Raw genomic sequence first — 72,089 nt, 5'->3', positions numbered from 1 at the left:
TCATCAAAGACAAATGGTATATCCTTTTGTAATAAATTAGTCAGAGGCCGAGAAATTTTTGGGAAGTCCTTAATGAACCTCCTGTAAAAACCGGCATGACCAAGGAAACTTCTTATACCTTTAATGTCCTTGGGACATGGCATCTTTTCAATAGCATCAACCTTGGCTTTATCAACTTCAATACCTCTTTCAGAAATTTTATGCCCCAAGACAATACCTTCATTAACCATAAATGGCACTTTTCCCAATTCAAGACAAGATTAGTTTCTTCACATCTCTGCAAAACGCAATCAAGGTTGCTCAAGCAATCATCAAAAGAGGATCCATAGACGGAGAAATCGTCCATAAAAACCTCACAAATCTTTTCACAAAAGTCAGAGAATATAGCCATCATGCATCTTTGAAAGGTAGCAGGTGCATTGCATAAACCAAAAGGCATACGTCTATAAGCAGAAGTACCGAAAGGGCAAGTAAAAGTGGTCTTTGATTGATCATCGGCTGACACAGGTATTTGAGAGAAACCAGAATAACCATCTAGAAAGAAAAATGTGTATGTTTGGATAATCTTTCTAGAATTTGATCAATAAAAGGTAAGGGGTAATGATCTTTTTTAGTAGCCTTATTTAATATGCGGAAATCAATTACCATCCTATAACCTGTAATAATTCTTTGCAGAATCAATTCATCTTTTTCATTAGGAACGACAGTAATACCTCCCTTCTTAGGGACACAATGGACAGGACTTACCCACTGACTATCAGCAACGGGATAAATTATACCTGCCTCAAGGAGCTTTAGTGTTTCCTTTCTTACCACTTCTTTCATCTTAGGATTCAGTCGTCGTTGATGATCACGAACTGGTTTGGCATCTTTCTCCAAATTTATTTTATGTTGACATAGAGTGGGACTAATGCCCTTAAGATCATCAAGAGTATATCCAATAGCAGCGCGGTGCTTCTTCAGAGTTTTCAATAATCTCTCTTCTTCATGCTCTGAAAGGTTAACACTAATAATAATAGGATATATCTTTTTCTCATCAAGATAAGCATATTTAAGAGTATCAGGTAACAGTTTAAGCTCAAACACGGGATCACCCTTGGGTGGAAGAGGATCCCCTAGGATTTCAACAGGCAAATTGTGTTTCATGATGGGTTTCTGTTTAAAGAATACTTCATCTATTTCCCTTCTTTCATTCATAAACATATCATTTTCATGGTCTAGCAAATATTGTTCCAAAGGATCATTAGGAGGTACGACAATAGAAGCAAGACCAATAATTTCATCCTTACTAGGCAATTCCTCTTCACGGTGTTGTCTACAAAATTTAGAGAAATTAAACTCATGAGACATATCACCCAAACCAATAGTAACAACATCCTTTTCGCAGTCTATCTTAGCATTAACAGTGTTCAAGAAGGGTCTACCAAATATAATTGGGCAAAAGCTATCTTGTGGGGAACCGAGAACAAGAAAATCAGCAGGATATTTAGTTTTCCCACACAAGACTTCAACATCTCTAACAATTCCAATGGGTGATATGGTATCTCTATTGGCAAGCTTAATGGTAACATCAATATCTTCTAACTCAGCAGGTGCAATATCATGCATAATTTCTTTGTATAAGTCATGAGGTATTGCACTAGCACTAGCACCCATATCACATAAGCCGTGATAACAATTATCTCCTATTTTAACATAAATAACAAGCATGCCTACCACATGTCTATATTTATCTTTAGCACAAGGTTTAGCAATTCTAGCAGTTTCATCACAGAAATAAATAACATGCCCATCAATATTATCAGCCAAGAGATCTTTAACAATAGCAATATTAGGTTCAGCTTTAACTTGCTCAGGAGGTGTATAGGTTCTAATATTGCTTTTACGAACCACAGTTGAAGCTTTAGCATGATCCTTTATTCTAACAGGGAAAGGTGGTTTTTCAACATAAGCAGTAGGAACAATAGGATCATTATAAGTGATAGTCTTTTCTTCAACTTTAATAGGTGCATCTACTTTTACTTCTATGGGAGGATGATATTTAAACCACTTCTCCTTAGGGAGATCAACATGAGCAGCAAAAGATTCGCAGAAAGAAGCTACTATCTCAGAGTCAAGTCCATATTTAGTGCTAAATTTACGGAAAACATTGGTATCCATAAAAGATTTAACACAATCAAACTTAGGTGTCATACCTGACTCCTTACCTTCGTCGAGATCCCAATCTTCAGAGTTGCGTTTAATTCTTTCCAATAAATCCCATTTGAATTCAATAGTCTTCATCATAAAAGAGCCAGCACAAGAAGTATCGAGAATGGTGCGATTGTTATCAGAAAGCCGAGCATATAAATTTTGAATAATTATTTCTCTTGGAAGCTCATGATTGGGGCATGAATATAACATTGATTTAAGCCTCCCCCAAGCTTGAGCGATGCTTTCTCCTTCGCGAGGCCAAAAATTATATATATAACTGCGATCACGATGAACAAGATGCATAGGATAAAACTTCTGATGAAATTCCAATTTCAATCGTTTGTAGTTCCATGATCCCATATCATCACATAGCCTATACCATGTCAATGCATCTCCCTTCAAAGATAAAGGGAAGACCTTCTTAATAACATCATCGGGCACACCTGCAAGCCTAAATAATCCACAAACTTCATCCACATATATTAGGTGCTCATGAGGATGCATTGTTCCGTCTCCTGCAAAAGGATTAGCTAGCAGTTTTTCTAACATACCCGAAGGAATTTCAAAGTAGACATTTTCATTTTCAGTAGGTTCAGTAGGTTGAGGAGCAACTCTTTGCTCTACTGGTCGGGGTGAAGATACCCCGAACAAGCCCCTCAGAGGATTACTTTCCATAGTAACAAGTGACAGTAAATTTCAGCACACTATATAAATTTTTCCTTACCAAATTCCACCTACCAAAGGCGCTTCACTCCCCGGCAACGGCGCCAGAAAAGAGTCTTGATAACCCACAAGTATAGGGGATCTATCATAGTCCTTTCGATAAGTAAGAGTGTCGAACCCAACGAGGAGCAGAAGGAAATGATAAGCGGTTTTCAGCAAGGTATTCTCTGCAAGCACTGAAATTATAGGTAACAGATAGTTTTGTGATAAGATAATTGGTAACGAGCAACAAGTAACAAAAGTAAATAAAGTGCAGCAAGGTGGCCCAATCCTTTTTGTAGCAAAGGACAAGCCTGGACAAACTCTTATATAGAGAAAAGCGCTCCCGAGGACACATGGGAATTATCGTCAAGCTAGTTTTCATCACGTTCATATGATTCGCGTTCGGTACTTTGATAATTTGATATGTGGGTGGACCGGTGCTTGGGTGATGTCCTTACTTGACAAGCATCCCACTTATGATTAACCCCTATTGCAAGCATCCGCAACTACAAAAGAAGTATTAAGGTAAACCTAACCATAGCATGAAACATGTGGATCCAAATCAGCCCCTTACGAAGCAACGCATAAACTAGGGTTTAAGCTTCTGTCACTCTAGCAACCCATCATCTACTTATTACTTCCCAATGCCTTCCTCTAGGCCCAAATAATGGTGAAGTGTCATGTAGTCGACGTTCACATAACACCACTAGAGGAGAGACAACATACATCTCATCAAAATATCGAACGAATACCAAATTCACATGACTACTAATAGCAAGACTTCTCCCATGTCCTCAGGAACAAACGTAACTACTCACAAAGCATATTCATGTTCATAATCATAGGAGTATTAATATGCATATAGGATCTGAACATATGATCTTCCACCAAATAAACCAACTAGCATCAACTACAAGGAGTAATCAACACTACTAGCAACCTACAGGTACCAATCCCAGACTTGGAGACAAGAATTGGATACAAGAGATGAACTAGGGTTTGAGAGGAGATGGTGTTGGTGAAGATGTTGATGGAGATTGCCCTCTCCCGATGAGAGGAGCGTTGGTGATGACGATGGCGATGATTTCCCCCTCCCGGAGGGAAGTGTCCCCAGCAGAACAGCTCTGCCGGAGCCCTAGATTGGTTCCGCCAAGGTTCCGCCTCGTGGCGGTGGAGTCTCGTCCCGAAAGCTTGCTTATGATTTTTCTTCGGACAAAAGACTTCATATAGCAGAAGATGGGCACCGGAGGGCCAACAGGGGGCCCACGAGGCAAGGGGGCGCGCCCAGGGGGTAGGGCGCGCCCCCACCCTCGTGGCCAGGGTGTGGCCCCCCTCTGGTATTTCTTCCGCTCAGTATTTTTTATTATTTCCAAAAATAACTTTCGTGGAGTTTCAGGACTTTTGGAGTTGTGCAGAATAGGTCTCTTATATTTGCTCCTTTTCCAGCCCAGAATTCCAGCTGCCGGCATTCTCCCTCCTTATGTAAACCTTGTAAAATAAGAGAGAATAGGCATAAGTATTATGACATAATGTGTAATAACAGCCCATAATGCAATAAATATTGATATAAAAGCATGATGCAAAATGGACGTATCACCTGCTACCCAAGAGAAGGCAAAAAATAAAAGCACGTGATTTAGAAGAAAACAAGCATATAAACTCATATTGAAAGAAATGAGAGCCCCTCGCAACTTGCTCGACCGAAGCACGGATGACTTATTGCATAGAAGTTGTTAAACTTATGCTAATGAATTGATCACTAAAGGCATGGAAGCCTTCATAACTATAATGGTGGTAAAGATGCACCAACGTTCATCATGATTATGTATCTAGTGTGGATATTCATTTAATGCAGTAGAATCTTTTGTTTACATTTACCCGCACCTCATGAACTTGACGACCTTGTTCTTCAAGCTGCGGGATTTGCTCAGGGACGAGCAAAACTCTAAGCTTGGGGGACTTGATGAGTCTAAAATATATCCTCTTTTATCTTTAGATTTTGTTCCGTAGTCGTAGGATTTTCAAAATTTTACCATGTTCATGCACCCTTTTGTTTGATTTCATTATGAATTTAACAAAGGAGGAGATCTAGAGCATTAAAGAAGATAGCACAAGTATATGGGTGAAATCCACGTTTATTGACATGATGGGAACCTACTATAAGAAGCAGCCATTGCTTCCTCTCAACTACGAAGGTGTTGGGCCCCCAAGTGCAAAAGTTTATAGCAAGCAATAATTTTTCCTAAAAGTGGATGACCTAAAGGTTTATAGAACCAGTAGAAATTTGCTAAGCAGCCCATGATAGGTACATGCACACACAAATACAAAACTGCCCTTAGCCCCCAATGAGACTAGCAAGATTGTCAGTCTTACTGGCCTTACTAGTTACAGGGATTAAGAGAAAGTGTGTATGGAAGGTTTATTGCAAAGAAAAAGTAAAAGCAAAGAATCGTAAAGAGCATTGATCAAGGTTGCAAGAAATAGGAAGAATAATGGACCGGGATTAGGCCCACTAGTGTTTTATCTCCAAACGATAGCATGGTGTGGTGAACAAATTACAGTTGCGCATCGATTAAATTGCAGTTTTTACGACTATGATTATACATTACATAACTACATATGAGCATCACGTCGAAATATTTTTAGACCATTATCCAATTGCATCTATAGCTAATACTCCACCGAAGACCGATGTCGGCATGCATATTAGAGAGATTAAGTTCAACAAAGAGTATTATTAAGTATGATGCCATGAAGTAGATGATATATTGTCTTCACTCTGTGTTCAAAGGACAGCTACACAATCATCTTTTAACTCCTAGTGGCAACAACAATACAAGCCTTTTCCACTTTTTTTATCACCGTGGCAGATTACTTGCAAGATTGAACACAACTATCATACACAACTCCCTCTTGGAGGTCATTCATCAAACTTGGCCAAAGAAAGACAAATAGGTCGATGAGCATATATGAATAGGAATTGTGCAATAAAGAAACCAAATTGATCTCAAAAGAATTCATGGATAAATGTGATCATAAAATTACAATTCATCACATCACAACAAACACACCAACTGATTACATCAGATGGATCACAATCATGTAGGGCTACTCATGTGATCTTTTTGTTGAGAAGCAAGGGGACAGAAAACCATCAACTATAGCTATGGACCCATAGTCCAAAGGAAAGTACTCACGAGCGATCATGGTAGCCTTCAAGTTGATGGAGATGACCACTGAGATGATTTCCTCCTCCAGTAAAGTACCGGAAAGGGCCTCTTGATTGGACCGCTTCGGAATATAGAGGCATGATAGTGAAAACATAAGAACTTCTCGATAGATAGGGTTTTCTTCATGAACGATAAATATAGGCGTCGAGAAATGGTGGAAAGGAGCACCAGGGGGCCCACACAACCTTACCATGTGGCCACCCCTCTGGCTGCGTGGGGCCCAGGTCCGCTGGAAGCTTCCTGACTCACAACCTTTTCTAGATTGTTTTGGGATTCTTGGAGCTCGTATAATTGATTTTCTGAAATCCGAAATCATGCAGAAAACAACAACTGGCACAGGTGAAAGAGGGAGGATGTCTCTAGAGGGGGGGGTGAATAGGCGCTTTAAAATGATTATTGTTTAGGCTTGAACAAATGCGGAATAAAACTAGCGGTTAATTTGTCAAGCACAAAACCTACAACAACTAGGCTCACCTATGTGCACCATCAACTTATGCTAAGCAAGATAAACAACTAAGTGAAAGCAAGATATATAACATGAAACACTATGGCTATCACAAAGTAAAGTGCACAAGTAAAGGGCTTGGGTAAGAGATAACCGAGGCACGTGGAGACGATGATGTATCCCGAAGTTCACACCCTTACGGATGCTAATATCCGCTTGGAGCAGTGTGGAGGCACAATGCTCCCCAAGAAGCCACTAGGGCCAATGTCGTGGGATTGTCACGGCAGATGTCCTAGTGCAAGGACTTAGTCGTGGAGCCATCACAACGAGATTAGCTTAAAGGGGTTAAACGAGACAAAGGACATGAGGAGTTTATACTAGTTCTGCCCCTTGCGGTGAAGGTAAAGGCCTAATCCAGTTTGAGGTGGTATTGCTAGGGTTTCGATGACTAGGGAGCGAATACGCTTAACCTGGCTCTCGATCTGTTGTTTCTTGTCCCAAAACCGCCGCCGGGTCGTCCATTTATATACACAGATCGACGCCCCGCGGTACATAGAATCCCGGCCGGCTCATAAACGTGTCCGGCTCGGTATCTACTCTTTCCTATCTTACAATACAAGTCATACACCCATGGCGGTTTACATCTATGGGCCCTAACCCGCCTTTGGGCTATGGGCCTTCTTATTAAGTCTCCTTCATAAGTCGCCATCTTCTATGTCTTTCTGGGCTTCAATACTGGTAAATCATCATGAGCATAACCCGGCCCCTCCTGGGTAGTTTATACTCAATAGTTATATCCCCAACATTAGGCCCCAGGTTGATTTGAACCTGTTCATGTCAATCTTCAACACTTAAGAAAAATCCCTCCTTCATTACCTTTGCGAAACTTATAACTCGCCATGACGTCATCTTCTGGAATCATGATAACCCGCCGTGACGTCACCTGCCATTAAATTTACAGAACCAAAATCTTTAATGTATCTCCTTATTTTTAATGAATCTCCAAAAATCGAGGCGTCTGCACTGTTACAGATCCGTTTTTTGACCTCCTCGATTCTCGCGCTTGCCACTTATCCATTCGCCTTATAAATAGGACTGGGGGTCCATTTCACTTTCCCCCCTCGGCCTCTTCGTCTCGTGTAGCGACCAGACCTCAAATGGCCTGTGCTGCTGTGCACCAGTGTCATCCCTGGATCAGTAATGCTGACACGCACAGTACAAATGGAGGATTTATAACAGAGTAGCAATCACACACTTATTACATCGAATATCTCCAAAGAGATTAAGTATAATAAACATGGCTTAAGGCCATCTAATAACGATAACAGCGGAAGACTTGGAAGATAAGTGAGTCCATCAACTCCAGCGGCATCACTGAGTATAAGACCACGACCTAAGGCACCTTACTCGTCGTCTGAAAAGTCTGCAACATGAAATGTTGCAGCCCGAAATGGGTCAGCACATAGAATATGCTGGCAAAGCAACACATAGAGAGCGATGAACAATGATAAGGCTATACTATATGCATATATGGCTGGTAGAAAGCTCTATGGTTACAGTTTTGCGAAAAGCCAATTTTATCCTACTGCAAAGGAATAAATTTTATTTAACTATCATGGTAGTTGAAACATTGAGAAGGTACCTCCAACTCAATCCCAATTAAGTATCATCATTAACCCAACAAAATTAATTATAAGTATCACGGTGATGAGATTCAAATGATAATCCAGGTACTAGATACTCAAGTTGTCCATAACCGGGGACACGGCTAATCATGATCAGTTTGTACACTCTGCAGAGGTTTGTGCACTTTTCCCCAGAAGACTCGATCGCCTCCGCTTGATTCTCGCACTACATGTTGTTTGAGAAACGGATGACCGAGACACAGTCTTTCAGAAACAATCACTCTCTACTCTGGATGGACCGGTACACCTACTTTCCCCTACATCTGCTAGTCCACCTCTTCAAGAGATCCTGTAACCTACTCAGCTATGCTAGAGCCCATAATAGCTTGTGGCTGCACACGGAAGTTTCTAGCATGAATAATCTTATGATCCCTTTGAGCCTGGGTGGCGGACCTTATACATACAGACAACACTGGGTTCTCCAGGTGCCTCAGTCCACCCAGATGTGAGTTTTAGTTGCCACCTTAAGTTGAACCATTATTAAACACTCACATCTGTCATGAATATCTCTCAAACCCAATCCACGTCTACGAGCATAGCATGGCAATAATAAAAGCAACGTAGAAGTAACTCCCAAGGGTTTGACAGGAAACAGGTAATAGGTACTACCTCAACTACTTCCCAATACCCACAGTTTAATTAGATCCTAATCATGCAAGTGTGTGAGGAAAATAGATCTAATGCAATAAAACTGGGTATGAACGGGGTATGATCAAAGTGTTACTTGCCTTGCTGATGATCCGCAAAACCTAGCGATCTGAAGTAACAAGCGGCACACTCCGGGTACTCTATCGCAAACAAACAAGCATACAATCAGTACTCATCTAATGCACAGGTAAAACTCAAAAGAAAGATCCAACCAGAAAGTTCCAACTTAAGAACTCCGGTTTGCAAAAAGAATCAACTCGAAAGAAGCAACGAAAGTCAAACGGCGAAAGAAAGAAACTTCGTTTGCTAATCTGGATCTAGGTCAAATTTTACTGTAGCAAAAACTTGTTTGAGTAGATTAATCGGAAAGAGAATTTCAAGACGAAACTCTAGGCGCTTGAATCACCTGATTCCGATAAACGAGCGAAAAGTTAAACAGATTCGAAGTTTCGAGCAGAAATCGAATCTGAGAAAATAATGAGAAAATCCGTCGAAAAAGAAAAATTGACGAACGGTTAAATAACGGACGTTCGTTAACAGAGAAAAACCGACGAACGCGTTCGTTAAAACGAACGGTTCGGTGAATGCTCGCAAAATAATAAAACCGAAAAAACCAATCTAGGGTTTTTTTAAAACAAAAGGTTTTTTTTTCAGAAAAACCGGTCAACACGAACGGGCAGTACCTCGTCGGGGATAGAGCTCCGGCGGGGCTCCCGTGCTCCGGTGAGGGGCGACGAGGGCGGCGGGGCTTGGGGCTCGGGGGGGGGGGGCGAGGGGCGGCGGGGCGGCGAGGTTCGGCGAGCGGCGGCGCGGGCTCGAGCTCCGGCTCCGGCGGCGGCGAGTGCGGGGGCGGGCGGCGGCGGGATGAGACGAGGAGGCGAGGGGGGTATAAATAGGAGGGGGGAGACCGGCGGCTTGGGGAAGGGGCAAGCCGGGCGGGGCGGCTCCCGTGTCCGCCATGGACACGGCGCGGCGGCGGCGCTCATACGCGGGGAAGAGAAGGAGCGAGCGGGCCGGCCTGGCTTCGGCTGGGCCTCGGCCCAGTCGGGCAAGCGCGTTTTTTTTATAAATAAGTTCCGCGAAAAATATGGCGTAGAAAAATTAAATAGAAATCAGAAAAAATATGAAATAAATTTTCCCCGTCTAGTTAGAAAATCTAGAATAGGGTGAACATTTTTAAAATCAAAAATAAATATTTTGAAAACATGCATATTTTTAAATGCAATAAAAATTGCAAATAAAATCCGATAAATTTCAAATAATGATTTTAACATTTTTCTTCCAGTATTTCAATTGTTTTGGAGAAGTCATATTTTCTCCTCTCGTTTGTTTAAAAATGAAATATTTTTCCGGAGAGAAAAATAATTAAAACCAAAATCCTCGTTGGAAAAATCAACAAGAAAATTCAAGAAAATCCCCAACTCTCTCCGAGGGTCCTTGAGTTGCTTAGGATTTATCGAGGATTTCTGTCAAAATGCACAAAACATGATATGCAAATGATGATCTATGTATAACATTCCAAATTGAAAATTTGGGATGTTACATCTCGTCTTCTTCCTTGCGACGTCCTAGCACCCGTGCTCCGCAGCCGCCGTCGACCCTCGCCTCTGCTTCATCAACGGCCGCTGCATCAACCTGTTCGGACCAGATTTCACTCGCGCGCCTCCGCCACTCAACAGCCTCGGTAAGTTCTTCCTCCTCCCATCCGTAGATCTCATTAGGGTTCACACGAGCTCATGGAGGTTCGGTGCTGTTCTTCACCTGTTCTTCACCGTAGCATGAATGGCGGATTCAAATTTGATATTTTCCTATGCGGTAGTAGCCATAGTCCTTCTTTTCCCATCAGATCATCTCTTTTTATGTAGAAAATCCAATCTGGAACTTCATAAACTATTCAAGTACCAATATTTAGGTCTGAATATATTTTATTTTTCTGACACGCGGTAGATCCGAAATTGTGATATCAGTCTGTGAAAACTGTTTTTCATCCCTTAGTCATTTTCCAACTTCAGACCTATACTTTCAATATCTGTGTAGACAGTTTAACTCAGAAATAATAACTCGCCAGGTACCATTAGTCCCCTCTTAAACCGCCAATTGCTCATCTCTGCAACTTGATAATGTCAATCTCCGGTTTAACTCTTTTGCATGCTTCAATACTTTCTGCCCTTTAACCTTTAACGGATTAAACATGAATCTTAAACCGGCACAAACCTTCTTCCAGGTTATCGAATAAATGGCCAAGTCCTTTTATTCCTGCAACTGGGTTCAATCCCGGGTTACAGAAGAAAAGCTGAACGGGTGTGTTGCTACTGGCGCTTTAGCCAAAAAGGAAGTCATCCACTGGAGAGTCCTGGATTGTGAAAATCCTCCTGAACCCAAAGGAAGGGAAAGTGATCATTTTTGCTGACCATCTGAGTCGAGGATTCAGCCCTCCCGGATCAAAAAATTTCCGTGATGTGCTCCATTTCCTCCAACTTTACCCTTAAGATATTGGACCTAACTCCGTATCCAATATTTGCAATTTTCAAGTGTTCTGTGAAGCTTACCTGCAAGAGGAGCCCACGGTCGAGCTGTTCAGAGATTTCTACTATTTAAACCGCCGTATAGAATTTGTGGACGGGCCCAATACTGAACTTGGCGGGGTGTCAATCCAAAAGAGAAAAGATGTCAGCTTCCCTCACGCTAACCATCACAGCCATCCCAAAGACTGGAATCAAACTTGGTTCTATTGCCGGGATACATCTCGAGCTGATGAGAATCCTCTGCCGGGTTACCATGCTCACCGGCTTACTGATGTCTACTACGCAACCTTCTTCTTGTAGACGTTGTTGGGCCTCCAAGTGCAGAGGTTTGTAGGACAGTAGCAAATTTCCCTCAAGTGGATGACCTAAGGTTTATCAATCCGTGGGAGGCGTAGGTTGAAGATGGTCTCTCTCAAACAACCCTGCAACCAAATAACAAAGAGTCTCTTGTGTCCCCAACAGACCCAATACAATGTTAAGTTGTATAGGTGCACTAGTTCGGCGAAGAGATGGTGATACAAGTGCAATATGGATGGTAGATATAGGTTTTTGTAATCTGAAAATATAAAAACAGCAAGGTAGCAAGCGATAAAAGGGAGCGGTAAACGGTATTGCAATGCTAGGAAACAAGGCCTAGGGTTCATACTTTCACTAGTGCAAGTTATCTCAACAATAATAACATAATTGGACCATATAAATATCCCTCAACATGCAACAAAGAGTCACTCCAAAGTCACTAATAGCGGAGAACAAACGAAGAGATAATGGTAGGGTACGAAACCACCTCAAAGTTATTCTTTCCGATCAATCCATTGGGCTATTCCTATAAGTGTCACAAACAGCCCTAGAGTTCGTAGTAAAATAACACCTTAAGACACACATGAACCAAAACCCTAATGTCACCTAGATACTCCAATGTCACCTCAAGTATCCGTGGTATGATTATACGATATGCATCACACAATCTCAGATTCATCTATTCAACCAACACATAGAACCTCAAAGAGTGCCCCAAAGTTTCTACCAGAGAGTCAAGACGAAAACGTGTGCCAACCCCTATGCATAGGTTCATGGGCGGAACCCGCAAGTTGATCACCAAAACATACATCAAGTGAATCAATAGAATAACCCATTGTCACCACGGTTATCCCACGCAAGACATACATCAAGTGTTCTCAAATCATTAAAGACTCAATCCGATAAGATAACTTCAAAGGGAAAACTCAATCCATTACAAGAGAGTAGAGGGGGAGAAACATCATAAGATCCAACTATAGTAGCAAAGCTCGCGATACATCAAGATCATACCACCTCAAGAACACGAGAGAGAGAGAGAGATCAAACACATAGCTACTGGTACATACCCTTAGCCCCGAGGGTGAACTACTCCCTCCTCGTCATGGAGATCGTCGGATGATGAAGATGGCCACCGGTGAGGGATCCCCCCTCCGGCAGGGTGCCGGAACAGGGTCCCGATTGGTTTTTGGTGGCTACAGAGGCTTGCGGCGGCGGAACTCCCGATCTATTCTCCTTCCTGAAGGTTTTAGGGTATATGGGAATATATAGGTGAAAGAAGTCGGTAAGGGGAGCCACGAGGGGCCCACGAGGGTGGAGGGCGCGCCCAGGGGAGGTGGGCGCGCCCCCTGCCTCGTGCTCTCCTCGTTGATCCCCTGACGTGCACTCCAAGTCTCCCGTATTGCTTTCTTTCCAAAAATAACTTTTCCGAAGGTTTCATTCCGTTTGGACTCCGTTTGATATTCCTTTTCTGCGAAACACTGAAACAAGGGAAAAACAAAAACTTGCACTGGGCTCTGGGTCAATAGGTTAGTCCCAAAAGTAATATAAAAGTGCATAATAAAGGCCATAAAACATCCAAGATGGATAATATAATAGCATGAGTACTTCATAAATTATAGATACGTTGGAGACGTATCAGCATCCCCAAGCTTAATTCCTGCTCGTCCTCGAGTAGGTAAATGATAAAAGAAATAATTTATGAAGTGTGAATGTTAGCAGGTGCATAAGTTTGATCAATGATAATTTCAATCACCTTTTCTAGCATCATTATATGTCATAACAGTAATTCAACTCATAGAACTATTCATGATCAAGTAACAAGCTATTCACATGTTAAAGTATAGATCAAAAACTTTCTTGAAAACTAACAAACCGTGTTATTAGTCATCAAACAATTACAATTCATCTTATTTTCAGGAAGAGTCTATATCAGAGCTTTGATTTAGCAAACTTCACATACTCAACTATCATTTAGTCTTCAATGATTGCTACCACTCAAAGCATATTTTTAGAACAAATAGTATTCATCGAACACAGAGAAAGATAGGGGCTTAATGTTTCGCCTCCCAACCTTTTACCTCAAGGGTAATGTCAACAGTAATAATTCATGCTCAAATATATTTGAATGGCCATATATGCTTAGATCTTTCCATCACATGATGCTTGCCAACTAAAGAGTAGGTTGGAATGAGAAGGAATACTATTGACTCTTGCATAAAAGTAAAAGATAGGCCTTTCGCAGAGGGAAGCAGGAATTTGCAGAGGTGACAGAGCTCGAAGCAAAAATAGAGATGAAAATAATTTTGAGAGGTATGCTTTCATTGTCAACATAACGACCAAGAGTTCCCAATATCTTCCATACTACATACATTATAGGCGGTTCCCACGCAGAAAGGTAAAGTTTTTACTCCCCCTCCACCAACATTCACACTCCACGGCTTGTCCGAAACAACGGGTGTCGTCCAACTATCAACATTCCTGGGGGAGTTTTGTTTAAATTATTTGCGAATTTGTTTTTGATCTTTTGATCATAGGACTGGGCATCCCAGTTACCAGCCATTTTCTGATGAATGATGAGCGGAGTCCGCTCATCGTGAGAATAACCCACCTAGCATGGAAGATACTGACAGCCCCTAGTCGCTACATGAGCGATTCGGGCATACAAAACAGATTATTATTTGAAGGTTTAGAGTTTGGCACATGCAAATTTACTTGGAACGGCAGGTAAATACCGCATATAGGTAGATATAGTGGACACTCATGGAAGAAACTTGGTTCAAGGAGTTTGGATGCACAAGCAGTATTCCCGCTTAGTACAGATATTTAGGCTAGCAAAAGATTCTAAATAGCAAGCACCACATGTTAGAGGATCCATAACAATATAACTTCTATACAAATATACCCAAGCATAACTCATTATGTTGTCTTCCTTGTCCAACTTCAACTAATTTGCTCAGGTTTGAAAATAATTAATGGGGCCCACAATCATAGAAGATGTCCAAGATAGTATATTTATATGTGAAATCTCTCTGCCTTCAACATTCTTTCATGAATTGTTCAAGTGACCAATACAATGTTTGCTAACCTTAAAAAAAATTACCACCTCCACTTATTATATGTGAAGGCATTACTCCCCATGGGAAAGGCATATGAAACATATATAATTTCAGATATATGACATTCAAATCATTCAACCATTTTCTCATGGGATATAAGTGAAGCACATGAGTAAATGACAAACTACTCCAAAAAGATATAAGTGAAGATCAATGAGTAGTTAAATAATTATGTAGCTATGTGAAGACTCTCTCTCATTTAAGAATTTCAGATCTTGGTATTCTATTCATACAGCAAGCAAAACAAAAGAAAATAAAATGACACTTCAACGATAGCACTCATCATGTGAAGAAGCAAAAACTTAGGCTCAACCGATACTAACCGATAATTGTTGAAGAAGAAAGGTGGGATGCCTACCGGGGCATCCCCAAGCTTAGATGCTTGAGACTTCTTGAAATATTATCTTGGGGTGCCTTGGGCATCCCCAAGCTTGAGCTTTTGTGTCTCCTTAATTCCTCTCATATCACGGTCTCCCTAAATCTCAAGAGCTTCATCCACACAAAACTCAACAAGGACTCGTGAGATAAGTTAGTATAAACCAATGCAAAAACCTTATCATACTCTACTGTAGCAAATCACTAAAATTATTATTCAACATTGCATACTAAATGCCTCTGCATATTTAATAGTCCTATCCTCAAATAGAATCATTAAACAAGCAAACATATGCAAACAATGCAAACATGACAGCAATCTGCCTAAACAGGACAGTCTGTAAAGAATGCAGCAAGATCCATACTTCCCTAGCTCCAAAAATTATGAAAAAAATTCCCACTGTAGTAAATTTATCAGAGATAATTATGCAGAAGGTTTCAACATTTTATCACATTCTGACTTTTCTAGGGAATTTTTGCAACAGCGGTAAACTTTCTGTTTTGAAACAGCAACATGCATACTTGCAAAATAGGCATGGTAAAGGCTATCCTTGAATTTTTTATTGAAATAAAAGATGCAAAACATTAATCTAAATAATAGCAAGCAAAGCTAAAGAAAATAAAATGACGCTCCAAGCAAAACCCATATCATGTGGTGAATAAAATTATAGCTCCAAGTAAAGTTACCGATGAACGAAGACGAAAGAGGCGATGCCTTCCGGGGCATCCCCAAGCTTAGGCCCTTGGTTGTCCTTGAATATTACCTTGGGGTGCCTTGGGCATCCCCAAGCTTAGGATCTTTGCCACTCCTTATTCCATAGTCCATCGAATCTTTACCCAAAACTTGAAAACTTCACAACACAAAACTTAACAGAAAATCTCGTGAGCTCCGTTAGCGAAAGAAAACAAAACACCACTTCAAGGTACTGTAATGAACTCATTATTTATTTTTATTGGTGTTAAATCTACTTTATTCCAACTTCTCTATGGTTTATAAACTATTTTACTAGCCATAGAGTCATCAAAATAAGCAAACAACACACGAAAAACAGAATCTGTCAAAAACAGAACAGTCTGTAGTAATCTGTAACTAACGCAAACTTATGGAACTCAGAGAAATCTACCAAAATAGGAAGACCTAGATAATATTTTTATTGATCTGCTGCAATTGGAATCAGTATTTTATCACGTTCTGGTGATTTTTAACAGTTGTTTTCGTGAACAGAAAGTTTCTGGAATTTTCAGCAAGATCAAATAACTATCATCCAAGAACATCCTATAGGTTTAACTCGGCACAAACACTAATTAAAACATAAAAACACATCTAAACAGAAGCTAGAAGAATTATTTATTCCTAAACAGAACCAAAAAGCAAAAAACTAAAATAAAATTGGGTTGCCTCCCAACAAGCGCTATCGTTTAACGCCCCTAGCTAGGGATGATGATTTCAATGATGCTCACATAAGAGATAAGAATTGAAACATAAAGAGAGCATCATGAAGAATATGACTAGCACATTTAAGTCTAACCCACATCCTATGCATATGGATTTTGTGAGCAAACAACTTATGGGAACAATAATCAACTAGCATAGGAAGGCAAAACAAGCATAACTTTAAAACTTTAAGCACATAGAGAGGAAACTTGTTATTATTGCAATTCCTACAAGCATATATTCCTCCCTCATAATAATTTTCAGTAGCATCATGAATGAATTTCAACCATATAACCAGCACATAAAGCATTCTTTTCATGATCTACTTGCATAGAAATTTTACTACTCTCCACATAAGCAAATTTCTTCTCATGAATAATAGTGGGAGCAAACTCAACAAAATAACTATCATGTGATTGAAAATAAAGATCAAGATGACAAGTTTCATGGTTATCGTTATTCTTTAAAGCATACGTGTCATCACAATAATCATCATAGATAGGAGGCATTCTTTCATCATAATAAATTTGCTCATCGAAACTTGGGGGACAAAAATATCATCTTCATCAAACATAGCTTCCCCAAGCTTGTGGATTTGCATATCATTAGCATCATGGGTATTCAAAGAATTCATACTAACAACATTGCAATCATGCTCATCATTCACATATTTTATGCCAAACATTTTATAGACTTCTTCTTCTAGCACTTGAGCACAATTTTCCTTTCCATCATTCTCACGAAAGATATTAAAAAGATGAAGCGTATGAGACAAACTCAATTCCATTTTTTTGTAGTTTTCTTTTATAAACTAAACTAGTGCTAAAACAAGAAACAAAAAGATTCGATTGCAAGATCTAAAGATATACCTTCAAGCACTCACCTCCCCGGCAACGGCCCAAGAAAAGAGCTTAGTTGACGGGGTGTGAGTGCCGCTTACCTAGCCTCCCCGGCAACGGCGCCAAAAAAGAGCTTGATGTCTACTACACAACCTTCTTCTTGTAGACGTTATTGGGCCTCCAAGTGCAGAGGTTTGTAGGACAGTAGCAAATTTCCCTCAAGTGGATGACCTAAGGTTTATCAATCCGTGGGAGGCGTAGGTTGAAGATGGTCTCTCTCAAACAACCCTGCAACCAAATAACAAAGAGTCTCTTGTGTCCCCAACACACCCAATACAATGTTAAGTTGTATAGGTGCACTAGTTCGGTGAAGAGATGGTGATACAAGTGCAATATGGATGGTAGATAGAGGTTTTTCTAATCTGAAAATATAAAAACAGCAAGGTAGCAAGCGATAAAAGTGAGCGTAAACAGTATTGCAATGCTAGGAAACAAGGCCTAGGGTTCATACTTTCACTAGTGCAAGTTCTCTCAACAATAATAATATAATTGGATCATATAAATATCCCTCAACATGCAACAAAGAGTCACTCCAAAGTATACCTGGCCATACCTCGGGCCGGGCCGGGCTTCGGGCCGGCCTAGCCAAGCCCGACGCAAAAAACCCAGGCCCGAGCCCGGCCCGGTCGTCGGGCCTGTTTTCTGGGCCCGAGCCCGGCCCGAACACGTAAAAGCCCATCGGGCTTCGGGCCGGCCCGGCCTGTCCTTCAGGAAAACGCGAAAACAATGGGCCCAGGCCCGGCCCGGCCCGGTCTTCAGGCTCAAAAGCTACGCCCGAGCCTAGCCCGGGAGCGGCGTCGGGCCGGGCCGGGTCGGGCTTTTTCGGGCCGGGCCGTTCGGGCCGGGCTGCCCATGGCCAGGACTACTCCAAAGTCACTAATAGCGGAGAACAAACGAAGAGATTATGGTAGGGTACGAAACCACCTCAAAGTTATTCTTTCCGATCAATCCATTGGGCTATTCCTATAAGTGTCACAAACAGCCCTAGAGTTCGTAGTAAAATAACACCTTAAGACACACATGAACCAAAACCCTAATGTCACCTAGATACTCCAATGTCACCTCAAGTATCCGTGGTATGATTATACGATATGCATCACACAATCTCAGATTCATCTATTCAACCAACACATAGAACCTCAACGAGTGCCCCAAAGTTTCTACCGGAGAGTCAAGACGAAAACGTGTGCCAACCCCTATGCATAGGTTCATGGGCGGAACCCGCAAGTTGATCACCAAAACATACATCAAGTGAATAAATAGAATAACCCATTGTCACCACGGTTATCCCACGCAAGACATACATCAAGTGTTCTCAAATCCTTAAAGACTCAATCCGATAAGATAACTTCAAAGGGAAAACTCAATCCATTACAAGAGAGTAGAGGGGGAGAAACATCATAAGATCCAACTATAGTAGCAAAGCTCGCGATACATCAAGATCGTACCACCTCAAGAAAACGAGAGAGAGAGATCAAACACATAGCTACTGGTACATACCCTCAGCCCCGAGGGTGAACTACTCCCTCCTCGTCATGGAGATCATCGGGATGATGAAGATAGCCACCGGTGAGGGATCCCCCCTCCGGCAGGGTGCCGGAATAGGGTCCCGATTGGTTTTTGGTGGCTACAGAGGCTTGCGGTGGCGGAACTCCCAATCTATTCTCCTTCCCGAAGGTTTTAGGGCATATGGGAATATATTGGCGAAAGAAGTCGGTAAGGGGAGCCACGAGGGTGGAGGGCGCGCCCAGGGGGGTGGGTGCGCCCCCCTGCCTCGTGCTCTCCTCGTTGATCCCCTGACGTGCACTCCAAGTCTCCCGTATTGCTTTCTTTCCAAATATAACTTTTCCGAAGGATTCATTCCATTTGGACTCCGTTTGATATTCCTTTTCTGCGAAACACTGAAACAAGGAAAAAAACAGAAACTGGCACTGGGCTCTGGGTCAATAGGTTTGTCCCAAAAGTAATATAAAAGTGCATAGTAAAGCCCATAAAACATCCAAGATGGATAATATAATAGCATGAATACTTCATAAATTATAGATACGTTGGAGACGTATCACTTACCAGTACACATCCACTCCCCCAAAGACCCAGTGCAAAGGAATGGGCCAAGTATGCACCATAGCTTTCAAAGCTCAGAGCCTTTGTGGCGAACGGTTTAACACGCGTTGACTTTGTCCGTTGCTGGGTGTCTTGCAGTATTTTGCCTTTAAGCCGTCGCCCCGGTTTAATGTGTGAATACACAGGGGACGTGAAAGGCCCTCAATGCCACATTAATATTCAGCTGACTGACGCTGAAGTTACTGAAGCCGTCAAGAAAATGTTGGATATACCGGTGGCTGAGTGTAGCAAAACAGGACTTAGTCCTTTCTGCGCTTCAAATAAACCGCCAGCTGTAAGAATTGCCCAACTCCTGCTTAATCCATATTTTTAATACTCCCTTATGAACTTTTCAACTTTTAACAGGGTGATGATCTATTCTGGAAGAGGAAACCGCAGGATAAACCGACCAAAACAACTCGCCCCAAGACCAAGGTCACCTAGAAGCCCGCCAAGAAGAAAACCGCCGAGTCCACCGAATTAAATATTGACGATGACGATGATAATCATGAGTCCGAGGTAGAACTTGATTCACTTGGCTCCTTTTTCATACATCTCATTGACAATGACTATTATCAGGATGATGCACAGGCTAGCCATGCTGGTGACGCAGAGGTAATTATTTTTTCCTCATGCTCAGAACCTCTGCCAACTCCGAAAACCCATCAAGCAAACCAGAAAGTAAGATTTTCTCACCCTCTAGCTCACTTGGATCCAAACTTTCTTTTGAAGAAACAACAACACGAAGCTCGCCGCACAACCCGGCATAGCGGCCAGGTGGTAACTTCCTCCGGTTTACCGAACACACCGGTTCGTAAACGCCGCCCAGAGGTCTCTTATACTTCTGACACACATTATCCCAAGGCGGGTTATTTCCGACAACCTCTTAATCTGTATGATTCAAATTATCAGGGAACTTCCCATTCTTCCTCTAGCGAGTCAATAGGAACGCAAATTCCAACCCTCGAAACGGTTCCTGGGTGAGCATATTTAACTGACCCTTCATATCTTATACTTGATCTTTATACTGACCTGATCTACACTTATTATTTTCAGGGCCCAAGCTAGAGCTAGTAAAAGGGCCAAAGTGAATAAACCGGCTGAAGACAACATTCCAACTAATCCAGAACAGACCCCAGAATAGTCTAATCCAAATACTGAAGCTATTCTTGATGATCCGCCACCGCAAGATCATGAAATCTTAGCTGAACATATGGAAGTTGATCCGATGATTCATGCTGATAAACTACCAAGCCCAACTAAAGCTGCCGATGACAAAGCTGACGACGTTGTGGTTACTGGCTTTGGTTACACAACCCTTGGCAACCCCATTGCTCTGTCAAAACACAGTGCCAAAGAAGAAATCTCTGCTGTTGACAAGGGCAAGTGGAAGGCAGACTTGGAAAGCTATGGCCACCTCAGCGCCCAAGGTATTCATTCTGGGTTTTTAAACCGTTTGTACACAAGCCGTGATTATGAAGCCGGTTTACTGAATATAATGAATGATCGATATGAGGTAAATGCTGCTAACTCTGTATGAATATTCTTCCCTTAGCCGCCAAGTTTATTGGACATAAAAGAATAGAATGTTCTGTAAACTTCCAAGAACCCTATAGATCAACTCCAGTAGCCCCCAAGGGCCGTTTTATACTTTCAAGATGAACCGGGACTTTAGAATAACAACTTTTCAATTTTGCATGTGTAGCTGCTACCTCTTGAGCATGCGTTGCTTTTCCCTTAAAGAGGAAAGGGTGATGCAGCAAAGTAGCGTAAGTATTTCCCCCAGTTTTTGAGAACCAAGGTATCAATCCAGTAGGGGGCCCTTAGGTTTCACTAGTGGCTTCTCTCAAGATAGCATAAGTATTACGGTGGGTGAACAAATTACTGTCGAGCAATTGATAGAAAAGTGCATAATTATGAGAATATCTAGGCATGATCATGTATATAGGCATCACGCCCGTGACAAGTAGACCGACTCCTGCCTGCATCTACTACTATTACTCCACACATCGACCGCTATCCAGCATGCATCTAGAGTATTAAGTTCATAAGAACAGAGTAACGCATTAGGCAAGATGACATGATGTAGAGGAATAAACTCAAACAATATGATATAAACCCCATCTTTTTATCCTCGATGGCAACAATACAATGCGTGTCGTTTCCCCTACTGTTACTGGGATCGAGCAACGCAAGATTGAACCCAAAGCTAAGCACTTCTCCCATTGCAAGAAAGATCAATCTACTAGGCCAAACCAAACTAACAATTCGAAGAGACTTGCAAAGATAACCAATCATACATAAACTAATTCAGAGAAGATTCAAATATTGTTCATAGATAATCTTGATCATAAACCCACAATTCATCGGATCTCGACAAACACAACGCAAAAAGAGTTACATCGAATAGATCTCCAAGAAGATCGAGGAGAACTTTGTATTGAGATCCAAAGAGAGAGAAGAAGCCATCTAGCTAAAAACTATGGACCCAAAGGTCTGTGGTAAACTACTCACACATCATTGGAGAGGCTATGGTGTTGATGTAGAAGCCCTCCGTGATCGATTCCCCCTCCGGCGAAGCGCCGGAAAAGGCCCCAAGATGAGATCTCATGGGTACAGAAGGTTGCGGCGGTGGAAATAGGGTTTCGTGGTGCTCCTGGATGGTTTCGGGGTACGTAGGTATATATAGCAGGAAGAAGTAGGTCAGTGGAGCCACGAGGGGCCCATGAGGGTGGGGGCGCGCCCAGGGGGGTAGGCGCACCTCCCTGCCTTGTGGCCTCCTTGTTGATTTCTTGATGTCCACTCCAAGTCCTCTGGATCACGTTTGTTCCGAAAATCACGCTCCCGAAGGTTTCATTCCGTTTGGACTCTGTTTGATATTCCTTTTCTGCGAAACACTGAAATAGGCAAAAAATAGCAATTTGCACTAGGCCTTAGGTTAATAGGTTAGTCCCAAGAATAATATAAAAGTGTATAAATAAGCCCATTAACATCCAATAACAGAATATATATAATAGTATGGAACAATCAAAAATTATAGATACGTTGGAGACGTATCAAGCATCCCCAAGCTTAATTCCTACTCGTCCTCGAGTATGTAAATGATAAAAACAGAATTTTTGATGTGGAATGCTACCTAGCATATTTCTCAATGTAATTTTCTTTATTGTGGCATGAATGTTCAGATCCAAAAGATTCAAGATAAATGTTTAATATTGACATAAGAATAATAATACTTCAAGCATACTAACCAAGCAATTATGTCTTCTCAAAATAACATAGCCAAAGAAAGCTCATCCCTACAAAATCATATAGTTTGGCCATGCTTCATTTTCATCACACAAGATGCTCTCATTGTGCACAATCCCGATGACAAGCCCAACAATTGTTTCATACTTTAGTAATCTCAAACTTTTTTCAACTTTCACGCAATACATGAGCGTGAGCCATGGATATAGCACTATGGGTGGAATAGAATATAATGATGGGGTTTGTGTGGAGAAGACAAAAAATGAGAAAGTCTCACATTGACGCGGCTAATCAACGGGCTAGGGAGATGCCCATCAATTGATGTCAATGCAAGGAGTAGGGATTGCCATGCAATAGATCACTGGAGCTATAAATGTATGAAAGCTCAACAAAATAAACTAAGTGGGTGTGCATCCAACTTGCTTGCTCACGAAGACCTAGGGCATTTGAGGAAGCCCATCGTTGGAATATACAAGCCAAGTTCTATAATCAAAAATTCCCACTAGTATATGAAAGTGACAAAACAAGAGACTCTCTATCATAAAGATCATGGTGCTACTTTGAAGCACAAGTGTGGAAAAAGGATAGTAGCATTGTCCCTTTTTATTTATCTTTTTCCCCTTTTTTGGGACTTTTTTTGGCCTTTCTCTCTTTTTTGGGACAATGCTCTATTAATGATGATCATCACACTTCTATTTATTTACAACTCAATGATTACAACTCGATAGTTAGAACAAAATATGACTCTATATGAATGCCTCTGACAGTGTACCGGGATGGGCAATGAATCAAGAGTGACATGTATGAAATAATATGCATGGTGGCTTTGCCACAAATACGATGTCAACTACATGATCATGCAAGGCAATATGACAATGATGAAGCGTGTCATAATAAATGGAACGGTGGAAAGTTGCATGGCAATATATCTCGGAATGGCTATGGAAATGCCATAATAGGTAGGTATGGTGGCTGTTTTGAGGAAGATATAAGGAGGTTTATGTGTGATAGAGCGTATCGTATCACGGGGTTTGGATGCACCGGAGAAGTTTGCACCAACTCTCAAGGTGAGAAAGGGCAATGCACGGTACCGAAGAGGCTAGCAATGATGGAAGGTTGAGAGTGCGTATAATCCATGGACTCAACATTAGTCATAAAGAACTACATACTTATTGCAAAAATCTACAAGTCATCAAAAACCAAGCAGTACGCGCATGCTCCTATGGGGATAGATTGGTAGGAAAAGACCACCGCTCGTCCCCGACCGCCACTCATAAGGATGACAATCAAAGAACACCTCATGTTTCAAATTTGTTACACAACGTTTACCATACGTGCATGCTACGGGACTTGCAAACTTCAACACAAGTATTTCTCAAATTCACAACTACTCAACAAGCACAACCTTAATATCACTATCTCCATATCTCAAAACAATCATCAAGTATCAAACTTATCCTAGTATTCAATGCAGTTATATGGAAGTTTTTATTATATCCATCTTGGATGCCTATCATATCAGGACTAATTTTATAACCAAAGCAAATTACCATGCTGTTCTAAAGGACTCTCAAAATAATATAAGTGAAGTCTGAGAGATCAATAATTTCTATAAAATAAAACCACCACCGTGCTCTAAAAGATATAAGTGAAGCACTAGAGCAAAATTGTTTAGCTCAAAAGATATAAGTGAAGCACATAGAGTATTCTAATAAATTCCGATTAATGTGTGTCTCTACCAAAAGGTGTGTACAGCAAGGATGATTGTGGTGAACTAAAAAGTAAAGACTCAAATCATACAAGACGCTCCAAGCAAAACACATATCATGTGGTGAATAAAAATATAGCTCCAAGTAAAGTTATAGATGGACGAAGACAAAAGAGGGGATGCCTTCCGGGGAATCCCCAAGCTTAGGATTTTTGGTTGTCCTTGGATTTTACCTTGGGGTTCCTTGGGAACCCCCAAGCTTAGGCTCTTGCCACTCCTTGTTCCATAATCCATCAAATCTTTACCCAAAACTTGAAAACTTCACAACAAAAAACTTAACAGAAAATCTCGTGAGCTCCCTTAGCGAAAGAAAACAAAACACCACTTTAAGGTACTGTAATGAACTCATTATTTATTTATATTGGTGTTAAGCCTACTGTATTCCAACTTCTCTATGGTTCATAAACTCCATTACTAGCCATAGATTCATCAAAATAAGCAAACAACACACGAAAAACAGAATCTGTCAAAAATAGAACAGTCTGTAGTAATGTGTATCAACCGCATACTTCTGGAACTCCAAAAATTCTAAAATAAATTTATTGACGTGAGGAATTTATCTATTAATCATCTTCAAAAAGAATCAACTAAATATCACTCTCCAGTAAAAAGTTGTAGCTAATCTCCTGAGCGCTAAAGTTTCTGTTTTTTACAGCAAGATAAAAAAGACTTCACCCAAGTCTTCCCAAAGGTTTTACTTGGCACAAACACTAATTAAAACATAAAACCACATCTAAACAGAAGCTATATGGATTATTTATTCAAAAACAGAAATAAAATATATTGGGTTGTCTCCCAACAAGCACTTTTCTTTAAAGCCTTTTAGCTAGGCATTGATAATTTTAATGATGCTCACATGAAAGACAAGAATTGAAGCACAAAAGGAGCATCATATAGCATGTGACAAACACATATAAGTCTAACATACTTCCTATGAATATGCATTTTATAAGAAAACAAATTATCATAGCAAGAAAAAATTAGCATATGCAAGGAAGAAGAAAGAGACGATAGCAATCTCAACATGACGAGAGGTAATTTAGTAACATGAAAATTTCTACAACCATATTTTCCTCTCTCATAATAATTACATGTAGGATCATAGGCAAATTAAACAAAATAGCTATCACATAACATATACTCAACACGATCCACATGCATGCGAAGTTGACACTCTTCCAAAATAGTGGGATTATCATTAACTAAAGTCATGACCTCTCCAAACCCACTTTTATCAAAAATACCATAAGATTGAACATTATCCAAATATGTGGGATCTAAAGTTGACATTCCTCCAAACCCACTTTCAATATTATTGCAAACACTATTATCAATCTCATATTCATCATGGGGCTTAAATAAATTTTCAAGATCATAAGAAGAATCACCCCAATCATGATCATTGCAACAAGTAGTAGACATAGCAAAACTAGCATCCCCAAGCTTAGGGTTTTTCATATTATTAGCACAATTGACTTCAAGATAATTTATAGTAAAATCATTGCAATCATACTTTTTATTCAAGGAGCTATCGTGAATCTCTTCATAAATTTCTTCATCACAATTTTCAGATTCACGAATTTCAAGCAAAACCTCATAAAGATAATCTAGTGCACTCAAATCACTAGAAATTGGTTCATCATAATTGGATCTCTTAAAAAGATTAGCAAGCGGATGAGGATCCATAGATCTTAGGTTCTCTGTTTAGCAATAAATACACAATTATTCCAACCAAACGAGCAAACGAGCCAAGTAAGACATCAAGGCAAACGAAAAGACGAATAGAAGATGGGCGAATAAAACGGCAAGGGTGAAGTGGGGGAGAGGAAAACAAGAGGCAAATGGCAAATAATGTAATGCGAGGGATAAGAGTTTGTGATGGGTACTTGCTATGTCTTGACTTGTGCGTAGACTCCCCGGCAACGGCGCCAGAAATCCTTCTTGCTACCTCTTGAGAATGAGTTGGTTTTCCCTTGAAGAGGAAAGGGTGATGCAGCAAAGTAGCATAAGTATTTCCCTCAGTTTTTGAGAACCAAGGTATCAATCCAGTAGGAGGCCACACGCAAGTCCCTCGTACCTACACAAACAAATAAGAACCTTGCAACCAACGCGATAAAGGGGTTGTCAATCCCTTCACGACCACTTGCAAAAGTGAGATCCGATAGAGATGATAAGATAATATTTTTGGTATTTTTATGATAAAGATTAAAAGTAAAGATTGCAAAGTAAAAATAGATTGGAAACTTATATGATGCAGAATAGACCCGGGGGCCATTGGTTTCACTAGTGGCTTCTCTCAAGATAGCATAAGTATTACGGTGGGTGAACAAATTACTGTCGAGCAATTGATAGAAAAGTGCATAATTATGAGAATATCTAGGCATGATCATGTATATAGGCATCACGTCCGTGACAAGTAGACCGACTCCTGCCTGCATCTACTACTATTACTCCACACATCGACCGCTATCCAGAATGCATCTAGAGTATTAAGTTCATAAGAACAGATTAACACATTAGGCAAGATGACATGATGTAGAGGGATAAACTCAAACAATATGATATAACCCCATCTTTTTATCCTCGATGGCAACAATACAATACGTGTCGTTTCCCCCACTGTCAGTGGGATTGAGCAACGCAAGATTGAACCCAAAGGTAAGCACTTCTCCCATTGCAAGAAAGATCAATCTAGTAGGCTAAACCAAATCGATAATTCGAAGAGACTTGCAAAGATAACCAATCATACATAAAAGAATTCAGAGAAGATTCAAATATTGTTCATAGATAATCTTGATCATAAACCCACAATTCATCGGATCTCGACAAACACACCGCAGAAAGAGTTGCATCGAATAGATCTCCAAGAAGATCGAGGAGAACTTTGTATTGAGATCCAAAGAGAGAGAAGAAGCCATCTAGCTAATAACTATGGACCCGAAGGTCTGTGGTAAACTACTTACACATCATCGGAGAGGCTATGGTGTTGATGTAGAAGCCCTCCGTCATCGATTCCCCCTCCGGCGGAGCGCCGGAAAAGGCCCCAATATGGGATCTCACGGGTACAGAAGGTTGCGGCGGTGGAAATAGGGTTTCGTGGTGCTCCTGGATGGTTTCGGGGTACGTAGGTATATATAGGAGGAAGAAGTAGGCCGGTGGAGCCACGAGGGGCCCATGAGGGTGGGGGCGCGCCCAGGGGGGCAGGCGCGCTTCCCTGCCTCGTGGCCTCCTTGTTTATTTTTTGACGTCCACTCCAAGTCCTCTGGATCACGTTTGTTCTTAAAAACAACAATTTGCACTGGGCCTTGGGTTAATAGGTTAGTCCCAAAAATAATATAAAAGTGTATAAATAAGCCCGTTAACATCTAATAACATAATATACAATAGCATGGAACAATAAAAAATTATAGATACGTTGGAGACGTATCAGTAGCCCCTAAGAGCCGACTTAACAAATATGTTCAGTTGGGACTATTGATGCTGTAAACCGGCTTCAAAATTTCTGTTTAGAACTTTTTGTAAACCGGTTGACCACCGAGCTGATAGTTGAAGAAAAATCCATAGCTTTTAACTGGAACAAACATGCATTAGCCCCCAAGTGCCAAGAATAATACTTGTATTGAGCTTGGGACTTGTAAATTTTTTGATAAGAAGCAATAGACATTAGCCCCCAAGTGCCAAGAATAATACTTGTATTGAGCTTGGGACTTTGAATATGCACTATCATCTCATAAGTTGTTTGTCTTCTTGCAGGCTAAGCTTAGCAAGAAGGAATCCCAAATCGCCGACCTTCAAGAAAATATTAAGTCGCAACAAGCAGAGACTTCCAAGGCCAAGGATGAACTGACCGGTGCCTTAGCAGCAATGGAAAAACTGAAGGAAAGCTTCAAAAACGAGCGGGCAGGCTGGGATACAGAAAAGAGAACTCTGCTAAAGAGGGCTGAGGATGCTGAAGCGGCCCTTAATCCGGTAACGAAGGAGCTGACTGGCTTGAAACAGCAAATAAATGCCATGACTGCTGCTATTTTTGGTAAATATCTTCTTCATAAGCTTTAAACATATATTATCTAATAAACTGCCGGTTTACAAACGTTTTTGATGATGCAGGAACCCACATTGCTCATCTTGGCTCAGATATGCGTCAAAAACTAAAAGCTGCCTATACACTTATAGAGCAGTTATATACTGGCGTACAACGGGTTATCTGCACAGCTTCGCATAACAAACCACCCCCAACCTTGATCAAGGAGACGTTGGAAAGGCTGGTGATGATGTCTGCCCAGTTTGAAGAACTAAAGAAATCAGCTGCCAGGGCGGGTGCTCTTACTACACTAACTCGGGACAAAGCATGGATATCTTATCTTGATCTGGCTGATTTGGGAAACGGCTACCCGAGCATAAAGGAGGACGGGTCAGACTTTAATACTGATGACCTCGGAGCCCTGACAATGGAAATGCGCCCATTGGCTAGCAAATTGGCTGAAGAGACCGATCTTTCACATTATCAGTTGATTTATGATGCCAACAACAAGAGAGTTAAGGCGCCAACTTATGATACTCCAAGTCTTATTCCTCCAATCCGTAAGCATACTTATGCCCCTGATGTTGATCCCTCCACACTTATAAGTGATGAAGCTGTATTCAAAGCCTTAACTGGGATCAACTGGACAACCATTGACTTCCAGCCACTGGGTAGAGAAGAGGAAGCTGAACCGGAGCTGGATGATCCACAACCTTCAAGTCCACCAGCCCAAGATTCATAAACCAGAGGTTGGCTGAACATCTGCTTTCTGCAAGACTTGTTAAAACAAGTATTCTTTTGGGCACAGAACGCCTTGTAATAGGCTAGCTTAAACTCTTGATCTGCTATGCCATCGCGCATATATTGCTTTGCATGACACTAATGATTCGCCATGTTAAGATATGCCATGTGTGCTTATGATATTAGTAATTTGAATCTGTTCCTGCATACAATAGATTAAAAATTGTCCTGATAGTTTACCGCTGGACGGGTTATAATACCCGATATAAAGCCATGGGAAATTAACATAGTTTATAACCAAGGCTGGACTTTTAAGGATAACCATATATAATAAAAAATATATCATACCTGTGATATTCGATCACGTTGTTGGTTTACCAAGCCAGTGTAATAAGGGTGACAACCCAAAGTTTGAGCACTGGTAATTGTCATATATTGCCGGCTTATGAACAAAGCCAGGCCGGGTTAATAAACACCGGATATTATCGTATCTCATACTGGCGACTTATAGTCGAAAGCCAGGCCGGGTTAATAAACACCGGGTAGTTTCATGTATGAACCATAAGGCATCACAACCCTCATTGGCGTTTTAACCATGTATGACTATGTCACATGAGAAAAACCTCAAAAAATGTTCAAATTAAACCACAAAAAATCAAGGCTTTCATAGGCGGCCAGGCCTAAAACTCAAGTGCTTTCATGGGCCGCACAACCACTGAGTTAAACCTTTATACAAACCTTATAAGCCGGACCTCACACAACCAATTGTCGTTTTAACTTTGACAAGTTCAGGGTCTGTATAAGATTGACTTGCCAAAAGTACGGTGGGTCGTTCCAAGATTACCTGGGGGGAGTGGCAGACTTAAAAAAGGCAGGATAGCCCGGGGTTTTAGGTGAATACACCTGGCTTCCAAGCCTACTACAAGGGTTATAAAAACTCTTTGTTCTTTTGAACAAAGAGCCCCCAAGCAATATTTTGAGCTGTGCTTATGGGGTACCTATGTGTGAGTTGTACTTTTGCAATAGACTCTCTTTGGTCCCTTTAACCTGGGTAGCAAGCCCCCAAATTTTTTTATGTGTGTGGCCTATAAGCCGTATCTAAGGGTAATCAAAACTTTGCTATATAAAGCAGAAGCCCCCAAGTGACCAAAAACTCGCTATTTAAAGAGAACGATAGAGGCCCTGCTTTAACAGGGATGCCAGTTTTATTATATTGATCATAATATATACATTGTCAAAATATGTACATCAGAAGAGCCAGTGGCTCAGGTATAGTAGGGCCGAAGATGAGCAATATTCCACGGCCGGTGGGTCTCCTCCTCCGACTTACGTGAATCTTTGTGCTCTCAAACATCGATAAGGTAGTAGGACCCATTCTTGAGATTCTTACTGACCACAAAAGGTCCTTCACAAGGTGGGGATAACTTGTGCATATTAGTCTGATCCTGGATAAGCCGGAGCACCAGATCGCCTTCATGGAAAGTTCTGGTTTTAACCCGGCGGCTGTGGTAACGGCGCAGATCTTGCTAGTAAATCGCCGAACGAGCCGCTGCGATGTCACGCTCCGCATCCAACAAGTCAAGTGCTTCCTGACGTGCTTTTTCGTTGTCCGCTTCAACATAAGCCGCCACACGAGGTGAGTCATGACGGATGTCACTAGGGAGAACTGCATCTGCTCCGTAAACCATGAAAAAGGCGTGTAACCCGTAGATCTGTTGGGGGTGGTACTAATGCTCCATAACACGGAAGGTAACTCCTCCGCCCAACAACCCTACGTCCTCTGTAAGGGAACCATAAGCCGGGGCTTGATGCCTCTCAGGATCTCTTGATTGGCTCTCTCAGCTTGACCATTGGATTGGGGGTGAGCCACTGACGACACATCAAGCCTGATATGCTCACGTTGACAAAATTCTTTCATAGCACCCTTGGAGAGATTAGTGCCATTGTCTGCTATAATGCTGTGTGGAACGCCAAAACGGAAGATCACCTTCTTCATGAATTGAACCATCGTTGATGCATCACACTTACTAACCGGCTCTGCCTCTACCCACTTAGTAAACTTATCAACCGCCACCAAAAGGTAGGTCTTCTTATCCTTGGACCTCTTAAAAGGTCCAACCATATCAAGCCCCCAAACTGCAAACAGCCAAGTAATTGGAATCATCCTCAATTCTTGAGCCGGTACACGAGCTCGTCGTGAAAATTTCTGACATCCGTCGCATTTACTGACCAGATCCTCAGCATCAGCATGAGCCGTCAGCCAATAAAATCCATGACTAAAAGCCTTGGCCACAAGAGACTTTGAACCGGCATGATGACCACAGTCTCCTTCATGAATCTCACGCAAGATCTCACGGCCCTCCTCTGGAGAAACACAACATTGAAAAGCCCCTGTAACACTGCAGTGATGCAGCTCTCCATTGACAATCGTCATTGACTTAGACCGCCGGGTTATCTGCCTGGCTAAGGTTTCATCCTCAGGTAACTCGCCCCGGGTCATATAAGCCAAATATGGAACTGTCCAACCAGGAATGACATGAAGAGCCGCCACCAACTGAGCTTCCGGGTCAGGGATAGCTAAATCCTCCTCTGTAGGTAACCTGACCGACGGGTTATGCAAAACATCAAGGAAAACGTTAGGCGGCACCGGTTTACGTTGAGATCCCTACCGGCTTAAGGCATCAGCCGCTTCATTTTTTCTTCGATCAATATGCTCAACTTGATAACTCTTGAAGTGACCAGCAATAACGTCCACCTCCCGTCGATAAGCCGCCATGAGTGGATCCTTAGAATCCCAAGTACCAGAGACTTGTTGAGCCACCAAATCTGAGTCACCAAAGCACCTTACCCGGCTTAGGTTCATCTCCTTAGCCATCTAAAGACCGTGGAGCAAGGCCTCATATTCAGCTGCATTGTTAGTGCAAGGGAACATCAAACGGAGAACATAACAAAATTTATCACCTCGAGGGGAAGCGAGCACAACTCCAGCCCCCGAGCCCTCCAATTGCCTGGACCCATCAAAGTGAATAGTCCAATACGTGTTATCTAGCTTTTCCTTGAGCATCTGCAGCTCTGTCCAGTCATTGATGAAATCCACCAGTGCCTGAGACTTGATGGCCGTGCGAGGCATATATTTCAAACCATCAGGACCAAGCTCAATGGCCCACTTGGCTATCCGACCTGTGGCTTCTCTGTTCTGAATAATATCCCCTAAAGGAGTAGAACTAACCACAGTGATGGGATGACCCAAAAAATATTGCTTAAGCTTCCGACTAGCCATGAACACCCCATATATAAGTTTCTGCCAGTGCGGATATCTTTGCTTGGACTCAATAAGCACCTCGCTGACGTAGTAAACCGGCCTTTGAACCGGATATTCCTTGCCTGCCTCCTTTCGTTCCACCATAATAGCCACGCTGACAGCCCGGGCATTAGCAGCCACGTACAACAACAATGGCTCTTTATCAGCAGGAGCAGCTAGAACAGGTGGCTCAGCCAGCTGCTTCTTCAAGTCCTCAAATGCTGCATTAGCGGCATCACTCCAAACAAAATTATCTGTCTTTTTCATCATCTGATACAGAGGGATAGCCTTCTCTCCCAACCGGCTTATGAACCGGCTTAACGCCGCAATATGACCCGCCAGATGTTGCACATCATTGACACACGCCGGTTTAGCCAGAGAAGTAATGGCTCTGATCTTCTCTGGATTAGCTTCAATTCCCCTGTTAGATACCAGAAAACCCAAGAGCTTGCCTGCCGGTACACCAAAAACACACTTGGCCGGGTTAAGCATCATCTTATAAACCCAGAGATTATCAAAGGTTTCCTTCAAATCGTCTATCAACGTTTCCTTCTTTCTAGATTTCACCATGATATCATCAACATAAGCATGAACATTGTGCCCAATCTGATTATGGAGGCAATTCTGCACACATCGCTGGTAAGTCGCCTGGGCACTCTTGAGCCCAAAAGGCATAGACACATAGCAGAAGGCTCCAAAGGGAGTTATGAAAGCTGTCTTCTCCTGGTCCTTAACTGCCATCTTGATCTGATGATAACCAGAATAAGCATCCAAAAAACTCAAAAGCTCACAACCCGCCGTAGCATCAATAATCTGATCAATACAAGGGAGAGCAAAAGGGTCAGCCGAACAAGCCTTGTTTAAGTCCGTGTAGTCCACACACATACGCCAAGTGCCGTTCTTCTTAAGTACCAGCACCGGGTTAGCTAGCCACTCAGGATGAAAAACCTCAACAATAAACCCAGCCGCCAAGAGCCGGGCTACCTCCTCATCGATGGCCTTACGCCTTTCCTCATTAAAACGACGAAGAAACTGCTTGACCGGTTTAAACTTGGGATCAATATTGAGAGTGTGCTCAGCGTGTTCCCTCGGTACACCTAGCATGTCAGAAGGTTTCCATGCAAAGATGTCCCGATTCTCACGGATGAACTCGATGAGCGCGCTTTCCTATTTCGGATCCAGATTAGCAATGATACTGAACTGCTTGGATGAATCGCCAGGAAGAAAATCAACCAGCTTGGTATCATCTGCCGATTTAAACTTCAGGACCAGATCATGCTTTGTAGTTGGTTTTTTCAAAGATGTCATATCTACCGGATCAACATTGTCCTTGTAAAATTTTAACTCCTCCGTTGCACAAACCGACTCAGCATAAGCGGCATCACCTTCTTCGCATTCCAAAGCTATCTTTCGGCTCCCATGTACCGTGACGGTTCCCTTGTGACTCGGTATCTTGAGCTGCAGGTAAACATAACAAGGTCGGGCCATGAACTTAGCATAAGCCGGCCGTCCAAATAGATCATGATAAGGGCTCTTGATTTTCACCACTTCAAAGGTCAATCTCTCCGACCTAGAGTCATGATCATCTCCAAAAGTGAGTTCCAGAGCTATCTTACCAACCGGGTACGCTGATTTACCAGGCACCACACCATGGAAGACAGTGTTCGATGGTTTAAGATTTTTATCTATCAACCCCATGCGACGGAAAGTTTCGTAATAAAGGACATTGATGCTGCTCCCTCCGTCCATGAGTACTTTTGTGAATTTATACCCTCCGACCTAAGGTGTGACCACCAATGCCAGGTGACCCGGATTATCAACCCGGGCGGGTGATCTTCCTGAATCCACACGATGGGCTGCTCAGACCAGCGCAAGTAATGGGGGACTGCCGGCTCAACAGCGTTCACCGCCCTCTTATGAAGCTTCTGATCCCGTTTGCATAAACTTGTGGTGAAGGCGTGGTACTGCCCACTATTCAATTGCTTTGGGTTACTCTGATACCCAGATTGCTGCTGCTGATTCCCCTGACATGACTGTTGATGGTAGCCGCCCTGATTGCCCTGATTGCCTTGATTACCTTGGAACCTAGAGCTAGAACCGCCTCCGCCATAACCCGGTCCATGAGAGCTGGATCCTGAGCCACCACCCGACCCATGATTGTCTTGAAAAAGATTAGAATTCTTGTACTCCTTCGTAATGAAGCAATCCTTCCAGAGGTGGCCAGATGGCCTTTCTCGTGTACCATGCCTTGGGCAAGGCTGATTCAACATCTGCTCAAGGTTAAATCCTGATCCTCCGGTCCGTGGGGGCGGTTTACCTTTACGGCGCTGGCCATTATTCTGTGAGTTGGTGTTAGCCACAAAGTCCAAACTATTATCAGCCTTGCGCTTACCGTTACCTCCCTGATTTGCCGGGTTATGCTGCTGCCGTTTGGTGCCGCTGCTCTTCTTTCCCTTTCTCGGCTTCTCATCATCAGACTCGGGGTCCTTGGTACCATCAGAGTCAGCGTACTTAACCAGAGCCGCCATGAGTGTCCCCATATCATTGTAGTGGCATTTGAGCCGTCCCAATTTCTTCTTCAGGGGCGTGAAACGACAATTGCTTTCCAACATTAAGACTGTTGAATCGGCATTGATGTGATCCGACGAGTGCAGGATTGTCGAGACCCGACGTACCCAATGAGTTGTCGACTCACCTTCTTCTTGGACACAGGAGGCTAAATCCACAATTGACATGGGCTGCTTGCATGTATCCTTGAAATTTTGGATAAACTGGGCTTTTAACTCGGCCGATGACCCAGTGGAGTTGGCTGGGAGACCCTTCAACCAAGTGCGGGCCGTCCCCTCCAGCATCAGGGGGAAATATTTAGCACACGCGGCATCACTAACATCTAGCAATTCCATGGCCATCTCATAACTCTCAATCCATGCTTCAGGAGGTAAATCGGCTGTATAGTTAGGCACCTTGCGAGGACCCTTGAAATCCTTGGGCAGACGCTCATTACGTAGAGCCGGAACTAAACATGGCACGCCCAAATTTCTAAAGGTTACACTTGGCTCCACCAAAGTTGTCGGATGAACCGGGGTAGGTTGACGGGCCGCATACTGCGCCGCTAGCTCGGCCTCTCGACGTGCTCTACCTTGATCCACTACGTTCTGAGCATCAGCGCCACCACCAGCCGGGTTATGTCCACAAGGCGGGTTATGGTTCCGTCCACTGCTTGACACATCCGGCTCATCGATATGCCTGCTGTAACTCCGGCTCGGGCGAGGGGTGGAATGAATCCTGTCACGACTGTAAGAATAAGCCTACTGCTGAACCAGTGTTGTATGAAGGAGCTTTCTAGCCCTCCGTGTTTCAACCGCCGTCGGAGACTCACCTTCAACCGGGAGAGCCGCCAATCGTGATGCTGCAGCAATCATGTTATCCAAAGGGTTAGAGTAATGACCCGGTGGCGTCGGCACGTGCTGTGGCGGGTTAGTGTTCTGACGAGGCGGGTCCGTCGTGCACGGCTAAACCGGCGTACCCGTCCCAGGTGCTTCAACCCGGTTTACCACTGCCGGGTTACTGTTTCCTGCTCCTGGCATGTTAAAGAGGTTTCTTGCCTCGTAAACCGGGGGCGGACGAGTCTGATGCCTCCTCCTCATGACTTTGTTTGAAGCGTTCTGATCTAGCATGAGCCGGTAAGACTCCGACTGAATCCGTTGTGCCTGAGCATCCAAAGCAGCCCGCTCCTCAGCCATCCTCATGTTTTCTGTGTTCAGCTCCTCCTTGGCCTGTGCTATCTCATCACACAATTTTGCGACCGCCGCATTATGCTGATCCTGATCCACTGGGTTAACCACGGTTGTTAACAACGCTGTCAGCTTATCCAGCAAGTCAGTTAAGACCTGAGCCGGCGAGCGCACAGGGCCTCCTGTCCCAGTAGCCGTTGCCGCTGCTGATCCGGAAATCAGCTCTGCTGCAGTCGACGAGTGTTGCACGGGTTGTGTACCGGCCATGAAGATTGCAACCCGGTTCGGCGGCTCGCAGGGGTCCGAAATACTGTCACCATCGGAACAGCCCCCAAGCTGGATGTCTTGCGGTTGATACAATGACTCGGTCTCACCGGTGGACGACTCACCATCGGAGTAAACAACCGTCTCACCACCAGATGTCGTTCTATCCTCAGATTCCGCTCCATGGATGAATCCCACAAAGGCACGATTCATGGCGGGCCGAACCCAGGCGGGTCTCGCACGCTGAGCCGTCTCGATGATGTCGGCGCAGACGTCCGGCTCAGGGCCCGGTTCGCCGATCTTGCCGATGAAGACGTGAGTTCTGCCAAAGGGGACCCGGTACCCGTACTCAATTTAGCCAGCCTCAGGGCCCCAGCCTGCGTCGTCGATGTAGAGCTTGCCTCGACGACTCTTGGTCATCCGGCCCATGGCGTATCCCTTGATCGCTTCGAAGTTGCCCTCTACAAACTTGAAACCATCATGCGATAGCCCCACGGTGGGCGCCAACTATCGTGGGATTGTCACGGCAGATGTCCTAGTGCAAGGACCTAGTCGTGGAGCCATCACAACGAGATTAGCTTAAAGGGGTTAAACGGGACAAAGGACACGAGGAGTTTATACTGGTTCGGCCCCTTGCGGTGAAGGTAAAGGCCTAATCCAGTTTGAGGTGGCATTGCTAGGGTTTCGATGACCAGGGAGCGAATACGCTTAACCTGGCTCTCGATCTGTTGTTTCTTGTCCCTGAACCGCCAGCGGGTCGTCCCTTTATATACACAGGTCGACGCCTCGCGGTACACAGAATCCCGGCCGGCTCATAAACGTGTCCGACTCGGTATCTACTCTTTCCTATCTTACAATACAAGTCATACACCCATGGAGGTTTACATCTATGGGCCCTAACCCACCTTTGGGCTTTGGGCCTTCTTATTAAGTCGCCATATTCTATGTCTTTCTGGGCTTCAATACTAGTAAATCATCATGAGCACAACCCGGCCCCTCCTGGGCGGTTTACACTCAATAGTTATATGCCCAACAGCCACCGTAATCTCCTCACGCCCTCGCACAATGCAAGATGTTGTGATTCCACTAAGGGACCTTTGAGGGCGGTCACCGAACCCGTACACTTTGGCAACCCTTGGGGGCGGTCACCGAGCCCGTACACTTTGGTAACCCTTGGGGGCGGTCACCGGTACCCGTCAAATTGCTCGGGGCGATCTCCACAACCTAATTGGAGACCCCGACGCTTGCCTGGAGCTTTACACCACAATGATTGAGCTCTGAAGCACCACCAACCGTCTAGGGCGCCCAAGAACCCAAGAGGAAAAAGCTCAAGGGTACCAAGCACCCAAGAGTAATAAGCTTCTCAACTTGTAACTTCCATGTATCACCGTGGAGAACTCAAACCTATGCACCAAATGCAATGGCAAGTGCACATGGAGTGCCCAAGTCCCGCACCCCCAAATCCCACCAAAGCAACGAAAGCTATGGAGGAAAAAGAGAGGAAGAACAAGAAGGAGAACACCAAGAACTCCAAGATCTAGATCCAAGGGGTTCCCCTCACATAGAGGAGAAAGAGATTGGTGGAAACGTAGATCTAGATCTCCTCTCTCTTTCCCCCCCAAAACTAGCAAGAATCCATGGAGGGATTGAGAGATAGCAAGCTCGAAGAGGGACAACAATGGGGGAAGAACACGAGCTCAAGGGATAAGGTTCAGTGGGGAAGAAGACCCCTTTTTATAGGTGGGAAAAAATCCAACCGTTACCTCCGTGCACAGCCCGCACCGCGCGGTACTACCGCTCAAGCTAGCGGTACTACCACTCCGGTGAGCGGTACTACCGTTGGCCGCAGCGGCACTGCCGCTTGGCCCAGCGGTACTACCGCTAGGGACAGAGCACACAGGGGAGAGATGGAGAGAAGGAAGCCAAGAGAGGTAGTGGCAGCGGTGGTAGCTGCGGTACTACCGCGTACGGATTAAGCGGTACTACCGCCCTACTGCCGCTCCTCGATTGGGTCTATATGTGGTCAGTGGTAGTATGCCAGAGGGACCACCGCTAGGCTACCGCTGACCCGACACGAGAAATGCGAGCCCCCAATCGAGGCGGTAGTACGAGCGGTACTGGAGCGGTACTATTGCGTGTTGTTACAGGCGGTACTACCGCTGCCAGCCGCGGTACTACCACTGGTGCAACAAGAAGCCCCAAGCAAAGCAGATGCAACAAGAAAAAACTAGAACTGCCATAACTTGTGCGTATGAGCTCCGAAATGAGCAAACTCAAGCTAGTTATAGTAAGAAGAGGCAGTAGAAAAATGCCAAAGGTATAGAGATGTGAAACCTCTATGAAAGAAGAACCGCAAAAACCCCAATATCGAAAACATCATAAAGATGCATACATGAACTCTGTTTTCGATCAACTCGAGCTTGTCATGAAAATGACAATAAGCTCCAAATCTCACAAGGGGAAGAACCAAACAAGAACCAATAAAGATGATGCAAGGATGCAATGATTTGAGCTCTCGATGAACGATACGATCAAGCTACTCACTAGAGATCCCCCCTTGATAGTACGGCAAATGGTCCTGCAACGCGGTCTCCCAACTACTACCATGAGGCTGGTAAAATAGAAAACCTATCAAGGGCAAACCTTTGCCTTGCACATAGCCACTTGAGCTAGATGATGACGATCTTGACTCTCTCAAGTTGGACCACATTTCTTGATTGCATTGGCTTGATGAAGACTAGTTGATTGCTTCCCTATACTCCACTATGGGAGAGCCACTCTTCGACACATCTTCACAAGTCCATTGACACCACAATGGACGGCAAGCTTCAAGGAGGATCTCTTTGTGATGCTCCACTTGAACTTGCACATGGCAATCTTGATGACGATCACCACTTGATGTCATCCTCCATGGGTTCTATGGGATCTTCCTGTTGACGCAAACCCATTGAAACATACCTAACCCCACATAGAACTCTCACGTAGACCATGTGTTAGTACACAATGTGTAATGGACAATACTTACCATACCATGGGATCACAATGTCCCACTCAATACATCTTCTATGCTTTATGTGTTGATCAACTTGAATCACTCTCTGTTCTTAGTCTTGATCAACCTTGAATCTTTCCAACTCTCTTCAGCTGGATGATGTCTTGAAGGTAAACATGAATGATCACACAATCTTCTTCTTCAAGACATGCTTGCAATAAGCTCAACTCTGACATGACCAATCTTTGGATAATTCCTTGAAAAGCACCTTGGCCAACACATAAACTCCTTGAAACCAACAAATGGACTTCAAGAGAAGCCTATGGACAAGAACTACGAATATAACTCAAGGCAACCATTAGTCCATAGAGATTGTCATCAATTACCAAAACCAAACATGGGGGGCACCGCATGTCCTTTCAATAGGACACTGAGTTAATAGGTTAGTCTAGAAAAATAGTAAAATTGGTGCCCAAACTATGCCAAAATGATATAAACATAGCATGAAATAATAAAAAATTATAAATACGTTTGAGACGTATTAGCGATCAAACAAAGCAATTTCTAGCCGTAGTCGAGCTTCTAGGAGAGAAGACGATGCCTAGTACAAGCACGCCCGCTCATACCAGCGCACGTACCAGGTGGCATCGCTACCCTATGGTCTACTATTTTACCCTAGTGGCTTTGAACCGCGAATTAGAATGGCAGAGAGATCAGAAACTCCGCCAGAACCAAGAACCCTAGCCTCCAAAAAGGATCCGAAGGGGGAATCAATAGAAGGGCTCCGCCACGCCATTAACCCGACCAAGAAAGAATTCAACATCAACATTCATCATCACCACCCTTATTCATATCTTTGTAAACCCTTAATTATCGTTGTCGTAACCTGCTGTGGGGAGGAATGATGATAGCATGTGTGATATGGAGCTACATAAGTAGCACACATACTATACCATGCTCCGCCCACTTATAAAAAGATACAAGGTGGCTTAGTTATCCAAAATTAAAATTATGCTTTCACACATATGTTACGCTAAACATACTAGTAGGGAATCCAGATTCATTGAGAATGCCTTAACTCTATTGATATCATCACTCTCATTTATTCTCTCTTGTTCTTTTGTTTTACTTTCGTACCCTATTTTCAATGGCCAATCACTCGCAATATCTTAAATATTTCATCATCACTTTGATGGGGAACAAAGAATAAAAATAAAAAAATCCTACGAACACCCAGGATCCAATCTAGGAGATGCATAGCTATGAGAGGGAAGTGTCTACATAACCTTGTAGACGGAAAGTGGAAGCGTATAAAACGTGGTTGATGTAGACGTACTCTTCGCGATCCAATCACGATCAAACCGATCTAGCGCCAAATGAGCGGCACCTCCGAGTTTAGCACACGTGCGGTTCAGTGACGTCTCCTTCTCCTTGGTCCAGCAAGCGAAGGGGGGAGAAGTAGATGGGATCACAACCAGCACAATGACGTGGTGGTGATGGTGGTCGTGGAGCAATGGCAGCGCTTCGCTAAGCGGTACCGGGACGAGGAGGTGGAGGAAGATGGAGGGGCTGCGGCCAGGCAAAGAGGTGAGCCCTCCCCTTGCGCCTCCTCTCCTTATATAGGGGTAAGGGAAGGGTCAGCCAACCCTAGCACTACAGCAGGATGATCCAAACGTGACACTACGATCAGAGACCCTTCGACGAAACTATGTGCGATGCGATAATCGCAAACACTGGGGTAAAAAACCCGTCAAAAAAGGTGCAAAACGTTTGCGATGACGGATGCATCAAACACGGTTCAGATTTTAGTTGCGTGTGCGATGCAGGGCATAGGGTTCAGTTCAATTAACTGTTTGGGATGAGGAGGAACAAAAGAAACGGGCAGCCAGATGAAGACGTGTGCAATATATAGCATACGGTTCACTAGGATGAACTGTGTGTGATTAGGCAACACAATGGAAACGGTTCAACTGAACAAGATGTGTGTGATACGCGGCAAACAGGTCCGTAATCAGAAATGTGTGCGAAGACCAATAATAACACAGACGATTGCTGCTAATAAGCCGTGTGATTTGCTCTGTCTACATTAGCATAACATGTATATATATAACTGAAATAAACACCCAATTACATAAGTGACTATACAGATCATTCGCACACACCTCATCAACAATTGCATGCATTCTAAAGTAGGAGAAACGATCGTCTAGTCATCTACTTCTTGTGACGCTCCCGCCACTGCTATGTGGCTCGATCCCTCGTCTGGGGCACGAAGAAGACAGTTCCTCATGTCAAAGATCCGCCTGTAGATCTCGTAGCTTGTGTACGCGTCCTTGGTAGCATACTTGACATGTTCTTCATCCAGTCTCTCATGCCAAACACTGTGCCAGGCGTTCTTGTCCTTCTTGCTGTCCTTCATCTTCGCGTAGTAGGGGTCGATGATGGCCGAGGCGAGATCAACCAGGGAGTTCAATTTGTTGTTGTCGCTCCCCCAGACCTTGTAGTGGTGCTGGATGTTAGACAAGATTCGGGCATTTCAAGCCCGAAGCCTTGAGCTCTTTTAGATCGTTGGTGGTGTCCACCGTAACGAAACTGTAGTCGGAGCTGTTGATAAACCTGGAGAAACACTCGCAAGGCCTTGTGGAAAGGTGGTAGTGGTAGACGAGGATGTCATGTCGCACGCACAACTGGGTGACGTCAACCTTCTGATCATGCCCGGCACGACCCATGGTGTACTCGAGGTCAAAGCCGACCACTCGGTACTTGTCCTCGGCAAGGAACTACTCCATAGTTTGGATGGAGCTCTCCACCGAGACCGGATCATTCGTGTACACCACCAAGAGGGCCTTCCCCCTCACATGGGTGTCCACTACGTGATGCGTGGTGAACTGCCCGCCGTTGTCGTCGTCGGCCACTGGGCGTGCCATTGGAGCCACGGGGAGCGCCATTGGAACCGCTGGATGTCCTCTCTATATGTGTCATCGTGGGTGTGCTTATTTTGTCGTGTGACACGAGAGATATAAGGTAAATGGCCGCAGGAATAAATGGGGGTTGGGCGGCCTGGATTCTCTACGTGTTCGCATGGCAGTTTTTGTAGCGGGTAACTGCATCATCGCGCCGCGCCCGGCGCAACCGCATGCACACGAACGTGCGTGATCGTGCGCCGGCCCCAAACACTGGCAGCGCGCATGGAGGGATGAGGGCAGAGCACCCAGAGGGATGCGAGAGTAGAGAGCGCACGGCGGGACACGAGCAGAGCGTGCCGCGGCCGCCTGAACCGCAAGCAACCACACACATAGAGCAGTTGAACACGCAGGAAATGGTCGCCTACAAGCCGGCCGACAGTTGCGTTGCTGCGTAGAGAACGGCCGTGTGCTACCACCTTCGTCTAGTCTATAGTCCCTTTTATATTCTGTGCCATACTTTGCCCTCAAATTTAATCCACAAAATGTTAATGCATGTTACAAAAATTATATAATTGGAAACTATGTTCAAATACGAATCACTATATATAATCTTTGGCGACATGCATTCGTATTTTATTAGTTAAATCATACTTATAAACTAGGATAGGGGTATAATTTTTTATTAGTTAAATCATACTTATTAACCGTGTGTGTACGTCGCCTTTCGTCCTCCTCTCGCACGTCTTGTCACCCCGCTGCCGCAGACGGCTTACAACCCAAGCTTGCGCAGTGCGCGGGGGCGTTCTTTTGGCCAAACGGTGGTGCCAATGAATTGTCGGTGAGCCCATTCCCGCGCAACCTCGTAGGTTCCCGCGCAAGCTTGCCGCCCGACTCGGTGAAATCCCCTAAAATCCCAATGCTTACCGGCCTGCTATAAAAACCCTCACGGCCGGCGAGTCCTGCGTCGCATTTTCCCCTCCCTTCCTGTAGCTTATCTCGTCTGCTTCTCCCACAATTGCCGATGGCACCGGTCTGTCGTCGTCGCTCAGCCATTCCACCGTCATCAGAGGACGGATCCAGCTGGGAGGCTACACCGCGGCAACGGCGCATTCCCCGGCATAGTGTAGTGCGTGTGGCGTCCCTGTTGGGTGTGTGCGGAACACCCACCACACGCTCCGCCGCCGGTGCCCGTCGGCAGCTGTTGCCGGCCGCCATTGCCACCACACCACCGTCGAAAGCCAGGGCCAACGTCCGCTCCGCGGCCGTGGCCCGAAGGCGGGAGGTGGCCGTCGTGGCCGCCACCCCACTGCCGGCCATCGTGGCCATCACCCGCTCCGCCACCGCGGCCCGAAGGCAGGAGGTGGTGGTCGTGGCCGCCACCCCATCGTCGGTCGCCGAGGCCGCCAGCCCACCGTCGACCGCCGGGGTCATCACCCGCTCTGCCACCGCCGCCCGAAGGCGGGAGGCGGAGGTGGATGCCCGCACGTGCGTCAGCGACCTTGCGCGCTATACCGAGTTCCTGCGGGAGGAGGAGGAGCGCCTCGTCGAGCATGCAAAGAGCCTTACCGCCGTCGTGGCCGCGGCACACGCCGCCTCAGAGGCGAGGAATCAGGAGATCTACGAGGAGAACCACCGCCTCGAGAGGGGTCGTCTGGAGCGGCATAGGGCGTTCGAGGTGAGTGTTGCTGAAGCTGCCACAGCGGCAGGCACCGTATTGCGGTTTCCCAGCTCGTCGATGGGCTGCTCCTCCTTCGCCTCTTACTGAGCATGCTCGGCAGAGGAGAGGCAGCCGGAAGTAGTACAAAGCCCCTCCACAGTAGTAGTACTAGTAGTATTTAGGGGCTATTTGTTCAGTTCATCTGACTATAGATGTGGTGGAACTGTACAACGTACTTAAAATTAGGTAGTATATATAGTTGAACTAGCTATTTCAGTACGTGGTTGGCAACAATTGGGGAAAAGTTTGGTCGGTTCAGCTGTCGAGTTGAACTATTTGTATAAATTAAGAATGACTGTTTAATCTATGAATGAAATCTATGCTTAATTACTGAATTTTAGTTGCAAAAATTAGACACTGCTGGTGATTTTTAGCTTCATATTTTGACAAATCGCAGTGTTAAAAGGTTGACAAATGGCAATGTTACTAGATCAACAAATGTCAATCTTTCTAGTTTGACAAATGGCAACATACCCAATATGACAGATGCAAATTGCACCAAATTGTTTGTAAGTGGTTGCACATGGGTCATCCAAAAGAATCATTTCCGTTGAAGATATGCACAAATCCTACTCTCACTTTACATCATGTTGTCCCGGGGTCGACGGGCGGGGCGCGGGAGGATGGCAGCTGGCGGCGCTGAGAGGTAGTGTTCGACGGCGGCGTCCCATGCCGCTGAGGGGGGCGCGCACACTGAGAGGAAGGCAGGCGGCCATGGAAGTCAAAAGGCTCGCTTCCCATTGAGCCTGCGCAGCGTACAACTCGCATGCTTCCCGATGAGCCTGCACATTCGAGGACAGCTTGCACGCCTCTCGGTTAGCCTGCGCACCGGACTGCGCTCGCATGCCTCCCGTTGAGTTAAGGTCAAGCAGCTATCCACATGACACCTCCTACAGCCATTAAAACCAAGACACGTGGCGTCACGTGAATGGTTAACAGAATGCACACAGTTTGAATTATACAAACGTTTGAGATATTAAAATGGCAGCTATTTTTTTTTCAAAATGCCTTTGTTGGTTGTCATTATTCAAGTGCGCCTTCTCTCAAAATGGACATAAAAATACCACAACATGTCAGGTGCCATTCCATGATAGAATGCCAAGTTTCATGAATTTCAGACGAGTTTTGGATTTACTAGAATTCAAAAATAAAATATCTCAACGTTTTGTCGGCAATCAACGGTGCCCTGGTGTTTGAAATTCATTCCCATTTTTTGCATGGGACCTAAGCATGCACCCAAGGACACAAATTTCAACCAATTTATATGCACTGGAGCATGTGCATGTAGTTCAAATTTGAATTATGCACATAAATGCATTGAAAACTCAGTTAATGCATAAAAATGTCCAAACGAACCCCGAAAAATCACATAAATTGACACAACACTCCTGTTGTTCTATGTTAACATGAGAAAATTTTTGAAAGCAATAAGAGGGAATGGATATCATTTCATCCCCAAAGGTGGGACATTCCCTACCGAAACCATCATGCTTGTTATGAGAAGGTCTGGTTTGTGAGAAGCATATACCCAAACCTGCCCCAAATGGGACAAAAAATTTACCACGGCATGTTGATGACGCTCCATGATAGCATGCCAAGTTTCATGAATTTCAGACGAGTTTTGGATTTACTAGAATTTAAAAACCAGGTATCTCAGTGTTGTGCCGGCAATCAACGGTGCCCTGGTGATTGAAATTCATTACCATTTCTTGCATGGGACCTAAGCATGCACCCAAGGAAACCGATTTATTTTTTCAACGAATTTATATGCACTTGAGCATGTGCATGTAGTTCAAATTTGAATTATCCACATAAATGCATTAAAAACTAAGTTAATGCATAGAAATGTCCAAATGAACCCCGAAAAATCACAAAAATTTGCACAACACTCCTGTTGTTCTATGTTGACACGAGAAATTTTTTGAAAGCAATAAGAGGCAATGGATATCGTTTCGTCCCCAAAGGTGGGATGTTCCCTACCGAAACCATCATGCTTGTTGTGAGAAGCTCTGGTTTGTGAGAAGCTCTGGTTTGTGAGAAGCATATACCCAAACCTGCCCCAAATGGGACAAATTTTTTACCACGTCATGTTGATGCCGCTCCATGATAGCATGCCAAGTTTCATGAATTTCAGACGAGTTTTAGATTTACTAGAATTTAAAAACCATGTATCTCAATGTTTTGCCTGCAATCAACGGTGCCCTGGTGTTTGAAATTCATTACCATTTCTTGCATGGGACCTAAGCATTCATCCAAGGACACAAATTTGGTTTTTCAACCAATTTATATGCACTCGAGCATGTGCAGGTAGTTCAAATTTGAATTATGCACATAAATGCATTGAAAACTCAGTTAATGCATAAAAATGTCCAAATGAACCCTGAAAAATCACAAAAATTGACAGAACACTCCTGTTGTTCTAGGTTGACACGAGATTTTTTTTGAAAGAAATAAGAGGCAATGGATATCGTTTCGTCCCCAAAGGTGGGACGTTTCCCACCAAAACCATCATGCTTGTTGTGAGAAGCTCTGGTTTGTGAGAAGCAAATACCCAAACCTGCTCCAAATGGGACAAAAAAATTACCACGGCATGTTGATGCCGCTCCATGATAGCATGCCAAATTTCATGAATTTCAGACGAGTTTTGGATTTACTAAAACCAGGTATCTCAATGTTTTGCCGGCAATCAACGGTGCCCTGGTGTTTGAAATTCATTATCATTTCCTGCATGGGACCTAAGCATGCACCCAAGGGCACAGATTTGATTTTTCAACCAATTTATATGCACTGGAGCATGTGCATGTAGTTCAAATTTGAATTATGCACATAAATGCATTGAAAACTCAGTTAATGCATAAAATGTCCAAACGAACCCCGAAAAATCACAAAAAATGACACAACACTCCTGTTATTCTATGTTGACACGAGAGAATTTTTGAAAGCAATAAGAGGCAATGGATATCGTTTCGTCCCCAAAGGTGGGACGTTCCCTACCGAAACCATCATGCTTGTTGTGAGAAGCTCTGGTTTGTGACAAGCATATATCCAACCTGCCCCAAATGGGACAAAATTTTACCACGGCATGTTGATGCCGCTCCATGATAGCATGCCAAGTTTCATGAATTTCGGACAAGTTTTGGATTTACTAGAAGTTAAAAAGCAGGTATCTCAATGTTTTGCCGGCAATCAACGGTGCCCTGGTGTTTGAAAATCATTACCATTTCTTGCATGGGACCTAAGCATGCACCTAAGGACACATATTTGATTTTTCAACCAATTTATATGCACTGGAGCATGTGCATGTAGTTCAAATTTGAATTATGCACATAAATGCATTGAAAACTCAGTTAATGCATAAAATGTCCAAACGAACCCTAAAAAATCACAAAAAATGACACAACACTCCTGTTGTTCTATGTTGACATGAGAAATTTTTTGAAAGCAATAAGAGGCAATGGATATCGTTTCGTCCCCAAAGGTGGGATGTTCCCTACCGAAACCATCATGCTTGTTGTGAGAAGGTCTGGTTTGTGAGAAGCATATACCCAAACCTACCCCAAATGGGACAAAAAATTTACCACGGCATGTTGTTGCCGCTCCATGATAGCATGCCAAGTTTCATGAATTTCAGACGAGTTTTGAATTTACTAGAATTTAAAAACCAGGTATCTCAATGTTTTGCCGCTAATCAACGGTGCCCTGGTGTTGGAAATTCATTACCTTTTCTTGCATGGGACCTAAGCATGCACCCAAGGACACATATTTGTTTTTTCAACCAATTTATATGCACTGGAGCTGTGCATGTAGTTCAAATTTGAATTATGCACCAAAATGCATTGAAGACTCAATTAATGCATAAAAATGTCCAAACGAACCTCGAAAAATCACAAAAATTGACACAACACTCCTGTTGTTCTATGTTGACACGAGAAATTTTTTGAAAGCAATAAGAGGCAATGGATATCGTTTCGTCCCCAAAGGTGGGACGTTCCCTACCGAAACCATCATGCTTGTTGTGAGAAGCTCTGGTTTGTGAGAAGCATATACCCAAACCTGCCCCAAATGGGACAAAAAATTTACCATGGCATGTTGATGCCGCTCCATGATAGCATGCCAAATTTCATGAAGTTGAGACGAGTTTTGGATTTACTAGAATTTAAAACCAGGTATCTCAATGTTTGCGGTCGAGTGAAGGTGGCAGGTTGTTTGACAGTCATTCCCATTTCTTGCATGGGACCTAAGCAGGCAACCAAGGACACATATTTGAATTTTCAACTAATTTATATGCATTAGAGCATGTGCCTGTATTTCAAATTTGAATTATGCACATGAATGCATAGAAAACTCAGTTAATGTATAAACATGTCCAAGCGAACCCCGAAAAATCCCAAAAATTGACACACCACTCCTGCTGTTCTATGTTGACACTAGGAAAAAATTTGAAATCGAGAAGAGGCAACGGATATCGTCTCGTCCAGAAAGGTGAAATGTTGCCTACCGAAACCATCACACTTGTTGTGAGAAGCTCTGGTTTATGAGAAGCTTATACCCAAACCTGCCCGGATAATTTTTTTACCACGACATGCTGATGCCGCTCCATGATAGCATGCCAAGTTTCATGAATTTCGGACGAATTTTGGATTTACTATAAGTACAAAAGCAAGTACGTCGATGTTTGCCGGAGAGCCATGGTGCCGTGGTGTTCAAATTTCATCCCCATTTCTTGCATGGGACATAAGCATAAACCCATGGACACATATATGATTTTACAACCCATGTTGGTGCACCGGAGCATGTGCATGTAGTTTAATTTTGAATTGTGCACCTGAAATGGCTAGAAAACCAATTTAATGTATAAAATGTTCAAACAAACCCTGAATATTTCCAATTCTTTTATGACACACATATAGTTGCATGTTCACTCTAGATAAAAGGTCTAGTAATTCAAACACCGTCCATTGCCGCTATGACCCCATTATGTAGTTCAAATCAAGATGAAAAATCAAGTAGATGGCACACAGTTTATTATCACCAACCGTGTGAGATGCAACACAAAATATCCTGGAGCACTGTCGGTGTATAGTACGCCTATCGCTTACGCGAGAAGGTGCGTCGGCTATAGTCCACAACCGGCATCTCAAGCACACTAGCTCGCTCCCCAAATATCATTTTACCATTCAATCGTCGCCGGTGAAAGATGGGAACGTGGACCCGCGTCGTGAGGGCAACTTCAGTGGTCCACTCCGGCGAGAGTGCGGCCGCAGCCGCCATGCGCATGCTAACAAGGTGCATGAGCACGACTACAATCTATGACTGGGCGGCCAAGGCAGCCCAAACGGCCGCTGTTGCTTCTCAGGTGGCGGCAACAACATCTGCCTCGGGGATAACAACTGGCGAGAGCGGCACAACAGCTCTCCGTTCCGCAGCGGCGGCCTTAGCCCTGATCGAGGCCGCCCACGACCATGTCGAGGCCGCCCACGCCCAGCTCCTGGCGGTCACCGCACAAATCGAATGAAGCTTCTTCGACAACGGTCGGCAACCCACGACCGAAGAGCTGGCAATCGCTGAGAGCGTTCGAGTAGCCGTCTGTTCCTTCGCCGCATACCTTGCGACGATGGAGCCCATCCAAGCCCAGATCGCGTCCGCCCATGCCCAGCTCGAGGCGGCCTTTTCCAAAGAGATGGCGGACACGGATGGCGAGATGCTTGCCGAGTATGGTGCGATGGATGCCATGGAGCCCCTTCCCCAGAAGAGCGTCGGCGCGAGCTAGACATGGAGGTGGCAGTGGAGATCGACGAGCACCAGTCGTAGTAGTACTCTTTGTTTTGTTTAATTAAGAGCGCCGGTCTTCAATTTTTTAGAGTAATCACAAAGAAAAGAAACATCCATGAAATTTTGGTCCGAACAAATTTTTCTTCTGTCATATTTATGACACTTTTATGATGATAATTGTGACAAAACCCGGTATCATCATAGATGTGGTGGGGTCCTACTTCTATGACAAAAAATCATGATAGAAAATGGGATTTTCGTCCTGGGCGGGCCGGAGATGCAGCTGCATGACATTCTTTGGGCCGTCCATGACGGAAAAAAATCGTGGTAGAAGCGAGGGCGAGGAAAATATCGGGGTGTTCCCGGTTACGGTGGGTGGTCGGGGCCGAGCGATGCGCGTTTCTCTCGTACACGCACGCGCGTGGGTGCAAGGCGTTGGGTTCTAACTGAACCCGAGCGAGGCGTTGAGCGAGTGCACTACAGGCTACACGTTACTTAACCCGAGCGATCGATTTATGGCTGTTAACTGAACCCGATCGAGCGATTCCTTCGCTACTGCTGCTAACTAAAGCCGATCGATGCCGCCTCTGGATGAACAGTGAGCGTTGTTGGGGGGGTTTGGATGAACAGTTCCCGGTGGGGGTGGATCAACAGGACCCCGCGGTGTTGCCTCTGAATGAACAGTGAGCGTTGCTGGGGGGGTTGGATGAACAGTTCCCGGTGGGGTGGATGAACATGACCCCGTGGTGTTGCGTCTGGATGAACAGGACCCCGATCGATCGAGCCGGTTGGGGCTGGATGAACAGGACCCCGTGGAGGGCTGGATGAACAGGACCAACCCGTGGAGGGCAAGATGAACAGTAGACGGTGGAGGGCTGGATGAATAGTAGCCCGTGGAGGGTGGTTGAACAGGAGCCCGTGGAGAGGGCTGGTTGAACAGTAGCCGGTGGAGTAGCGCGCGGTGGAGGCTGGATGAACAGGAGCCCGTGGATGAACAGTCGGAGGTGGAGGCTGGAGGACGTCGACGGTGGATGAACAGTAGCCCGTGGAGGCTGGAGGGTGTCGACGGTGGAGATGAACAGTATCCCATGGAGTCCCGTTTTGCGGTACGCCACACCCCTCCCGATGAACAGGACCCCCATTTCGACCGTAGCGCTCCAACACAAGTCCGTTTCCTCCGTTTTGCGGTACGCCACACCCCTCCCGATCAACAGGACCCCCGTTTCGACCGTAGGAGGTCCGTTTCCTCCATTTTGCGGCACTCCAGACCCCTCCCGATGAACAAGATCCCGTTTCGAACGTGGCCGGTCGAACACAAGGCCGTTTCCTCCGTTCTGCGGTATGCCAGGCCTCGTTTCCATCGGCTGTTCCGTCCAAGCCCTCTCGATGAACACGATGACGCATTCCGTTCCGACCCAGCCGGTTGGCTCCCCATGAACACGACGACGACGCTGTTTCTCCGTTCCGACCCAGCCATGTACACGAGCCCTGGCCGTACATATGCGCGAGTAGGCGTTCGAGACCCTGCCCTTATGTACGTACGTGGCCGTATTTTCTTTCTTGCACACTGGTCGCTGTACGTACGTGTACATGCTACGTGCGTGCCTCTACTACGACACGTGCACGCCTCTACATCGACCAGTATGTACGTACACGTTCGTGACTAGAATGACAATGCTACGTACGCTTCGACCAGGCGGATCCCGACTGTCAGGCACTTCCTTGCCTGCGAAGATGTAGCTGGTGGGTCCCAGCAGTCAGGGGGAACATTTTTTTCACAAAATACGGTGGCCCGTCCGGTGGGTCCCCGCTGTCAGGTGGAGGAATAATTATTTTGCGCGTATTAAGGAGGCACTTCCTTGCTGCGGCTGTGGACCCAGCTGTCAGCCTCTCCACGTACAGTACTCTTCCGATGGAAGTCGGTCGTTGACCACATTGACCATGCCGCACCGAGAGCACCAAGGCGGTGGATGACGGCGAGGCCTAGGAAGGGGACGATGCAGAGCCAGGGAATACGCGGCAGTGGATGCCCACATGGAGAGGAGTACGAGGGTTCACTGGTTCGGCTGCGGTGTGAGGTTGTCGTCGCTGCAGAATAACAGGGGGTGTGGGTGAGTAGAGGGATGGCCTAGCCAGCGGTGGGAGTAGTAGGGGGCGGTGAGGCCTCCGCGGCATCACAGCCGGCCACGGGAGGCAGGAGCACGAGGCACGACCGACGCTGGTTTGGGCGGCTGGAGCAAGAAGACCAGAGGTTGAAGAAGCACTACGGCCGTTGGATGGACATCGTACGGTCACTGAGCTATAATCGTGCATATTGACTAAGTTGACAAAGCCCTCCGTCCCCGTCAACTTAGTAGGCCCACAAGTCAGCCTCCCACTATACCAGGTCCCAGCTAGCAGGGGGGTATTCATTTTTGTGTGCGTAATAAGGAGGCACTTCCTTGCGTGCGAAGATATAGCTGGTGGGTCCGAGCTGTCAGCGGCGGTAACTTTTTTCGCGAAATACAGAGGCCCTTTCGGTGGGTCCCAGATGTCAGGTGGAGGAATCATTATTTTGCGCGTAATAAGGAGGCATTTCCTTGCGTGCAGCCGTTGACCCAGCTGTCAGCCTCTCCACGTACAGTCCACTTCAGATGCATGTCGGTCGTTGACCACGTTGACCAGGCCGCACCGAGAGAACCATGGCGGTGGACGACGGCGTGCCCTAGGAAGGGAACGACATGGAGCCAGGGAGGAGTCGGCAGTTGTTTCCCACGTGGAGGGGAGTACGATTGTACGAGGGTTTACTGGTTCGTCTGCCGTCACCGGAGAATAACAGCAGGTGTGGCTAAGTAGAGGGATGGCTAGGCCAGCGATGGGAGTACGGTGGGGCGGTGAGGCCTGCGCGGCAGCACAGTCGGCCGCGGGGAGGAGAGAGCAGGCAGTCCCGCCGGCGCTTGTTTGAGCGGCTGGAGCAAGAAGAGAAGAGATTGAAGAAGCAGGACGGCCGTTGGATGGACATCCAACAGTCACTGCTTGTGTGTCAACCTTTTTTTAGGAAAGCCTCAAATCTGTGGAAAACATCATACAACCCATCTGCCATTATTTCTAATAATTTACAGCCCATTTGCTAATTCTTAAGGTTATTTTTGGAGCCCATATTCTTTTTGTTAGCATTACAGCCCATATTGTGGCCACGGTTAAAAAAAAATACGAAATTTTGCATATTTCGGTGCGGTCCGAACTGTTTTTAATCCTGAAATTTCGAGTCACGTTCAAACTAATTTTAAAAATAAATATATATCAATATAAAATCCATCAAATTGTCCACGCATAAAAATCAATGCAATTTAAAATCTCAAAATGAAAAAAAAGAAATTTGAAACTGATTGCCGGTTTGATGTGTTTTAAAAATGTACAACCCATTTCTCATTACTGATAGGCCATTTTCTCGGCCAGCCGAATGAAAGATCTCCTCGTCTTGAAAGATTTGCAGCCCAACATGCCTGACAAAGCGACTTACTTGGCAAATCACAAAAAAATTGGGCTGTGGCCGTGGACCCAGCTGTCAGCCTCTCCACATACAGTACTCTTCCGATGGAAGTCGGTCGTTGATCACATTGACCACGCCGCGCCGAGAGCACCAAGGCGGTGGACAACGGCGAGGCCTAGGAAGGGGATGACGCAGAGCCGGGGAAGACGCGGCAGTGGATGCCCACGCGGAGGGGAGTACGAGGGTTCACTGGTTCGGCTGCGGTGTGAGGCTGCCGTCGCCGCAGGGCCTGGCTAGAGGTGGGAGTAGTAGGGGGTGATGAGGCCTCAACGGCAGCACAGCCGGCCACTGGAGGCAGGAGCAGGCGGTCTCGCCGGCGCTGGTTTGGGCGGCTGGTGCAAGAAGAACAGCGATTGAAGAAGCAGCAGGACCGTTCGATTCAAATCCAACGGTTACTGCTGCTAGAATCGTTTGTTGACTAAGTTGCCAAGCCCTGCGTACGTGTCAACTTAGTAGGCCCACAGGTCAGCCTCCCAACCGGTGCGCCCCAGATCTCAGTGGGAGGAATCTTTTTTTGCGTAATAAGGAGGCAGTTGATTGCGTGCGGCCAGGCCAGCGGAGGGAGTAGGGTGGGCCCGGGAATCCTGCGCGGCATCACAGCGGGCCACAAGAGGAGGGAGCAGGCAGTCCCACCGGCGCTAGTTTAGGCGGCTGGAGCAGGAAGATCAGAGATTGAAGAAGCACGTCGGCCGTTGGATGGACATCCACCAGTCACTGCTGCTAGAATCGTGTTTTGACTGACAAAGCCTTGTGTAAACAAGTCAGCCTCGAAATCTGTGGCGTGTACAACCCATTTGCTATTATTTTTATAATTTTTACTCATTTTCTAATTCATATGGAATTTATTGCAGCCCATTTCCATTTTTAGAATTGCTGCCCATTTTCTGGTCAGTACTAGGGTTAACAAAATTAACTAAATATGTGGGAAATTTTGAAAATTCGCAAATTTTTGCCGGGGAACAAAATATTCTTAATCCAAAAATTAGTAGCCATACTAAAACAAATTTTAAAATAAATTAGTACTATCTCATGTTAAATCCAATGAAATATGTATAAGATATCAGTGAAGAACAAAAACAAATAAAGAAACTAATATCACATTTGCTATAATTTTTTTTGGAATTTACAAACCCTTTTGATATTACTTTTAACAGACACTGACCATACTCTTTGGCCAGGCCGGAATGCATCCCTCCTCGTCTTGAAAGATTTGCAGCCTAGTAAGTCGGAGAAAACAAATAGGCCTAGCTTGGGTATTCTTCAAAAAGAAATACTGGGCTACCTATTTTCCCAAAGAAAAAACTGCTGGGCTGGTCATGTTGTTAGACGGGCCACAGAGACCGCACAACCCAGTTTATAGCCTGCTCCTCCGAATTACTACTAAAAAATGTTGTGCAATTCTGTCGTTAATTGACTATACATTGAAAATGATGTGGGTCTTAGATATCAGCAGGGTGGATTAGAGTAAAAAAACGAGGGGTTCATCTGAGTAGTAAAAGAGGCGCTTGGTTGTGTTCAGGAGTGGACCTGTTGGGTCCGTACTGTCATACTCACAACTACAGTCCTCTCCCGATTCACTATGTTGACATGGACCGTTTCAAAAAAACTATGTTGACAGGGCCTGACTGCGGCGCCGTGGCGAGCGCACCAAGGCGGAGGATAAAGTGGTGTCGCCAATGTGCTGGGCTGGGTTGGACATTCTTATTGAAAAATAAAAATGGACCGGATCTATTTACGACGTTGACTACGATTTGCATGGGTTCGGTGGTTGCAGGAACAAAATGCTGGGAGAAAGAAGACTGGTCGCTATCTTTGCCGAAGAATAATATCGACTGAATGTAACGACACTATCATAGGAAATAATATCCTCCTGTTAAATCATGAATTTAAAGAACGGGTGCATGAGCATTTAGCTTTATTTATTTATTTACTTATTTATGTTTAGGGGACCATGAGCATGTGCCTGGGCCGGATTCATGTGAGAGCCCCCCTTCCAGTTAATTATGGGCTTCTCTATTGGTCCTTCATCACTGGGCTGCATGTTATCAACAAGTGGAAAATGTGTTCCATACGAAAAATAGTATGCGCTACGTACGGTACAGGGCACTAAAGGATCGAACCGTGCAATGACTTCCAAAACATTGTGTTTGTCGTTCTAACAACACATTTATTCAACCAACAGACGAAATATACTACTGATTGTACATTGAAAACCGCAGCAGCAGCAACCAGGGCTGGGGGTGCAACAGAAGCAGTAAGCAGGCCAGAAGAGTGAAGACGCAGCTCTCTCTTCCAAACCAAACATCAGCCATCATTACAAAAGGGCTACCAAAAAATAAAAAGTGTATGCATCAAACTAAATAAAGATCCTACTACACCAAGTGTACGCATCTAACTAACTGGCTCAGTTAGACGTTACTATTTATTAAGCTGTAGAGATTGGCTGACGGCTTGAACCAGATGGGTGCCTAACGGGGGAAACTCCAGCCAGCAGGTCAAAGTATGATACTTGCGACCCTCTCTCCTACTTTGGGCTGCAGAGCGTGGGGGCACATATCAGGGTATGGTGCATGCAGAGACGCATGGTATGCTGTGTACACACATTTTTGCCTGATGAACGAAACCGCGCTGCCATCATGATCCTTGCCATCGGTTATCTCCTGGTTAATCGGATAATTCAGTCCGACAAACAGAGAGCGTGTACCAAGGCTACTTACCAACCTCCCGTCAAAAATTCCTGAAGGCCCAGAGAAGCTGGGATCTTGCTCAAAGACCTTGCAGTGATTGTGATTGTATTCCGCGAAACAACACGTCCGGTACGTGCGAACGATCATCAATTGTTCGCTGTCGTCTGATCGAGCCAGGAACCACCTGCAACTACCATGCCGCTTTTCTTTGAAAGGTTCTGGGATTAGGAAGGGTAGGGACACCAGGCGGCCTACAATATCATATCAAGTTGGAGTCAAATAATCCTAAAAAAAAGTTGGAGTCAAATAAAAAAGGGCTCTTGATGTAGTCAATCTTAAGAACAACATGTTATGAGCATGAAATTTTTTCAGTAAATGTTGACAGTAATATAAGTAAGCCATCATGATATCATAGGAAAGTAACATACTACTATAATAGCCGTTTGTAGCGATGACTGGGGTAGGCCAACAATACGCCCAACCATAGAAGGAGTCGACAGCGTAAATGAAGCCCTTGTGTTCAATGGCATCAGAGAACCATGGAGGATGTATGATCCTGCAATGGACGTGCAGATTTATCCACTTACCGCAGTGACCTGTCAGATAGGCGAGACCGCGGTTGAAGAACGCAATTAGCCTGAAGTCTTTATAATTCGCAGATCTTGTGGGCACTTGGCAGATTACAACCTTGAGCAAATCAAACTTGGTATCATGTTGGTACTGTAAGATTCCGAGTATTCTGGGCCAATGTGCCAAAGCAGTGCAGTGTTAATCGAAGGAAGGGGGATCAATCGCTGGGTGTAGACCTCCACGAGCATCCAGCTGTCGCGACCGTCGACGAGCACCATCCAAGACGTGTTCATGCCGACCCAGTACATACCGTTAATGTAGTTGAGGGTGACGGGGATCAGATCGCAGTCAAGGGGGTTGATGCTCGCCACCCTACGATCGTTATGCTGCGTGACACGCCGTTTCTGAAGATCAGGCGGCATCAGCAAGCAAGGAGCTGGCTTAAAAAGCTCCGGCCTGAGGGCTTTGAGTAAACGGTACAGCCCCGACGAGCACGCGACGAGCGGCATGGTACTGAGATTGTCCACACGCGAAACAATGAGCTTGATTACCTCTGTGGGGAGCGAATTCCAGCCACTCTTTCGGCGAACGCTGCTCGGTTCTTCCATTGTTAGTGCTTGGGTTTCAGACAAGGGGGGAGGCGCCTTAGCGGGGATGGAAGATTGGACGAGGGGGGAGGCGCCTTAGCAGGGATGGAAGAGCGGACAAAGATGGAGAAGCGAATATGTGCTGCGGGAAGTGGACAGGTGATGATGACTACATCACAACGCTTGACTTACGAGACACATACCGGCAGCGTAGGGTCATATCGAAGTCAGACAACTTGCTTGAGTGATCACAGTACTGGAACTCCCTACAGTACCTGCTACTATGCCCTAACTTTCTTGAGTAGAGTAGTAGTGGAGTAGGACTCTGCTCTACTACTAGCACCGGAGGAGTAGTATGTTCTAATCTAAAATAGTTACAAACTTCAATGCCCGAGCATGGAACGACTACAAACCGCCATCGGTGCTAACTCCAATCCTGCAAGTCATGGATTTTTTTAACTTTGTGTACGAATCTGTAGCCATCCTGCAAGTCATGTACACTGTACTGACAGTGGAACCCACAGAGTACTTAGAATAGAAGACTAAGGATGCAATTAACTTTTTATAGAGGGAGAATCATACACGCAATTAACTCAAATGGATTGGACGTGAATCTATTATTCTCCAACGGCAACCGGCAAATTTCCTCCCGTGGGTCGGAGTAGGTTTCTCGGTTTGCATACGGGTTTAACGGAGGGGTTTGATGGAGGCGAGGAGGCATGTTCAGCCGGGTGTGCAGTGGACGGCGCAGTACTATTCGATTTGACAACTACGACTAGTTGAAAGGATCGAGAAGAGGTGTCTAGAGGGGGGGTGAATAGACTCTAATCAAGAAAAGTTGTAGTTTTTAATTCTTTATGTTGATGTGGAGTTTTAGCACAAGTTTAAGCATTCACAATACATATGAAGCAAGCATGACAAAGAGTATATGAGCAGCGGAAAGTAAAGCATGCAAGTTGCAAGAATGTAAAGGGATGGGATTGGAGTGTGCAAACGCAATTTGGAGACACGGAGATTTTTTATCCGTGGTTCCGATAGGTGGTGCTATCGTACATCCACGTCGATGGAGACTTCAACCCACAAAGGGTAACGGTTGCGCGAGTCCATGGAGGGCTCCACCCACGAAGGGTCCACGAAGAAGCAACCTTGTCTATCCCACCATGGCCGTCGCCCACGAAGGACTTGCCTCACTAGGGTAGATCTTCACGAAGTAGGCGATCTCCTTGCCCTTACAAACTCCTTGGTTCAACTCCACAATCTTGACGGAGGCTCCCAAGTGACACCTAGCCAATCTAGGAGACACCACTCTCCAAGAAGTAACAAATGGTGTGTTGATGATGAACTCCTTGCTCTTGTGCTTCAAATGATAGTCTCCCCAACACTCAACTCTCTCTCTCACAGGATTTGGATTTGGTGGAAAGAGGATTTGAGTGGAAAGCAACTTGGGGAAGGCTAGAGATCAAGATTTATGAGGTTGGAATGGAATATCTTGACCTCAACACAAGTGTAGGTGGTTCTCTCTCAGAAAATATGTGTTGGAAGTGTAGGCATGTTCTGATGGCTCTCTCCACGAGTGAAGAGTGGGTGGAGGGGTATTTATAGCCTCCACACAAAATCTAACTGTTACACACAAATCACCAAACTCGGTGGGACCGATTCAAAGAACTCGGTCAGACAGATTTGGTTCATAATGTGACCGTTAGGCATTTCGGTGGGACCGACAGGATCAACTCGGTGGGACCGATGTGCTAGGGTTAGGGTAAATCCTCATCTCGGTTTGACCGATTACTCAAACTTGGTGGGACCAATTTTGGTAATAAGCGAAACACAGAGTTGGCCAGGCAAACTCGGTGGGGCCGATTGCATATCTCGGTGGGACCGAAATTATTGCAATAGGCAATGGAGAGTTTGCAAGCCCATCTCGGTGAGACCGAGATCCCATCGGTGAGACCAAATTGATTAGGGTTTCTAGTAGTGGCTATGTCAACTGAACTCGGTGGCACCGGATTGAAAGAATCGGTGGGGCCGAGTTTGACCTTTTGGTTTGGGACATATGTGGATATGAGAAAGTGGCTGAGGGCTTTGGAGCATATCACTAAGCACTTTGAGCAAGCAAGCCATTAAGCAACACCTCATCCCCTCTTAATAGTATTGGCTTTCCTATGGACTCAATGTGATCTTGGACCACTAAAGTAGAAAATGTAGAGTCCTGGGCTTTGAGCTTGAGCCAATCCTTTGTCCTTGGCATTTAGAAGGGGTTCCACATCCTCTAGTCCATGCCACTCCATTGTTGAACTTATCTGAAACATACTAGGTAGAAGCATTAGTCCAACAAGAGATATGTTGACATTAATTACCAAAATCACCCAGGGAGCACTTGTGCTTTCAATCTCCCCCTTTTTGGTAATTCATGACAACATACATCAAAGCTTTAGATAAAGATATAGAGAACAACAAGTAAAGCTTTGGGAAGACATGTAACATGCATAGGCTCCCCCTATATGTATGCAATCATATAAATATGGAACATAGGAGCATGTGAATGCATAAGCATGACAGAGTAAGCCATGTGTTACATGTGTCTTAGCTATATGCATCAGAGTAAATGATGTGAATATAGGAAATGTACCTTCATGTTCATGAGTCCTTGCAAATAGTATGTACATCAGCAAGAAGTTCACATGCACATGACTGAGATGCATATACTTACCTTGTGGTCTTGAGTTGGCTGAGGAAGGAATGAACCTGAGTAAACAAGGTTAGATAACAAAGATACATCTACTAGCCAAAGCAAGCAAAAGAAACCACAAGAGTACCAAGACTAGGATGTCATGTAGAGAGTGAGTACTGAGTACTCTATTGGATATAGACATGTCCCCAAAGGTAAAGATGTGCAATGAATTCAAGGGTTTCCTTCCCTTAGATTTCTTGCTCCCCCTGAATCTTGCATGGGATATTGGGAGAAGATAGGGAACAGAAAATCAGAGCAAAGAAAAAAATAGAGCTAATGCTAACGATCAAATATGAACATGTCTTTCCCCTCTTAAAGACATGTGACTTATCTCCTCTTGAACACCAAGCATCTGGGGTTTCTTACTCTCTCCCTGAGTATTCTCTCCCCCTTTTTGATGTGATCTCTCTATAGGCTTTGATGTGATCTCTCTCTCCCCCTTTGACATCAATTTCAAGAAGGGATCTTCTGGATCTTTATTACAAATGGGTTTGGTCCTTGAGTCACAAAGCAAGTCGAATGTGATGCTGGTAGAGGACAAGAATCATTGAGTGGAGCTGGAGCAGAAAGAAAATGCAGAAACAAGTGGCAAGCTGTCTTTTCTGCAGCGAAATCGGTAGCACCGAGTTGTGTGCTTTGGTGGCACCGAGAGAATTCAGTTGGGCCAAAGAAAACAAACCGGTGTGACCGAGTTCATCACAATGATAACACTTGTCACCTCAGCTCACTAGGCAATTAAGATCTCACAAGGATTTGCAAGGGATTAGCTGAAAGATTTGCAATGAATTGGATGCAGAGAATGCAAAACACAAGTAAACAGAAAATAAATCTAGATGAAGTTTTTTTTAAATGGAAGGGGAAATAAATATGCAAGAAACAAATGCAAAACCACGGAGAAACACAAGAGAACTTCATCTAGAATTGGGCGGCGATAAAGTCACCTATGTTAGAGTATATTGACTTAGGAGTCAAGTGAGGGCACTTGATCATAGGTCATACTCATCATTTAAGCTCAAAATGGGGGTACCATTTTTCATTTAAGCATCTTGATGTATTCGCATCTTGTTGAGTTGCTTTGCCCCATGACTTGGAGTAAAGCTTCTCTAAGATGGAATAGCATGCCTTGGGTGGTGGTGTTGATCTTGATCATGTAGTTGAACTTGTGTGGGTTGCTCAAGGTTGATGTAGCTCATCAAGAGTTGGGAGCACCACTTGGAATTTGAGTTCATCTACCTACATGAGTTAGTTTTGCAAGGAAGAGCACTTGTGTATCCGAAATGACAATCATAAAATTTAACATAGAATTTGTCAAAGGATATATTTGAAGGGTTTTGTGCTTCCTTGTCTTCAACCACCATTGTGTAGAGACTTGGTGATGTAGAAATTGCTCAAGATATGAGTGAGTTGCAATTTCATGGATTTAGATTCATCCAAGTACCTACAAGGGTTAGATAGCATGCAAGGGTGCAAGAATATCCAAGACATATAGATAGCATCATGAAAGAAATATCAAGGATTAGTCAAAGGCTCATGCCTTGCATGTATCCAAATGGAGTTCCTACTCCAATTTTGAAGCATTAATGATGTTCAATTCACCTCTCAAACAGCAAAAGACTTTCTCATCAAGCGGTTTGGTGAATATATCCGCTAATTGCTTATCGGTGCGAATATGCTTAAGATCAATGTCCCCTTTGGCAACGTGATCTCGAATGAAATGATGAAGAACTTCAATATGCTTAGTTCAAGAATGTTGCACGGGATTGTGAGCAATCTTGATAGCACTTTCATTGTCACACAGCAATGGAACATGTTTCACATATATCCCATAATCTTTAAGAGTTTGGGTCATCCAAAGTAATTGAGCACAACATGAACCAGCGGCAATGTATTCCGCTTCGGCGGTTGATAAGGATACCGAGTTTTGTTTCTTGGAGGACCAAGACACAAGAGATCTACTAAGAAATTGACAAGTACCCGAAGTGGACTTTCTATCAACCTTGTCTCTGGCATAGTCCGAATCGGAGTAACCAACAAGATCGAAAGAAGATCTCTTAGGATACCAAATGCCAAAATTTGGTGTGGATTAAGTATCTCACTATCCATTTCACAGCCTTAAGATGACACTCTTTAGGAGCAGCTTGATATCGTGCACACATGCACACACTCAGCATAATATCGGGACGAGAGGCACATAGATATAACAATGAACCAATCATAGAGCGGTAAACTTTTTGATCAACCGGTTCACCATCCTTAATCAAGTTAAGATGTCCACTAGTAGGCATGGGTGTAGACATACCTTTGCATTCTTGCATATTGAACTTCTTGAATAAGTCCTTGGTGTACTTTGTATGAGAAACAAAGGTACCTTCCTTAGTTTGCTTGATTTGCAAACCAAGAAAGAATTTGAGTTCACTCATCATAGACATCTCAAACTTCTCCGACATTAGCTTTCCAAACTTTGCACTAAAATGAGGGTTAGTCGAACCAAATATAATATCATCAACATAAATTTGGCACACAAATAGTTCTCCATTAACCCTTTTAGTAAAAAGAGTAGAATCTATTTTTCCAATTTCAATGAGGAACTTGGTTAAACATTTATACCACGCTCTAGGAGCTTGTTTAAGGCCATAAAGGGCTTTGTGAAGCTTGTAAACATGATTAGGTTTCTTAGGATTGACAAAGCCGGGAGGTTGCTTAACATAAACTTCCTCCTCAATTTCACCATTTAGAAAAGCACTTTTAATGTCCATTTGGTACAAGGTGATATCATGGTGATTAGCATAAGCAAGTAAGATGCGAATGGACTCAAATCTAGCAACGGGAGCATATGTCTCACCATAGTCCATACCTTCGACTTGAGTGTAGCCTTGGGCGATGAGGCGTGCTTTGTTGCGGACGACTTGACCATCTTCATCTTTCTTGTTGTGAAACACCCATTTGGTACCAATGATGTTGTGGTTGTTGTCGTGCCTCTCGACCAATGTCCACACTTGGTTTCTCTCAAAGTTGTGTAGCTCTTCATGCATAGCGTTTATCCATTCCGGATCTTCCAATGCTTCTTCAACCTTCATAGGTTCAATGCTAGAGATGAATGAATAATGTTCACAGAAATTAGCCAAACGAGTTTTAGAGCGAGTGATTCTCCCGGTTTGGATATCATTGTAGATTTGCTCGACGGGATGGTCTTTGGCGATTCTTGCATGAACTCGTGGGAGCTTTGGCTTGGCTCGAGGTGGAACATCCTCTTCATCTTGTTCTTCTTCTTGGTCTTCTTCATTGTTGAAGTTGTCATTCTCTTGTCATGGTGGAGAAGGAGGTTGTTGATGTTCATCTTGGTGTACTTCCTCATTTTCTTCGTCTTGGTGTGTCCCACTTGTGGATGCTTCCGTATCAATTATTGGTTCACCTTGTCTTGAGGTAGAAGCTTCCACTTGGACGAACGAGGTACTCTCCTTCACCTGCGTTGGACGAATCTTGCCAATAGACAAGTCTTGGATAGCTTCCGAAGGGTCTTTGTCTCCTACATCAATTGGCAATTGCTCTACTTGCGAGCCGTTAGATTCATCAAACTTCACATCTACCGTCTCTTCAACCTTTCGGGTGAAATTGTTGTAGACACGGTAAGTGTGAGAGTTTGAGCCATAACCAAGTAGGAAACCTTCATGAGATTTAGGAGCAAATTTAGAACGACGATGCTTATCAAGAATGTAGCACTTTGAGCCAAATACTCGAAAGTATCCAACTTGGGGTTCGTTACCGGTGAGGAGCTCGTATGTCGTCTTGCCGAGTAGCTTGTGAAGATACAAGCGATTTGTTGCATGACAAGCTGTCTCAACCGCTTCCACCCAAAAGTGTTTTGAACTCTTGTACTCATCAAGCATTGTTCTTGCCATCTCAATAAGAGTCCGGTTCTTTCTCTCAACAACTCCATTTTGTTGAGGCATGTACGTAGCCGAGAACTCGTGTGAAATCCCTTCTTCGTCAAGAAAGGTATCCACATTTGCGTTCTTGAACTCCGTTCCATTGTCGCTCCGAACCTTCTTGATCTTTACGTCAAATTGATTTTGGGCCTTCCTAGCGAAGTTTTTGAAGATCTTTTGGACCTGCGATTTGTCATCAAGAAAGAACACCCACGTAAATCTTGCAAAATCATCGACTATGACTTGTCCGAATGAGTTACCACCGAGACTCTTGTAGGCATTGGGACCAAAGAGATCCATGTGAAGCAGCTCGAGGGGTCTTCTCGTGGTCATGATGTTCTTCGCACGATGACTTCCTCCAACCTGTTTTCCTGCCTGACAAGCACTACAAAGTATATCCTTGTCAAATATAACATCTTTTACTCCAAGGATATGATCACCTTTAATAAGCTTATCAAGATTTCGCATGCCCACATGACCTAGCCTTCTACGCCACAACCTGCCTTTAGAAGATTTAGCAATTAAGCAAGTTCTAGGTTGAGCCTTTATAGTGAAATCAACAATGTAAAGATCACCTCTATGTATACCGGTAAAGACCATTTTATGATTATCTCTTCGAAACACTTGGCAATCTATCTCAGTAAATAGGACATTGAAACCAAAATTAGCAAGTCTAGAAACTGAAAGTAAATTGTACCCAAGATATTCAACGAGCATGACATTTTGTATGGAGCTATCATGTGAGATGGCCACCTTACCTAGGCCAACCACCTTACCCTTTGAGTTATCACCAAAGGTGACATACTTTCGAGGGCCGTCGTTTTCAGCAAGCTCATGGAACATATCTTTATCTCCGGTCATATGATCAGTACATCCACTATCAAGGACCCATTCCTTTCCCCCAGCCATGTAGCCGCGAAGATTTGCCATAAGACCAAAGTGTCTCATTGCATCATCAAGATCATAGTCACTATCATCATCCTCATCATAGTATCCATGTTCAACCTCATCTTGTGATTGATCAACCCCTAGAGAGGGTAATTCATTAGATAAATGATCATTACTATGGTTATCTTTATGAATTCTAATAGCTTCGGAAATGATGTTGCTAATGATTCCAACATCTCCTTTGGCACGCATGAGATTTGTTAGCTCAAATAGACAATCACCAAAGCTAGGATCACTAGAATTCATCTTAATCAAGGCAATAGACTTATGGAGAATTTCGTCTAAATTTTTCAAGGAATAATTTGGAAATCGTTCCTCAAGAAATCTCCAAATAGTATAGGCAGAATCAAGAGTAGGCAAACTAGCAATCAAATTTTTGGGCAACCCTCTAATGATAAGCTTGATGGTTCTAAGATTGCGAATCACGTCAAGATCCTCTTCGGGTGTAGGATGCAATGGATCAATATGAGGTGCACAAGGGCTAGTAATGTACTTGTTCAAATGATATTCATTGAAAATCTCAAGCATTTCATTTTTCCACTCAGAGAAGAACTCTCCATCAAGAATAGGCACTCTACGTCTAAGACTCCCCAAAGTAGACACATCCATCTTCCTCCAAAGGTGTTTAAACCAAGGCAATGGAAACCTGGCTCTCATACCAATTGAAAGGATCGAGAAGAGGTGTCTAGAGGGGGGGGGGTGAATAGACTCTAATCAAGAAAAGTTGTAGTTTTTAATTCTTTATGTTGATGTGGAGTTTTAGCACAAGTTTAAGCATTCACAATACATATCAAGTAAGCATGACAAAGAGTATATGAGCAGCGGAAAGTAAAGCATGCAAGTTGCAAGAATGTAAAGGGATGGAATTGGAGTGTGCAAACGCAATTTGGAGACACAGAGATTTTTTATCCGTGGTTCCGATAGGTGGTGCTATCGTACATCCACGTTGATGGAGACTTCAACCCATGAAGGGTAATGGTTGCGCGAGTCCACGGAGGGCTCCACCCACGAAGGGTCCACGCAGAAGCAACCTTGTCTATCCCACCATGGTCGTCGCCCACGAAGGACTTGCCTCACTAGGGTAGATCTTCACGAAGTAGGCGATCTCCTTGCCCTTACAAACTCCTTGGTTCAACTCCACAATCTTGACGGAGGCTCCCAAGTGACACCTAGCCAATCTAGGAGACACCACTCTCCAAGAAGTAACAAATGGTGTGTTGATGATGAACTCCTTGCTCTTGTGCTTCAAATGATAGTCTCCCCAACACTCAACTCTCTCTCACAGGATTTGGATTTGGTGGAAAGAGGATTTGAGTGGAAAGCAACATGGGGAAGGATAGAGATCAAGATTTATGTGGTTGGAATGGAATATCTTGACCTCAACACAAGTGTAGGTGGTTCTCTCTCAGAAAATATGTGTTGGAAGTGTAGGAATGTTCTGATGGCTCTCTCCACGAGTGAAGAGTGGGTGGAGGGGTATTTATAGCCTCCACACAAAATCTAACCGTTACACACAAATCACCAAACTTGGTGGGACCGATTCAAAGAACTCGGTCAGACCGATTTGGTTCATAATGTGACCGTTAGGCATTTCGGTGGGACCGACTGGATCAACTCGGTGGGACCGATGTGCTAGGGTTAGGGTAAATCCTCATCTCGGTTTGACCGATTACTCAAACTCGGTGGGACGATTTGGGTAATAAGCGAAACAGAGAGTTGGCCAAGCAAACTCAGTGGGACCGAAATTATTGCAATAGGCAACAGAGAGTTTGCAAGCCCATCTCGGTGAGACCGAGATCCCATCGGTGAGACCGAATTGATTAGGGTTTCTAGCAGTGGCTATGTCAACTGAACTCGGTGGCGCCAGATAGAAAGAATCGGTGGGGCCGAGTTTGACCTTTTGGTTTGGGACATATGTGGATATGAGAAAGTGGTTGAGGGCTTTGGAGCATATCACTAAGCACTTTGAGCAAGCAAGCCATTACGCAACACCTCATCCCCTCTTAATAGTATTGGCTTTCCTATGGACTCAATGTGATCTTGGACCACTAAAATAGAAAATGTAGGGTCCTGGGCTTTGAGATTGAGCCAATCCTTTGTCCTTGGCATTTAGAAGGGGTTCCACATCCTCTAATCCATGCCACTCCATTGTTGAACTTATCTGAAACATACTAGGTAGAAGCATTAGTCCAACAAGAGATATGTCGACATCCATTTCTTTCCAAAGCTCCTCAAGGACGGGGGGCTCAGCGGGTGGCGCGGAGTTCTCCTCGTAGCGGGGAGTCGACGCGTCCTCCGACGCGCGTGCTGGCGAGATTGGGAACGCTGATGGGTCCACCTCGACGCGTCGCGGCGAGGAGCGGAACACTGACGCGTCCTCCTCGACTAGTGGCGGCGAGGAGCGGAACGCCGACGCGTCCACCTCGACGCGTCGCGGTGAGGAGCGGAACACCGACACGTCCTCCTCGACTAGTGGCAGGGAGGAACGGAACAACGACGCGTGACCGTCCGCGCGGTGCAGCGAGGGGCGCCTAGGGCTTGGGAGGGGAGATGCCATGGTGGTCGACGTGAGAGGGAGGGGGAGGGGATAGCGATGAACGTGAGCGTTCTTCCGAATGTCGTGGGAGGCACAGTATTTATAGCGAGCAATGGCACACCTACATAAGATATGGACTGAGCTGCATTGACTTAACTTCAGGTCCAGTTGCGTCACTGACATGTGGGCCAGACCCCTGTTGGGCCCATATGTCAGTGACCCAATGCACCCGCAGTTAAGTAACTGAAGCAGCGTCCTGGAAGATATGTTGCGTGATTAACGTAGTACTCCCTCCTTTCTGGCTTATAGGGCTCAATTCAAAAATCTCACCAACCAATGTAGATGGTGAGTGGTGGAATACTTTTTGTAGTTTGCAAAAGTACCCAATTAATGCTCTTGTTTTCCTCAAAAAATTATGTTTATGAATGCATTAATTGCAATGCATGCATGAAATACATGCATTGGTCAATTTTCTCTGAATACTTGCATGCAAAGATTTAATGCACCTTGGAATCTGAACATGTGATGGGGAACAACCAAATTGAGCCTTATAAAATGGAAAACCTAAAATTTTGAGATAAGCCCTATAAACCGTAAAGGAGGGAGTAACAGCTACGTGGGCATATTTGTTGGAGTAAATTACGGGGGAGGGAAGGGGTGGAAATATTGCTGGTCACAACGGATTGGACGAGCGCGGGGGGAGGAGAGTCATGCATGCAGATTTTTTCCACACGGGGTGGAGTGGTGGGACCGCCGGAGGGAGAAGGAGAGTCTGGCAGGCATATTGTTTCCACACATGGAGAGGAAAAGATTTGGAGACGAACGGGCTTCCTGCAGGTATGGGGAACGGTGCATAAGGTCTCATCTTGGATGCCAAGCTAGGTATAGTCTCAAGTCATTAAAAACATACACGCCCGACACATGTTCATATTTCAAGGTGCACTAAATTATTGCATGCGATGGTTAAGGCTGGCCATAATGGTGGTATCTTAGCTGGTATCTTGCACACGGGAATAGCAAACATGCTGATGTGGCAAAGAATTAAAGAAGAGAGGGGGGTTAGAGTAACTAGTGTTCATGCATGCATTGGTAAACACATTTTTTTGTGCAGAACGACAACATTAGTTGAGCACTTTTGCAGAGTACAAAAACTATTCCACCGCCTCTATCTTGCTAAGAGTAGGTGAAGTTTTTGAATCGAGCCCTTTAAACTAGAAGGGAGGTAGTAGTACTCTAATAGCTAACCTTGGCCTTGTTTGGATCCATGTGTTAGAGTTAGTTCAACTAACCCAAAAAAATCTAACCCACCCAAGAGGTGCTTATTTGGGTTAGTTCTTCTCGGGTCACTAAAAACCACATTTTCTCTCGCTCTCCCCGCAGCAGATCCCTCCCCACTTCCTCGAAGCTTCTCGTCCTCTCCCTCCCTCCCTCCCTCCCTCTCGCACTGCCCATGAAGGCACCTCGCCGTATCCGCGCTCCATCTAACCCTGTCATCCAAACACCTCTTTCGCTAGAGTTACTTCAGGGTTAGTTCAGGATTAGTATCTTTAACTCATCTAACTCATCTAATAGTAGTTCTTATACTCATTATAATCTATATTGTAGATATTGATATTTTTAGTATAAATGGTTGACGGAAGTAAAAAGGACCAGAGGGAGTATCATGAATGCGGAGTAGGCAAAAAAATTGCTCATTTATAGCCGGTCGAAGTCTCAAAGGGCGCGACCGCGCGAGGGAGGCGAAGGTCGTGGGAGGCGCGATGGTTGAGGAATTAATTGAAGTTACACACAAGCCGACATGGCGTGCGAACAGGCAGAAGCTATACCGTCAGGCCTACGATATGGGTCTAGTAGACATGACATCTAGTGGGTCCCGCATAGTTCTCGAGAACTCTTTGGGGGCTTGCAGCCGTTTATCCACCGAGCAAGCCAGCAACCCCACACCGTTCGCACGCCCTACTTGTCCCCGTCTTCTACTAGTACAGTACCTTACAACAGTTCGCTCCCAGTCGTCCCGTCCTTTCACATTACGACAGTTCCACTAATCCTAACCCTCCTCCCAAATCCATGGCGTCCCAAATCTCCATGCCCGGCGGTGAGTACAATGTTAGAACCATCACCGACGATGAGTTCGACGTCATCTACACATGTTCTCCCGCAACGGTGAAAGAATTCCTTGCTCGCTTCAAATGTATGTTCGAAAACTCAAATGATGAGTGGGTCGCTGGGCTAGATGTTGAGTACACCACAGTCCTGGGAAGCGAGAAGAAACTAATGGAGGCAGAGAAGAAGAAGCCCGCCGTGATCCAGGTTTGCGTGCATGACTTATGCTTGGTCTACCACATATGCCATGCCGACATTGAGTGCGAGGAATTTAAGAAGTTCCTCAAGGGCGACAAAGTCAAATTCGTTACTGTAGACTTTAGGAACGACAAGGAAATCCTGGGTCGGATAGGCCTCGTTGTAGGCCAGCCCTTCGATTTCCAGAAGGCAAGCCTGGTGTCCTCCTCTCAGCCTTCAATGCTGACCCTGGCAGCAGCCATGATTGATCGTTCATACGCTAAACTGAAGAAACCTCACCACGAGTTTCATCATGCATGGGAGTCGAAGACATTAGATGAAGATCACATCCTGTACACAGCAATGGATGCCTACCTTTGTTTAAATATCTACAAGGGTTGGATGAAGAAGCAGAGCCCAGTGTCCGGTTCAAGCAAAGAAGCGTCGGCGAAGAGGAAGAGGAAGAGGGACGAGGATGAAGTCGAGGACGTGGACTCGGACTCCGAGTAGGTGGTAGTGTCGTCGCTCATGCTGGTTCTACTGCAGTGTCAAGCGGACTAGTTGCTTAGTTTATTTTCAAGGGTGTGTTGTGCTGAGGCCCCAACAGAACTATGTTTATGTTCTTTGTCGTTATTTGAACTCTTTAGTACGTACAGTAGTACTAGTACTATGTCTTACTACTGTTCTTCTTGCAGTTGGTACTACTGCTCGTATCTTCGTGTTCCTACTGTAGTTAATACGTTCTAACTAGTAGTATAATTTGGGTCAGTCGATTTGTGAAAGAAGTTCGACGGAGTGAAGGAAGAAGACGACAGGGTGCCCATGATCTATCTTATGAGTGTTAGATGTGGAATGCAGTTCACCGAAAAAATGGATCATTCCCGGGGTTAAACGGATGGTGGGTGTGGAGGAGCATGGCGGTGGCAGGCGGTTCAGGGGAGGGTGCGGCGGCGGCGGAAGGCGGTTAGGCGTGTGGCGGGCTGAGAAGATGAACCGTGCATCTATTTCGGAGGTTGAAGAAGCCCTTCTAGCCATCCATGTTGCATCAAGCGGCTCACCAGAGTCGACTGACCCAAATTGCTCCTTGAGATTGCAGGATCCACGTGGCATTCAAGGTCTCGAAGATAGATTCCGCGTCCGCACCCGGTTTGCGGGCTCGACGCGCGCGCGACCGGCTTCCACCGTGACAGCCACCATGCGCGCCTCCTCCGCGCGGGCGGAGACGACAATGACACGCTAGTTCCTCCTCGTCGCGTGCTGGAGCACGCGCTTGTCATCCTCTTCGTACGCTACATGCATAGACGCGACTCCACCAGCTGCTCTCGTGCTTGGCTGCGCGGCGGCATCGCGAGGAGGGACTGCAGACGACGTGAGCGGGCGAGCCTTCGGCTAGGCGGCAACACGGCGGTGATGGGCGAGAAATTGTTGGCCGGAGCAGGCGGGCGCCGGCATGCGCAACGGCGGCGGCGGCATATTGATGAGAGTGTGTATGGGAGCTTAGTTTAGTTTTATATAGGGTTGGTCAAACTTAAAAGAAAATTGTACCAGTACACGTAAACATTAGACTTAGGTAGCGCTTTTATTAGTTACCACAGCCACGATACGAGATCCTGTGCAAGCGCGTGAACCGCGGCCGCGCGGTCGATCGAACGGTGTGTCACCGTGTCGCGCTCGAAGGACATCCACCGAACCTTTTTGTGTGTGTGAAAAAAATCCCCGAATATTACTCAACTTTTTTTCAGGAAAAGTCCTTGACGCTACAATATTTCCATATATTTGAATTTAGCTCCAATTCATGTTTATTTGGATTTGGACGTTTTAGGTGCGCCCTAGTTTTTTTAATACTGATTTTGTGTGTGTGACTGAGAGAGAACGTGTGTATGTGTCCATATGTGTGTTGTGGCGGAAGGGCAATGTGGAGACGGTGTGCGTGTGATACAGACATAGAGAGGTGTGAATGTGCAAATGATCATGCATGAGTGAGACATAGACAGATGCCGATACGTTGTGTATACATGAGAGAACGGTCTTCTATTTTACTTGTGTGTGTGTGTGAGTGAGAGATAGAGAGGAGCATCCGTAACACAAGAACCATCTCTCTTGATTCGTCTGTCCCTCGCACGATCGCATGTAACACATGCATCAACGCGCACATTTTGACACCCTCACCC

The sequence above is a fragment of the Triticum aestivum genome, chromosome 7D (genome assembly GCF_018294505.1).
Source record: "Triticum aestivum cultivar Chinese Spring chromosome 7D, IWGSC CS RefSeq v2.1, whole genome shotgun sequence".
NCBI classification, from domain to species: Eukaryota; Viridiplantae; Streptophyta; class Magnoliopsida; order Poales; family Poaceae; genus Triticum; species Triticum aestivum.
This window is presented reverse-complemented; position numbering follows the sequence as displayed.